The 72,089-nt window shown below is 35.4% G+C and overlaps 2 protein-coding genes across 2 annotated transcripts; both read right to left on the bottom strand.

The window, feature by feature from the left end:
* Window positions 1-10,207: 10,207 nt before the first annotated feature.
* LOC131146885 (large ribosomal subunit protein uL15x-like) lies at window positions 10,208-11,051 on the bottom strand. The gene has a single exon (XM_058096721.1). The coding sequence runs from the start codon at window positions 10,862-10,864 to the stop codon at window positions 10,427-10,429; it is 438 nt and encodes a 145-aa protein (XP_057952704.1). The 5' UTR covers window positions 10,865-11,051; the 3' UTR covers window positions 10,208-10,426.
* A 22,372-nt stretch (window positions 11,052-33,423) lies between these two features.
* LOC131146356 (DEAD-box ATP-dependent RNA helicase 20) lies at window positions 33,424-58,963 on the bottom strand. The gene is made up of 10 exons (XM_058095932.1): window positions 58,704-58,963; window positions 57,716-58,584; window positions 57,445-57,624; window positions 57,108-57,269; window positions 56,840-56,994; window positions 35,464-35,556; window positions 35,263-35,348; window positions 34,953-35,179; window positions 33,855-34,088; window positions 33,424-33,770 (listed from the first exon to the last, which is right to left on the bottom strand). The coding sequence occupies exons 1-10, from the start codon at window positions 58,757-58,759 to the stop codon at window positions 33,670-33,672; spliced, it is 2,163 nt and encodes a 720-aa protein (XP_057951915.1). The 5' UTR covers window positions 58,760-58,963; the 3' UTR covers window positions 33,424-33,669.
* Window positions 58,964-72,089: the final 13,126 nt, after the last annotated feature.

Genomic DNA, 72,089 nt, shown 5'->3' with positions numbered 1-72,089 from the left:
ATCGAGTAATTAAATTATTTTCATTTTGCTTGCACACTAATACCCATTTGTATCCAACGAGTTGGACATCTTCTGGTGTCTAGACTACAGGTCCAAAAACTTCTCTTTTTGATAGGGAGTTTAATTCTAATGTGATAACATCTTTCCATTTTGGCCAATCACTTTTATATCGACAATCATTAGTAGATTTAGGTTCAAGATCCTCATTACTTCTGGTAATGTCAGTAGCTATTGCATATGCAAATGTGTTGTTGACAACAACTTTATTTTTATCCCACATTTCTCCTATGAAATGAATTGAGATCTAATTTTTATTTTCAGGTACCTGTCACTTTTCAAGGGATGTCTCTTCAAGAGTTTTCTATTAAGGAGATTCCTCTTCAGGAGGTTCCTCTTCAAGAGGTTCCATAATAGGTATTTCATTTTTCAGGAGAAATGGGTTGTGAATGTCAAATGGATTATCCACCTCTGTAACCTTTTCTAGAGTGTATAGATTTCAATTTTCTCCTTCTGGGAGTTTTATCTTTTGCACCAACAGGCCTTCTATGCTTAACTTGTGGTTTAGGTTCATTAGTCGGTTGTTGTCCTTCAGGGACATCAATATGTGCTGATATATTTGTAGCAGGTATATAAAATTTTAATATGGCCTTGGTATCTACAAAAAATCTGGTAATTGATTTGCAACCATTTGCAAATGTATAATCTTCTAAACTTCAAGTTCACTTTGATTTGTGTGAGAATCTAAATTAGAAAAACACATGGCATTCCACATGATTTCATTGTGCTTCAGGCACTAATTTTTCTCCACCTCATGTAGGGAATAATGCTTCATTAAAATGACAATTAATCACATGAAATCAGTTGATAAAAGAATCTTCTAATTCTTTAGTAGATGATCATGTGAATTTTCAATGATTCTTCATATCATTACATCTCCAGGATGTCCAAGATGATCATGCCAAAGTGTAAATAACTTTGGTTCATTGCACTTCTAGTGCAAGACATTATATGATTCAATTGCTTTAATCTTTGTATAATACAATCCAAAAGTTAAAGTTGGCAGTTTCTCTAAAATTTGTTTCTTAACTAGAAACAATAGAAGTAATATAAAGGAATTCTTTACTGCCTTAATTTGTAGTTTCAATGTGATATCCATTGAGTCTTAAATCTTTAAAACTTAACAGATTTCTTCTTGATCTGCTAGAATATAAAGCTTCATCAATTTGTAATAAAATACCATTAGGTAACTTTATATTAGCTCTTCCAAAACCTTCAATTAAATTTGTAAAACGAGACATTGTATTAACATTTGTTGAAGATATATTCAAGTAATGGAAATATTTCCTTTCTCAAAGAATTGTGTGCGTTGTAACACTGTCAGTTAACAAACTTCTTCTAAAAACATCTTAGAATCAATCAAAGTTTTAAGACAATTCACACTACGACACATATTTTAAAAACTCATTACTATAATTTATCATAGCAGCAATTTATTTATTAAAATACAATATTGCTTACTATATATCCTAAAATATTACATCATTATTTTCATCTTGATTTACAAGGAAATGAACTACATCAAGATAAACACAGTTTGATGGTCCAACATTAAAATATATTGGAACAACATTACCAGCAAAATTTGTTTCTACTTCTTTACTCTTTTTCTTTTCTTTTATAGAGGCTTGGTATAGATCTACCAAGTTCTTGGGCGTACGACAGGTACGCGACCAATGACATTTTCCTCCGCATTTGTAACATTCGGTTTCATGTTGCCTAGGTCGCTGATTTTGATCATTAACCTGCTTCTAGGGGTCATCCCTCTTCTGGGGTTATCCCTCTTTTGGGGGATTGTAGTCTCACATTGATGTTAGTGATTATTTCGACCATGGCCACGACCATGCCTACGACCATGCCTACGGCCTCGTCCTCAACCATTAAAAGTATTCATATTCACTTCAGGGAATGAGGTCAAACCAGTTGGACAAGTTTGGTGATTTTTCATCAAAAAATTGTTATTTTACTCAGCAACAAAAAGACATGATATAAGTTTAGAAAATTTAGTAAATTTCATCTCCCTATATTGCTGCTGCAGGAGCATATTAGTGGGATGAAAAGTAGTAAAAGTTTTTTTCTAACATGTCTTCATTAGTAATATTTCCACCACATAATTTTAGTTTCGAGCTAATCTTATGCAGAGCTGAGTTATATTCATTAACTGTTTTAAAGTCTTGCAACCTCATACAATCATTCATATCGACCTTTTGGTAAAATCACAGTTTTCTGGTGGTCAAATATATCCTTTAAATTTTTCCATAGGATAAGTAGGTATTTAACAGTGAGGTATTCAGTCTTTAATTCTTTATCTAAATGATGACGGAGGAAGATCATAGTTTTTTGGGCGATCTTACAGGGGTGTGGTATTTTCATCTAAAATAGTGTTTTCCAAGTTCATTACATTTAAATGGATATCAACATCAAGCATCCATGATAAATAATTGTTGTCTTTGATATCAAAGATATAACGACCTGCCTAATTTACCATATATTTTTTTTCCATAATAACATTTAATAAATCTTGTACAATTGTATAACATAATCAACCTGGACCCATGGGTTCCAGGGATATACCCAAAATATAACTCTGATCCCTAACCAACAGGAAACGTAATCACATACATATCATCCAACCAATCACAATACCAGAGTTCTACTAAACCTGTTATATATACAATCATCCATCAAAAGGCCAAAAGTACTCTAGGGTCTCAATCCAAAAATAAACATGACCCTAACTCAACAACTCACCCTTCAGTTAAGGTAGCCCCACCAGTCTCTACTATCTTGGAGCTCTATCCGCTCCTTTACCTGGATTCCCTGAAATGTTTATGTAGCTAGGGTGAGACACCTCTCAGTAAGGGAAATAAAATAATATCAATGTGTGGCAACATGAGTGTTTTCGTGTTATACATAATATCCGAACATACATCATATCTAGTAAAAACTGTTGATACCATACCTGAATAAAACATGATTTCTCGTAACATAATATAACGTACTAAATTACTAACATGAAAATCATCTGATATAATTATACAATACTGAAATACACTCAGGATGGATAGTTAGCTGATGTCATGTCTTACCCCCACATGACTAGGTTGTACAACCCAAAGGCTGGACCTAGCAATGGCTGGCTGATCATGCTAGATCAATCATAAGTCTATAAGTACGATGGGCCCGCCCCTACCTGGTCCCGAACTGCCACTGCCAAGGGGGACTACTCCACTCTACACTGAAGCCACATCTACTGTCATCTCCCACACTACTGATCGTGTGGTAGCATTATCATAATTCTAAACATATAGCTACGGTACTGTACTCCTAAAATTGTACTAAACCATATCATCCGAGTTCTGATATCATATAATAAGTTCCATGTACTGAACATAGTTGTTCCGTATTTCATAATAATAACTGTCATGTATATATTTCATAAATTTTGTCTGATCATACTTGATTATGGCATCTGCGCCAACATGAACCTCGGCATCTGCACTGGCATAATATAACATGAAACACAACATCTGCACCAGCATAACATAACATGAATCGCGATATCTGTGTTGGCATAACATAATATACTGAACATAATTTTTTGTACTGTTTAAATATGCAAAATCATGATTCCTATACTGTTTTATAATTGCTATGAAAACTATCATACCATGCTTGATCTGAGAAAAACATTCTATTCTGATATATACAATTATATGGAAATTAAACTCATGCCACACAAAATTAGAGTAACCTTCTGAATGAAAATCTGTTCCAAAATCATATTTTCTAATTAAATCATATCTCTATTCATAACAGTATTTCCCAAACATAATTATATAATATACGTACCTTCCTGAAATTTAATGCTATAAAATAATAAATAATTTCATGGAAGATTATGATTTAGTTTATCCCCTTACCTAGCTTACTGAGAAGCCCACAAAACTCCCAAAACCTAAACCTGCGGTGTTCCCAGCACAACACCCTAAATTAACATTTCCCCAACAAAACTTCAATATCATCATTCCCAACATATTCTCTTCAGTCCAGAAACTCCACCCCAATAAAACTGAAATTAACTAACTTATCCAAATTTTGGGATGGTTACTAAGTTAGTCTAACCAACAAATCACTCTAGCAGATGTGAAGAGAATCTTCCAAAGAGTGATGTGGCGACTTCCGATCATTAATCTGGTGAAGAACAAGGCCAGAATCGAGGAGAGAAGGTGAGGAGGACGAAAGTCTAGAGAGAAAGACTCCACATGCAAAATTTCTCGCCAAAAACTCGGATTTGAGCTATTTATACTCCTAGCTTCATCGACGAGGTCAAGAGGGGAGTTCGTCAACAAACTCATAACCTTCGTCGACGAATTTTAGGCCCTGAAATAGCCCTCTCAGTAGTTCCTCGTCGACGAGACACGTGTCCCCGTCGACAATCCCAATAAGTCGCTTCGTCGACAAGGACCTGCTGTGACCCCTCCTTTAATATTTTCTTTTCTCCCTCTTTTATTATTTAAATAGTATAATTCTTTGGGTCTCTACAAAGGAGAACAAATTCAACTTTGTTTAGGTTCGACATCTGAATAAATTAACGATAATAAGGCAATTTAGAAAACAAAATGTAAAAACTAAAATAAAACTAAGATAATAATATAATATTATTTCCACCCTTTTGGGGTACTTAAATATGTTTCTTCAGGGACATTATTTTATTTTTCTCAATTTGTACTCTTTAGGAGTATGATTCCAATTTACAATATTAAATTAAGTAATAATTTACTACCTCTTCTGAAGGTTAAATATACTACCTCATCTGGAGGATAAACGTTTCACCTCTTTAGGAGGTCGATTTTAAAATCTCTTCGAAAGGTTAAAAATATACCCACTTCAGGAGGTCTACCTCTTTAGGAAATTAAATATATAGATGAGAAATTTAAATATATTGTCTCTTCAAGAAGACAATCTTACCATCTCTTCTGGAGATTGGTACTCTTTAAACAATAAAAGTCATATTCTCTGCTGGAGAATATTATATTATTGTGGAGTAAAACTTATAAGAAATAAAAATAAATAAATAAATAAGAATCAAAAAAATAACTCAGTTGGTTAGAAGCTCATACTAATAACGTATTATAAAAGATACAGAAAATAAATAGAGACGAGACAGAAATTTTACGTAGTTTGGATATAGCTACTCCATGGGCAAATAGAATAAAAAACTTCACTATCTCATGCGGAATTACAAGATGATTTGGAACCGACCTTATACAAAATATCACTTCTCTCTTTATCCCTTGTACAAAATATTTCTCTTCACTTTATCTCTCCTCTTCTCTTATCCTCACTATATGCCTACTTAAATGGAAACATCAAATGTATATCTCCCAAATGAGAAGGGGAGGGTACCCTTTTATAGGATAATATGGATAGCGAAGCATTTATTGGGGTGAAAAACTATGGAATGGAAGATGGGGTGACATACATATATTTCATAACAAGAATATGGATTTATATTCAAAACTTTAAGGAAAAAAGGAGACAAAAGATATACAATATTTATTATTGTTTAAAACATTTCAATTGGCATTGGTAGAATCAGAGCAATTAAGAAGAAAAGAAGATAGAAAATCTACAATCTTTATTCTTGTTTGAAACCTTTCGATTGTTATTGGGAGATTTGAAGCCTTTAAGAATAAAAGAAGATGAAATATCTACAATATTTATTCTTACTTAAAACCTTTCAATTGTCATTAGGATATAATAATTATTTTTTAAAAAAATAATGTATTTTAAAGTATAATAATATCAATATAAAACTTGTCACAATGTACTACCCAAAAAAAAAATCCTTTGCACTTTTAGAAGTACTATATTATAATACACTATAATATAATATAATTACAAAATTTTTTATGCATTAAATTGCTCTTAAAATGATTTATTTATTTTGATCATTTTGAATGCATATATTTAGCCAGGATAAAATCGGTGCATTAGTTTTAAGGCTTAAAGTTTGATGGATAGAACTAAATAGTATTGAATTATATTACTAAGGATTCATATGCTATCTTATTTTTCATTCCTCTGGGGAATGGGTAAAATTTTCTTTTTTCACCTTCTATTTTGGGTTAAGATCATAAAATTCATTGAATTTTTATTTTTTTTTTTCACAATTCAACCCACTAACTTCAAACTATATCACAGCTGAAATGTTCTTACTACCTTACTAATTTTTAAATATTTTTATTGTTATAAATTTTACATAATAAACTTTTCGATAGCCATATAATTTCTCATTTATCCAACTACTATTTTTTTTTAATTATTTATCATTTTGTAAAATTGAATGGACTCAAAATTCAAACAATTTTTCTTTTTTCTGTGCAATAAAATATACAAATTTTTGTTTAAATTTAAAAATTTATGTGGGCGTACACTCATAATAATTACTTGACATAAATTTCTTTTCCTGTACATTCTTATATGTTCATGCAAACTAATAATAAATACATTTGAAAGAATACTTCCACAAGTATTAAAGAGAATAGTGTTCTTTAATTTCTTTCTATCATATTTTATTTTTATATATTGACCAATATTAATTACTTATTTAAAGGAATACAAAAAAATTTATTTCAATTGTTAACAAATTAAAGAATCATTAAATATTTTAATTGTTAAGAATTTCATAAGTGAATTTGTCCCACATTAAAAAAATTGAGTGAATAATGAGTGTTCAAATACATGATTATACCTGATATCCAATAGACTTAAACTTTTAGGTTGATGTTCACCCATGTATATCAAGCTCACTCATAAATTCTTTTGGTGCTAACAAGTGATATCAAAGCCGACGATTTATAACTTTGAGTAAGCAACATTATTTTTAAGCCGAGACATAAAGTTAATTTTCCTAACGCGTTAACACTTATATTATTGAGGCCAACAAGGGATCATTTAGGGTTGAAAGATGGATCTGAATAGTGTTACTATTCACCAACCACACTCCCAACATTAATAACAGTTAATTTGATGGAAAACAAAATATGATGGCTTAGTATTTTATAAATTCACCAATATAAAATGCATTCAAGAATGCATATTAAACATCTATATCTTTTATAATTTATATAAAATCCATTTTTTAAAATTCCATTTACAAAAATAAGAAAACAAATTTTTGTTTTCTTTTACATTGTCATGTAAAGATAATATATTAAAAAAAATTTGGAAATTTTTTTTTTCAATCAATCAATAAATAAGATCATTTTTGTAAAATAAAAAATGGTATTAAACATAACACCCGAAATTCGGCATTAATCTTATCGGTTTATTCAATAAACCCATAAGAGCACATTATGGCAAAAATAAAAATCAAAAATTGAATGGATTAAAACAAGCCACAATATTTTGATGTTTTTTAAAAACATCATACACTCATCTATATATATAAAATTAGAAATAAATGCATCATTTCTTTTAAAATTATCATGTAAATTTAAAGATAGGCAGCAGCAACGACCATTGATCAAGAATGAAAAATAAAGAACCAGAAGATTCATTCAGAAATCAATTTTTCTAGGGCAAAGTAACACTCACATGGATCAAAATGGTCAGGTCCACAAGAGCACGATGCGAAAACATCCTACATGATGGCTTTCACTTGAGAACTTCCAAAAGGAGCTTCCCAATTTCAGGATTAGAGGAGCAACTAAGTTAAATAGATACAAGGCATGCACTTCTCCAATTATGATCCAGCCATACTTGGAAAACTATTTCAATATATGCTCCAAATCACAATTCAAGACTTTTGCATTTCTCTCTCCAGCATTTCAAAGAATCCACACCCACTGAGCGACAAGATAATTGCATAACTAACCAGAAACTACTGTTTGCAGAGTGACAAGCATCATAGTTTGAATGAAATACGAAATAAGACAAAACTTAGAATAACATTCTAGCACTGCAATCTTAATAGAAATCAAACATGCTGAATAGAACTATGAACTAGCATGTGTTTCAACCAAGGTCTGAATGTCTCATATCCTAGACTGGTAAGGACAATGCAACAGTGCTAGCCATGATGATTGTGACACAGATAATGCCAAATTTATGGGTCAAAGTCATCATGAGCAAATGAATGTTGTCTATTACAACATGTTAAGGTTCATGCTTAAAGAGATTGTCCCAGACGTGGTGTCATATAATTATCTGAGGGTATTTCGAGCATGGCAACTGTATGAGCTAGCATCAAGGGTTCAAATCCTAAGACAATTTTCATTGACAATCTAATTGAGATTTAGCAGATGCTTCACGCATGTGGGCACACAACCAAACCTCATAAATTGTTGGTTCCTTTTTTCTTTTTTTTCCCAATTGGCTTTGTGTGTTTACAAAACATAGGTAAATTTCTCAACACAGTAGTCTATTGTGGGTGTGGGGGGGGTGGAGAATGGAAGCACATATTACACTAACTTTATGTAGAACCCAATAAAACGAGCAACTGTGGCCTACAAGAGGGGTGCATAACCATGGAAGTTGACAGGAAATACAGTACTCTTTTAAACCTAACTGGCTGCATTAAAATAAGGGAGAGCTATGCTGCAAACAAAGCCAATTTCCAATAAAATGATTACCAGTTTTCCCCCAAATGAACAGCATATCTACATGCCACAATAGCCAACAAATTGAAACAATTACTCATAATTATTACATCAACTCTAAATAACTTTTATTCAACCCCCTAAACACCATAAACTATGGGCAAATCTTATCTTCAGGTACCCACCTTCAAGTTAAATTCAATGTTTAATGATCATGTTGAGCACTTTCAGGCATCCTATTACCATCCTCCATTCCCACTAAATTTTGAAATCTTGTTCCACTCGTTGCAATAAAACAAAGTGTCCACAGGTCAAAATATATAGAATTGATAAATAGGCATGAAGTAATTGCACAAACTATGTTGAGACTGCCAACAGATATATGCATTCCTATCTCTGAAATTTCCATTTTTGTCAGCCAAAGTAGGGGAGTAAGTGAATTAAGCTTACTCGCGAGCTACTCAAACTCAACTCGTCCTTCAACTCAACTCATCTCGATTTTATACAAGTTCAAGCTACTTGAGTATTTTAACAAGTCAGGTTCGAGATCAGTAATAGTACTCGAGTTAAGTTTCAAGCCCAATTAAGCTTTTAAATTTTATTATTTTTATATTATATATATATATCATATAATATATATTTTATAATCATATTTAACATCACATGTACATTATATATATTTACATATATATTTAATATTGATTAATAATCGAGTCAAACTTAATTGAGTCAAGTTCAAGTTCTATGAACTTGTAGTCGAGTTGAGTTAAGAGTTTAACAATTATGAAATCGATCAAATTCGAGTCAAGTTTCAAGTTTAATATTTTCGAGTCGAGTTCGAATGTTTTACCGTGTCAACTCAACTCCACTCAAATCCACCCCTAAGCCAAAGCAACAAACTTCAACCTCTTTACTTTCATCAAGCTCATTCTACAGCCTTCAAATTCATAGCCCGATGCCCAATAAACAATCCAACATATACACACCTCAACAAGGGTAAATGCTCTCTACTATTATACTGGGTTTCGCATTGTCTCGCAGTCATACATTACATTCAGGCCGCCAGTAACTAGCTTGACAAATTAGCGTGCACCTGAGAATAAAAACTCCAAAAAACTTTAAAATGGCAAAGATCCAAATTTGAGACTACTCGAGTCTTCCCCAACTAATAAACATATTTCACCAACATTCATAGTTCCAAATCATGCCATACCACATGAAGCAACACCATATCAGGACATCACAACTTCAACAACTGGGGCATCAGACAGCTCAATAACTCATCTTGTTCACAGATACTATTACAATGCATAAACCATTCAAAAAAAAAAAAAACCAGTGCTTCCCTGTTTTCACTATCCCGTTTCTAGATCCTTTATAGACGTCAATTGTAAATTTTGAAATTAATTTTCATACCGCACACGCCAATCGTATATTTAGCATTCAACAATAACAATATTCATGTTCATTACTCATGCGAAGAACTGCTCACCAAATCTTTAAATAAAAATAAGGAGGACAACAACAGAGCAATACAACCACTATAGAAAAACATAAATGTATAGCATTTCTCATAAAATGACACCCAAATAACAGAATCCAACAAAAGTAGCCTTCGAAATGATTAAAGCAAAAAAGGGGGGGCTCAAAATCAGTTGAAACAATTGTCAAATGTTCCAGATTGAGCACAGAAACAACAAAATTTAAAACCCTAAAGATTAACGAAATCGGATTAAGAGAATAGGGAACAAATTACACCAACCCTAAGCGGTAAGAACAACGGCACCGCCGGCCTCCTTGATCTTCTTCTCGGCAGTCTTTGACACGAGCTTGGCCTTCACAACAAGCGGCTGCGAAGGCAACACGCCCTTGCCGAGGACCTTGAAGTACCCGAACTGCGAGACGTCGATGAGAGGGGCCTTGTCCGGGGAGGCCTTGTCCTTGACGTCCTGGGGCACCATGGACCAGAGCTTGTCGATGTTGACGATGGGGCAGTAGAACTTGTTCCGGAGCTTGTGGAAGTACCTCATGCCGACCTTCCCGAAGTACCCAGGGTGGTACTTGTCGAAGAGGATTCGGTGGTGGTGCATGCCACCGGCGTTTCCCCGCCCTCCGGGATGCTTGCGATGTTTTCCAATCCGGCCGTGGCCAGCGCTCACGTGACCTCTCTTCTTCCTGTTCTTCTTGAACCTTGTCGTCATCGGTACGCTCTCGCTCTCTCGGCTCTGCGATGCTCCGGTATAGCGTCTGGTGCTATCGATCGAGCGGAGGAAGAAGGCGGCTAGGGTTTTTGGATATTTATGGACGTGAGTGAGCGAGCTGTATTTACCGTATTGCCCTTGCCTCTGTTCAAGATTTAAGGACGCGTTTGCGAGCTCGATTTCTCAATTCTTCGATTTCGTAAACTTCAACAAGTGTAAATTATTTGGCAAATAGTTAGGGCCTGTTGATATTAATTATTAAAGATTTTTAGTTTATATTTATAAAAATTATAATTTGAAGAGGCCTTGGATTTTAAATTGTATTGAATTTGAATAAAGTGTAAAATAAAATTGTATTAAAATTTATTTAAATTCATTCAAATTTAAGGCCAGAAATTCATATTCTCAAATGCACTGTCAAATTATTTATATGATATTTAATGTAAAGTTATTATTGTTGAAAGATTAACCATATTACTATAAATTTTACAAAATTTGTTTACATTAAAAAAAATAGAGCAATAATTTTAAATGACATAGTAGATCCTTTCACAAAATGTATTTGAAGATTGGAAGCCATTTCCCAATGTGATTGGAAGTGCTAGGAGCATGCTCTTTGAGAAAAAGAATTTTTTGTGCAGCTCATCTACAAAAATTGGGTCATGAAGCTTCAAGAGAGATGGTTGGGGACTGCCCTTCAAAACCACTCTTCCCTTGGATGGATGATACAGTTATTTACGCTATAAATCTGTAATTTATGACCTTGTATATTGTCAATTAGATGCAATACATTAAAAGACTCAATTAAGAAAAAAAAAATAATTGCAAAAAGGAAATGTTGCATGCAACACAAGAAACTAGCTAGCAAATTTTATTTATCTTTTATTATATGGGAACTCCAACCACCAACGAGTCCTTCGGACCCCCTGATACGGCACGAAATCTACGGATCAGCGTCCTCCGCCCCCAGGTCTCGCTGATCAAGGTAAAGTCCGGAATGCGGACATGATTTCTGTGCATCAGTTGGACGTTCGGTCAACCCGACTCCCGAGACACATCTCCATTACCATCCACGGTTCCCGCTGGCTCACAGAGAACTCTCACCATCCACAGTCTCCGCTAGCTCACAGAGCGAACTCTCATAATCTACGATCCCTGCTGGCTCACAGAGTAAACTCTCATCATCCACAAGTACCGCTGGTTCCGTGAGTGTATCTACCTAGAATTGAACCCCCGATGCTCATTCGTAATTACTGATGTCTTTCCACCGCACCATGCCCGTGGGGTGCCCCATTTAGGAAATATCAAATTTATTGAAGGTAACGCGTAAGAATTGTAATCGGCTATGGTGAGGTTCATACTAATACTTTCTAAACTGATGCTTTTGTGAGCTTCCTTACTAAATGTCTTTAATTGGTATATAAACCTTCAACAATTCATTTGCTTATGGCAACATATCAAGAATAAGTTTGGCGAACAGTTTTGCCAAATCAAGAGGTGATCTTGCTTGAATCGTCTAGATACCAAAGGAGTTGAGGTTGTATGACTATTTCTTTAAGGAATGTGTCACCCTACTTTGAAAAATAAGGATAAACTTTGAAGGAAATGAAGTTTTTTATTGACTTACTCTGCCTGGCTTCATAAGCAGTTAGGTATGAGTAAAGCAAGCTAATTAGAAGAAGTCATCCAAGAGGATGTACTACAAAGACCTTTCTCTAAGTTTCTAACTACAAAACTAATAGGAATGTAAATGGACTCAGTTTAGTGCATAAGGGCGAATCTGTTGGTTTCTAAATGGATTTGGAACAGTAGTTGGTATAATTGTTGTAACCTGAGGTAGATTTGGGACAATAAGTGGCAAATATATTTTTCCTATTCTAATTACTACCCTGCTTAACCAAAATCGCCCTGAATCCGCCCTAAATATAAACAAATAAATACATGTACATATGTGTGTGTGCGCAGGCGTGTGCATGTGTGTAATATTTTCATTCAATTAATCATAACTTCTAAATGAATTATTTTTATTTTATTTTATTCTACTAAAAAGGTTATGTTATCTATAATTATATTAAAAAAATATGAGAAACTATGTTATTTTCATAATATAAAGACATGACTCGCCTTTTTTCAAATTTTTTATGTTTTTTTATAGTTGGCATGCCGAATTTGAATTCATGGTGGGAGGCGGATCCCCTAAAGAGGTACGGATGGGGGTATAAATATGACTCGAAATGGATTCAAGGTAGTAGGCGAGCAAATGATTCTTTGCAGGGAAGGGAGGGAGGGTTTGAGTTTTGACCCTCCCACCCCAAATCCTCCATTTACATTCCAAAAACAAAATTTGAGGACTTAAGCTTTGGTGCTCTTATAAAGGTCCTACTCTTGCCCAGCCTAAATTTTTCCAAAAGAATCAAAACAAGGACAATGCGAATAAAGTTAATTGCAATTTCCCTTGGTTAATAATACATCTTTAATATGACTTAGGCCAATAAGATATTCAACTAGCTATTGTTAAGGAATAGAAAAAATTAATTTTACAAAGGACATTCTTCTTCCAATGACTAAGATATGGGAAAAGAAATTGTACAAATGTCTTAACCCCTAGAGCCCCACCACAAAATCCACAGTTAGTTGTGTTGTGCCCAGGAAACATATTCAAAAGGATGAATGCATCATCTAGGAAATGTTGTATAATCAACTAAGGCAGATATAAACCATAAGAGAATGATTGTCATGACCACATGGTTCTTTTATTTTAAGAAGTAATACACAATTAGCATATGTTGATTATCCTAAATTCTTGTGATGCTTATCTTTTTTATGTCCTTTTTATCTCATGTCTTTATATTTTTAAAGAGTTTTTGAACTTAAGTAGTTTAGTTAGAGTTGATCTCTTAATATTTTGTGCAAATAAGGTGAAAGTAACAATGTAATGGAAGTGTCTTTTTCCAATTCAAGACCAAGAATACAATCTCGATCCTTTTTGCAATTTAGTTTATTAGTAGTAGCATAGCAATAGTCATCTTCTTTGTTTGTTGTGTCCATACTAATGTTTATGTACTTCTATTTCTTCTCTTGTATTTTCCTTGTTTCCTTCATTCACTCTTTACTTTGGTTCATGGAAAATAATTGTTGAAATTGGTGTATTCCCAAGAAGGGGGTGAATTGGCTATTAAAAATTTCTCCTAAGTTGAACTCAATTCGCAACCAGTATTTCACAACCTATGGTCTGTCTAAACATTCCTAATTAATCAAGTATGCAAATATTTAAGTCAAATAAGACATTCTCAGTAAATTAAATACTTGCATACAATCACCACATCATATCTCATTTAATCTTCAAAGCGTGTATGTGAAAATGATTAAGCAATGAAAGTAAACATACACATAAGACGCATATCTCATTTAAATAAAGGGTATGTAGGCAAAAGTAATGACAGTGATAAATGAACCAGCATACATGTGCGGAAATTAAAGTACGTGAATTTAAATGAGATAGAGAGAGAGAAACACACGATATTTTTTATTGAGGTTCGGCTAAACCAACCTACGTCCCCGCCTTGGGTATACCCCTCAAGGATTCCACTATCCCTACTCACTTAAACGGGCTTTCCTTACGAGGCAAGGTAAACCCCAACTCAATTACTAGGCTGAGCCTAACTGGTCTCCCTTACGGGGCGGAGACACTCTAGTTCAAATATGTTGACTTATCCATGGTTTGGGCGCCCAATGTGTTTTGAACACAAAGGGTTCGGTCACCCGACCTCTCTCATTTTTTCTTATTAAGTCCATTTACACTTTAATTTGTTCCCCTGATATTATAACTCTCATTTTTTCTTATTAAGTCCATTTACACTTTAATTTGTTCCCCTAATATTATAAGTGATTATGTGGACTATTTTGTGAACTTGTGTAGGTACCTAAGGTCTCTCTAAGGTCTATGAGCTTACAAATAGCCTATATGCATGATATGCAGAGATTTATTACAGACATTTTTTCCTAATTACTATTACAGACCCAAATTGAATAATAATGAATTACAACATAAAATGATCTTCAGGGTCTTCATGCTCTACTTTATGTGCCATCAAAGTATCTGCGAATATAAATCTGCACATAAACTAGATAGCCATCAAATACTTAAGTATTTGTCATTATCAAAACCGAGTGCGACCTATGAGGTCAACAAATCCCAATTACCACGGTAAAAGCACGGCAATGAGAGGTTCGGTCACCCGACGCCTAGGGTCGATCACCCAAACTGTCACAATAGCTTATAGGCAATTTTTCATTTCGGTCGTCCGTAGACCTACTCAGTCAGCTAAGCCAGGAGATTTTCCAAAGCTAAGTGGTTTTGGTCGCTCGGTGATGATTCAGTTTGTCAAGTCTTGAACTACGGTCGACGAGGTTAATTTGAACTGCCAATTAAGTCGGCTAAGGAAGGTGGAGATTGTCACATCTTAGTTTCGGTCGACTGAGAACAATAAGTTCAAATCTGGGTTGGTCGCCTGAGCCAAGTCAAACTTTTGACTCTGGGCTAGTTCGATCGACTGACATGATTAAAGCTCGAACTGGTCGGTCAACTAAGGGCATCAAAATTCCTGTTTTGCCCGTTAATTTGACCTTAAATTATTTTAAAACCTTTTTTATGATTTTAATATTTATGGAAAAGGTTTTTCTAATTAGTGTAAGTTGTCCTAAGGTCGTTTGTTTCCCTATGGTCAAACTAAGGTCCTGTGTGAGCATCCAAACATATCATGCAGATGCCTGCATTATTACAAACCAAATGATAAAAACTAAAATGCATATACAATATGGCTCACTCGAAAAATGAGAAGCTCGGAAGCTATCCCAAGTATAGGAGTTTTGTCGTGTAATATTCAGCTCAAAAGTTAGATCGTCTCCTCAGGGAATGTAGTTTAATCTCAAATTTTACTTATTTCCAATCGAAAATAAAAAGTTACTGAACTCAATTCACATTCGGGTTTTCTGGATTGGTTTAAAATTCTTTTGACAAATTAAACAAACATGCAATTTAAACTCTAAAACCTAACACGCACTGAATTAAATAACAAGAAACAAAAATCCTACACTTAATCAAGCCAGAATTGAAACATGCATTTAAACGTCAGAATAAAAACTAAAGACGATAACTTTAACACGTAATTAAAATATGCAATAATAAAAACTCAATCAAATGCAAACGCGAACAATAAAAATCAAACTTTTAACAAAATTAAGAACTTGAATCAAAATCAAAAATTAAACGAAAACTTTTAAGGAAAACTACTAATTTAACTTCTAAAAAAATATTTTTTTTTCCCTTTTTGTATTTAATCCTCTCTTTTCTTAACCAAACCGGACTTTAATTAATTAACTAAATAAATCAAACAATAATTAAATCTAATGCTAAATTTACTTGAGAGAAAAAATATAAATAAATAAACTTGAATAATAATAATAATACCCCAAAAAAGATTCAAAGTTTATAACTTTAATTAATCCTCAATAAAAAAAACAAACAAGAGTCATTTAAATATAAATAAGGGAAAAAAGGAGGGAGAGAGAGAGAGAGAGTAGCTCGTGGGCTATGGCAACAGCAAAGTTGCTACTGGTGTTGCAGGTGGCCGCAAGGGAGACTGGTTGCAGCAAAGGAGCAGTGGGCTTCTCGAGTCTTCACCAGCTTCAGCAATGCAGGACAACAAGAGCACCAGTAGTAGCTCTCAGGTCTTCGGTTCGTAGCCATCATAGCAGCAGCAAAGTAGTGGGAGGCTCCTCTCGGACAGCAGCTAATTCGAGTCAAGGGGAGACTCGAGTTGCAAGGAAGAGGGAGTTCGGTTGGGGCTGAGGTTGCAAGAACACAAGACAGCAGCCGGGAGAATAGATGGAGGGAGGAGGAGTAACAGAAGAAGAAGAAGAAGAAGTAAGAAGAGAAGGAGATAGGGACAAAGAGCTCGGGTTGGCTGGAAGCAGCCGGGAGAGAGAGAGAGAGAGAGAGAGGGGGGGGGGAAAGAGAAGGAGAATGAAGATAAAGGAAGGAGAAGGAGAGGAGGAATGGAAGGAAGGAGGCCTTAGGGTGCTGCTAGGAAGAGAAGGAATACAAACGGGAGGGGGAGAGAGCCCTACACCCAACCAAGGAGGGTCCGACCCGGCTGCATGGCCGAGTCACATCAAGGTAGGATTTTTTTTTTTTTCCTTCTTTTTGTTTCGTGGCGAATAAAGGTGATTTTGACCCTCTTGGAGCCCATTTCTCTCAAAACTCAAAACAAGGAAGTTGAAGATAATCTTCTCATCTTTCTCTAGAATTTTGAATCGTCTCGATCGTACCTCGGATGAGAAAATTGTGCACAAATTACGAACTGTTACTAGTTTTAGCTCCCCATAATTTTCCTACGATAAAAAAATGTCAAAAATTCATAATTGCTCAATAAAACCCAAATATTACAATTAGGACACCGTGTTAAAATATTGAGAGTAATTAGGTATTTAATTAAAAATATAAACCACAATGAGTGAAATAAACCACCAAATTACGTAATTTAAGCGCGTAATCACACCCCCTAACTAACGTTTTGCTAGTCTCTAGCAAATAAGTTCGGTACAATTCAGATTTAATGCAATCATATAAGTTCGAGTATAAATAGGTAAAATCTCAAGGAATGTGCGATGTGTGTGACTCATTACACCTAGGATACTAGTGGACACCTACAAAACGGTCATTTTGACTCAGCCTAACTGGTATACCCTCAAAACACTCAAAAGGAATGGATTCGCTTATCATATGTGAGGAGGAGTGTCACGATCAAACATCCCATATATTGTAAGAAATAAACGCTAAGTGTATGGAGTGGACTACTCTGAAAAGGATCCAGCCTATCTGTGAGGTGTCGGGTCCTTCACCCTAGCATCTTCTCACCTGCTCGCCATGTACAACCGAGACCACCCTAGATCAACTTGTTCACAAACTTGGCGTGAATACATCTGAGGTATTAAACGGTTGAAGAATCTTCATACGTGGAGAACATGTGTCGTGTCTTTGACTTTTTTTGGTATTTGTGCGGAGCAGGCGTTAGCTATTCATTTCATGTGCATTCCTATTTCTTATTCTTTCTTTTGCTCATTCTTCAATTTCTGTCTTTTCTTGGTCAATTAGGACAATCATTATACTTCTCTTATTGTCTTCATATCACCAATGGGAATTAAGCTCGAACAATATTCCATGAATTAAGTCTATCTCTAGGGGTGGTTCAGCCTTCACATCTTGAGTATGCTACAAGACCTAGACTTCTATCTCCCCACTAAATGTCACCTCTAGGCTAGAAAATTAAAAATAGAGACTAGTGTACAAAGAATCGTCCAGAAGAAAAGAGAAATAAGTTTCATGAACTCTGATTTGATGTTAACACTCAAAAGAACGATAAATAGCTCAAGGATATTCACAAGGTGTCATAGTCGCCACGGGTGTTCTCTTAGTGCTCACAAGGAACCCTAAGTGCAATGAATTATGTGAATGTGTTTATTCAGCCTCATGAGATGTCATGTAAATACAAGAGTTTGTATAAGCAAATTAACACGAGTGTACTACCAATCAATTCTTCATGGAGTTACAAAGTCATATAAAGAGAAACTACACATAAATGACTCAAGTGTATAATTCTTAGGTTATATGCAAGTATGTGAAGGATATAAGTCAGTGTTAATCATGGCATAAGTCAGTGTAATTCCTCAATACTCTTTCTTTCTTTTCTTTATATATATATATATATATAATATAAAACCCAGCAAGTATGTACGTGCATTTTTTTTAATATAAAACTCAGCAAGTATACGTGCACTGTGTCACATGCAAATGCTCACCCACCCAACTAAAGTGGAACATTGTCCATAATGTGAAAGCATTTGGGAAATAGAAAAATTGTGCACGTGTGAACAAACTAATATAAAATCACTACCAACTAATACAATAGAAAAAAGCAAAGAAAGATGCAAATAAAAACAAATAAAACGAAAAAAAAATAAAAAAAAATAAAAAAGAAAAATAGTAAAATAAAAAGGTCAGAGGACTCCCCTAGGGTATTGCAGAAGTAAGACCTCTTCATTTGGATCGAATGGAGTCATGAAGGGCTTTAGATGTTGTCCATTGACTGTGAAGCGATTGCCACTCTTTGGATCTATAATCTCTACCACACCATGAGAATGAACTTTTTCAACGACGTACGAGCCACCCCATTAGGACTTCAATTTCCTAGGAAACACATGCAAACTGGAGTCATAAAGAAGCACTTGCTAAGAAGAGAAAAGTTGTTTGTCTTTGATTTTCCTATCATGTAGCAACTTCATCTGCTCCTTGGCTAAGCGGGCATTGTCATAAGCTTCCCTCCTAGACTCTTCAAGCTCATATACCTGCAATTTCCTTAAACCTATGGCATCATCAAGTGAAAAGTTAATCTATTTTATGGCCCATAAAACACGATGTTGAATTCAACAAGTAAATGACATGCCTTACCATGAACTAACCTATAGGGAGACATCCCTAAGTTTGTCTTGAAAGTCGTTCGGTAGGCCTAGAGTGCATCAACAAGTTTTTCTAACCAGTCCTTTCGATTAGGACGCACGATTTTCTCAAGTATGATTTTGATCTCTTTATTAGCCAACTCAGCTTGACCGTTAGTCTGACGGTGGTACGGAGCAGAGACCTTATGAGTCACTCCATACTTTTGCATGAGTTTTTCAAAAGGTTTTTTACAAAAATGCAACCCTCCATCACTAATGATCGTCTTGGGAATGCCAAAGCATGTAAATAATTCCTTGAGAAAACGGATGACAACCCTGTGGTCATTAGTTCTACAAGGTATAGTTTCCACCCATTTTGAAACATAGTCCATAGCAACTATAATGTAAGAATGCCCAAAAGAGTTTGGGAATGGTCTCATAAAGTCAATGCCCCAACAGTAAAAAATTTCAAGAGTCAAAATGGGAGACATAAGCATTTCATTCTTTGCTGTAATTTTTCCTAATTTCTGACAAGCTTCACAGGTTTTATAAAGACTCTCAACATCTTTGAACATAGTAGGCCAGTAGAGTCCACTTTGAAAAAATTTTTAAATGGTTTTCTTTTCGGCAAAGTGACCTCCACATGCTCCACTATGACAAAAATGCATCACAGAAATGAATTCATTATCAAGCACACATCTACGAACCAACTGGTCAGAGCAATATTAAACAAATATGGATTGTCAAAATAATAATGTCGTACCTCCGTAAGGAACTTACACTTATCTTGAGTTAACCAATGTTCTAGAATTCGGTCGGTGACAAGGTAATTCACAATATCGGATAACCACAGAGCGTGTGACACTGCAAAAAACGCTCATTAGGAAAATCATCATTTAAGGGAGAGGGAGATATAGACACATCAGGTAGCTGCAAACGAGAGAGATGGTCAGCTACAACATTTTCCACCCCCTTTTAATCTCGAATAGTGATGTCAAATTTCTGGAGAAGTAGAATCCATCTAATCAACCTGGGTTTAGCATCCTTCTTTGCTAACAAATATTTTAGAGCAGAGTGATCAGTAAAAATAATAACAGGCAATCTAATGACATAAGAACAAATTTTTCTAAGGCAAATACAAAAACTAACAATTCCTTCTCAATGGTGATATAATTTTCTGAGCATCATTCAAAGTTCAACTCGCATAATAAATGACAGATGGTTTGTTATCAATTCTTTGACCCAGAACGGCACCAAGGACGTAGTCACAGAAAAGTCATCCATAAAAATTTCACATATATCATCTAACATATCAGAGCAAATACTCATCATGCAATACTAGAAAGTGGCAGGTGCATTGCACAAATCGAATGGCATTCTGCCAAAAGCGAAAGTACAGAAGGGACAAGTGAAGGTAGTCTTCTCTTGATCCTCAAGTGCTACAGCAATTTGATAATAACCAGAAAATCCATCCAAGAAATAGTAAAAGGAATTATCGGATACTTTTTCGAGTATCTGATCTAGGAAAGATAACAGAAAGTGATCTTTTTGGCTATTGAAATTCAATTTATGATAATCAATGCACATTCTCCAACCCATTACTTTCCTAGATGGGATCAATTCTCCATTAGCATTTTCAATGACATTCAAACTAGATTTTTTTGGAACTACCAATATCGGGCTTACCCATTTGCTATTGGAGATCGGATAGATGATGTTAGTAGCTAATAATTTCAGCACTTCGTTCTTTACCACCTCCTTCATGGTTGGATTCAGTCTCCATTGTGCATTTCAAACTGGTTTAGCGTCTCCTTCAAGGAAGATGTTGTGAGTACAAATCGAGGGGTCAATACCCTTGATGTCTGCAATGGTCCATCTTATCACTCCGCGATGCTTCCTTAGTACCTGCAATAGCTCAGTTTCTTGTTTAAGAGTAAGGTGAGAAGAAATTACCACAGGGAATGTGTCGTCTACTGAACCCAGGAAAACATATTTCAACTCTTTAAGCAATGGTTTCATTTCAAGTATTGGAATTTCTTCTTCTGATGACTTCATAATTTCGGGCAGATCAATGGCATCAAATGTTGGCTTACGCCAACTACTTGTGTAACTTGCATCCAACACGTGAGGGGTATCATCTATCTCTGGAATCTGCCCCTCCGATCTTGGAAATTTTTCATCAAATATCTCAAGTTGTTCAAAAGAGTCATTTTCAAACGCGCAATCAACATTAAGTACTGACAATAGCTCTGAAATATCTAAATTATCTATTACATCGATTGCATGTGTTTCTGCATCATCGCACCCACTTGACATCTTGTAAGCATTGAATTCGTTCATTTCCAATGTCATGTTCCCAAACGTGAGCTTAAGTACTCTGCTTTGATAATTAATCAGGGCATTAAAGGTAGCAAGGAATGGTCACCTAAGAATGAAAGGGGCCTAATATATGGTGGAAACAGGTTGTTGCATGTCCAGAACAACGAAATCCACGGGGTAGTAAAATTTGTAAACCTGAAGCAATGCATCCTCAACAATGCCTCACAAAGCTTTTACAGATCTGTCTTCCAACTGTAGCATCATAGTGGTTTTCTTCAGCTCACCTAAACCCAGTTGTTCACATATCGAAAATGGGAGCAAGTTCACACTACTCCCCAAATCAAGTATAGCTCTCCCAATATGAGATTCACCAATCATGATCGAAATAGTGGGAGAACCAGGGTCTCTAAGTTTCTGCGGAGTCTGACTTAATATCAACTCTAACTTACTCATTCAAGAAGGTCGTTTTCTTCACGTTCAGTTTCCTTTTTACTGTGTATAGGCCTTTCAGAAATTTTGCATATGTAGGGATTTGATGTATGGCCTCTAGAAGTGGAATGTTGATCTTCACCTGTTTGAATATTTCTTGGATCTCAGTGTGATACTTATTATTCTGACTAGATGTCAACCGCTGAGGATAGGGTACCACACGTTGATTCTCCTTAACTGGCTCATCCTCCTTATTATTTAACTTATGTGAACTTGAGCTTGCTTCATCTGATTTTTCTTTTTCTTTATCTGTCTCAACTATCACTTCAGGTGTTGGAGTAACTATTCGTTGATCAGTGGGCATTTTAGGACGGGCAACTTATTTTCCGTTTCTCAAGGTAATAACTGCCTTAGTTGACTTAAACGCATCCCCTAAAACGTTGTGCACTGGTTACGATTGTTGTCGATATACCTGGGGATTAGGCTGAGGTTGTGCAGGAAATTTCCCTTTTTCCAGGGTATTTAGCTGTGTACTTATCTTATTCATGGCATCTCTCAATTCTCTGGTGGTCGTGGCATGAAGCTGCATAAATTGTTAGAACATGTTCGCCATCTGTGTCATGCTATCATCAAGAGATTTCTTTGCTAGAATAGGAGCTAGAGTTGGTTGGAATCCCGATGGCATGTGCTCTGAGAAATCTATTGCGGCTGATACTGCGGTTGAGGAGCTACAACTGGATGATATATCAGTTGCGGAGGTGGTGCATAAGATTGAGAAACTTGCTGATACCATGAGGTTGATGGACCGGGCTGATCATCCCTCCATGAGAGGTTGGGATGATTCCTCCATCCTGGATTATAAGTGTTTGAGAATGACTAATTCTGAGTTTTGTTAACCCAATTCACCGATGGCACCTGATCAGATCTACTCTTCTGCCATACTAGTAGTAAATGACAATCCTGAAGTCTGTGGTTTGAGGTCTCACAGATAGAGCAATCCTCAGCTTTCAATTTTTTTGATTCCATAACCTCCATTTTCTTAGACAACGTAGCAACAAGAGCCTGTAGGCTAGTTTCCTCTTTAACCACGTATCTGTCGCCATCACTGGTCGCTCAGAGAGGTTATGCTGCTATTGGTGCCCGTTCATTACGTGTGTTCCATTGTTGGGCACTCTTAGCTAAATAATCAAAGAATGATAGAGCCTCATCTGGTTCCTTGTTGAAGAACTCCTCGTTGCACATAATCTGGACAAATTGTTTACATGCAGGGATTAAAGCAGTATAAAAATAATTCACTAACTCCCATGATTCGAATTCGTGGTGTGGACATATGTTCATCAGGTCCTTGAACTCTCCCAGCAAGCTTGGAATGTCTTGTCACCTCTCTGCATGAACTGACTGATCTACTCCTATAGGCACCGAGTTCTCTGAAAAGGAAAGAACTTATATAAGAACTCATGCTGCATTTCAGCCTAGCTACTAATAGAGTTAGGTAGTAGAGAATTAAACCAGATTTTTGTCTTATCTTTCAAAGAAAATGGAAATAAGTGAAGTTTGATATATTCATCAGTTCTAGCCCTATTAATGAAAGTGGTGCAAACCAACTCAAAATCTGTCAAGTGTTGGTATGGACTCTCAGAATCCATCCCATGAAACTAGGGTATCACAGATAACATGTCATGCTTATATTGAAGTTCAGTGCATCTTGTGGTAACACAATACACGAAGGTGTAGATGTGCGTGTAGGCTGTAAGAAATCCTAAAATGTACGTGGTGCAGGTGCAGCGATGACTTCCTCAAAGAATTGTTCAAACAGATTGCTCAAATTAATTTCAGAATCACTTGTAAAATTAACAAGAGAATAGTCAGATTCTATACTCTGTGTGTCCCTATTGGTGCTAGGTGAAATTTTACACAGTCTATTCGAATTATCTCGAACCCAAGGCATCAAACACCAATGCAAATAGCAGAAATTCACCAACAAAGCAATAAACAAGTATGATCAATTTTTTTTTCAATTTTTTTTACTTTTTTTATTTTTTATTTTTTTAAAATTGATGAAAAATAAAAAATAATTGAAAAAAAACAAAATTTGAAATTAAAACTAGCACTCCCCAACAACGGTGCCAAAAACTTGACTCACTTGAAAAATGAGCAGTTCGGAAGCTATCTCAAGTATAGGAGTTCTGTCATGTAATATTAAGCCCAAAAGCTAGATCGTCTCCTCAGGGAATGCAGTTTAATCTCAAATTTTACGTATTTCCAATCGAAAACAAAAAGTTACTGAAGTCAGTTCAGATTCGGATTTTCTGAATTGGTTCAAATTTCTTTTGACAAATTAAACAAACATGCAATTTAAAATCTAAAACCTAACACGCACTAAATTAAATAACGAGAAACAAAAATCCTACGCTTAATCAGGCCAGAATTGAAATATGCATTTAAACTTTGGAATAAAAACTAAAGACGATAACTTTAACATGTAATTAAAACACACAACAATAAAAACTCAATCAAACGCAAACGCGAATGATAAAAATCAAACTTTTAACAAAATTACGAATTTGAATCAAAATAAAAAATTAAACACAAATGAGAACTCGAACAATAATTAAAACTCTAATAACTTAAACAATAACAAAAAAATGGAAACTTTAATAAGATTAACCCTAAACTAAATCAAACTTCGACGAACAAGATTTAAAATTTAAGGAAAACTACTAATTTAACTTCTAAAAAAAAAAATTTTCCTTTTTGTATTTTATCATTTTTTTTAACCAAATTGGACTTTAATTAATTAACTAAATAACTTAAACAATAATTAAATATAATGCTAAATTTACTTGAGAGAAAATAAATAAATAAACTTGAATAATAATAATACCCCAAACAAGATTCAAAGTTTACAATTTTAATTAATCCTCAATAAAAAAACAAACCAAAGTCATTTAAATATAAATCAGGAACAAGAGGAGAGAGAGAGAGAGAGAGAGAGAGAGAGAGAGAGAGAGAGAGAGAGAGAGAGAGAGAGAGTAGCTCGTGGGCTATGGCAGCAGCAAAGTTGTTGCTAGTGTTGCAGGTGGCCGCAGGGGAGACTGGTTGCAGCAAAGGAGCAGTGGGCTTCTCGGGTCTTCACCAACTTCAGCAACGTAGGACAGCAAAAGCACCGGCAGTAGCTCTCAGGTCTTTGGTTTGCAACAACAGGAGCACAGCACCAGCAGTAGCTCTCAGGTCTTCGGTTCGTTGCTAGCACGGTAGCAGCAAAGTTGTGGGAGGCTCCTCTCGGGTAGTAGCTGATTCGGGTCAATGGAAGGCTCGGGTTGCAGGGAAGAGGGAGTTTGGCTGGGGCCGAGGTTGCAGGAACACAAGACAGCAGCAGGGAGAATAGATGGAGGGAGGAGGATCAGCATAAGAAGAAGGAAGAAGAAGAAGAAGAAGGAAGAAGAGAAGGAGATAGGGACAAGGAGCTCGGGTTGGCTGGAAGCAGCCGGGAGAGAGAGAGAGAGAGGAAAAGAGAAGGAGAAGGAAGAGAAAGGAAGGGAAGAAAGGAGGCCTTGGGGTGCTACTAGGAAGAGAAGGAATACAAATGGGAGGGGGGGAGAGCCCTACGCCCAGCCAAGGAGGATACGACCCGGCTCACATCAAGGTAGGATTTTTTTTTCTTTTCCTTCTTTTTGTTTCCCGACGAACAATGGTGATTTTGACCCTGCTGGAGCCCGTTTCTCTCAAAGCTCAAAACACGAAAGTTGTAGATAATCTTCTCATCTTTCTCTAAAAATTTGAATCATATGGATCGAAGCTCAAACAAGAAAATTGTGTGCAAATTACGAACTAGTACCGGTTTTAGCTCCCGATAATTTTCCTGCGATAAAAAAATGCCAAAAAATTCATAAATTGTTCAATAAAATCCAAATATTACAATTAGGACATCGTATTAAAATATTGAGAGTAATTAGGTATTTAATTAAAAATATAAGCCCCAATGCGTGAAATAAACTACCTAATTACGCAGTTTAAGCGCGTAATCACAATAAAAATAAATAAATGTCTTCGTCTTTGCTCTTTAAGACTTCATGGAAAGTGTGAGGGTGTATAGTCTTTATGTCCCTTCTAGCTTCTATTTTCCTCTTTTGTATGTACAAACCAAATTATGAACCTGTTAAAAATACTAGGCACACACATGAGACACTTGTGTTTATCAATATCAAAACAGAGATCGGACTCAAAAAGTTAACAATAATGTACAAAAATTTGAAACTATAGAAATTCAACAGTCTAATTCTTCAGGAACTAGATGTTGCTAATCATCTTATTATCTCATTTTGTTGTAAAGCATGTCTTTATATAAACAAATACATTGGCATCCCAAAGGTTAACCACATAATGAACTATTATGTGGGCATACCAAAGGTCATAAACTATCTAGATAGGCATCCACATAAATATACATGTTTTATAACTCCTCCCCTTGATCTATACACTATGAATATGCCTCGTTAAAACCTTCACTAAGGAAAACCCTATGAGACAAATCCTTAACAAAGGAAAAAAAGTACAGTATTCATACTTCCCCTCAAAAATACAATCAATTAAGAAATGTCCTTAAGTTTTCGCATTCCAATGTTATGCACGTGCTTTTTGAAAATTGAAGATGGCAATGCTTTTGTGAATAGATCTGCTGATTTGTCACTCGAACGAATTTTTCAAATGTCAACATCTCCTTTATTCAAAAGTTCATGAGTGTAAAAAAACTTTGATGAAATATGTTTAGTTATATCACCTTTTATGTATCCACCTTTGATTTGTGCAATACATGTTGCATTGTCCTCGTACAATATTGTTGGCATGTCATTCTCTAGTGATAATCCACTTGTCCTTTTAATGTGTTAGATTATAGTTCTTAACCATACACATTCATAACTTGGTTCATGAACTACCAATATTTTTGAATGGTTTGAAGAGGTAGCGATGATCGTTTGCTTTACAGATCGCCATGAGATAGCAGTATTATCACATGTAAAGATATAGCTTGTTTGTAATCGAGCTTTATAAGGATCAGAAAGATATCCAGCATCAGCATATCCTTTCAACTCTAACTTTACTCCTTTCGGGTAAAACAAACCCATATCAAATGTGCCGCAGAGATAACGAAGGACTTGTTTTTCTCCATTCCAATGTCTCTGAGTAAATGTAGAACTAAACCTTACCAGAAAATTTACCGCAAAATCTATATTTGGTCTAGTGTAATTTGCAAAATACAAGAGTGCTCCTATTGCACTAAAATAGGGTACTTCAGGACCAAGGATTTCTTCATCATCTTTTTTAGGACGAAAAAGATCTTTTTTCACATCAAGTGAACAAACAACCATCGGGGAGCTTAATGGATAAGATTTATCCATATAAAATTGTTTCAAGATTTTTTCTACATAAGATGATTGATGAATAAGAATTCCACTTGTTAAATGTTCAACTTGAAAACTAAGACAAATTTTTTTCTTCCCAAGATCCTTCATTTCAAATTCTTTCATTAAGTAGTCAACAGTCGTTGAGATCTCTTCTAGAGTTCCTACTATGTTTATATCATCAATATAAACTGCGACTATAGCAAATCTAGAATTTATCTTCTTGATAAAAACACAAAGACAAATAAGATTATTTTCATATCCAATTTTCAACAAATATTCACTTAGACGATTGTACCACATTCGTCCAGATTGCTTCAATCCATACAAGAATCTTTGTAATTTAACAGAATACATTTGCCATTTTTTTGGATTATATGCTTTAGGCATTTAAAATCCTTCAGGGATTTTCATATATAAGTCATTATCCAATGAGTCATACAAGTTGTTACTACATCCATGAGCCGAATGTCAAGTCCTTTAGAAACTGTTAAACTAATCTGAAATCTGAAAGTAACTACATCCATAACAGGGGAATAAGTCTCATTATAATTTATACTAGGCCTTTGGGAGAAACCTTGTGCTACAAGACGCGGCTTGTATCTCACAATTTCATTCATTTCATTTCTTTTACATACAAAAACCCATGTATACTCAACATGTTTGACATTCTTAGGTGTTTGGACTACTAGTCCAAATAATTTACGTTTGGCTAATGAGTCTAGCTCGGCCAGTATTGCTTCTTTCCATTTTGGCCAATCATTTCGATATCGACATTCTTCTACAGTTTGAAGTTCAAGCTCATTATCATTAATCATTTCTAAAGCAATCGCATATCCAAACACATTGTCAACAACTTCATTTCTTCTCCGCATATTTTCAAATTTTAATGAGATCTCATAATTTTTCGGTACTGGAAACACTTATGGTGTTGCTTCTGTGGAAATATGGGATTGTTGATCTATATTTCTTTTAATCTCTTCTTTAGTGTTAATGACCTCTTTTGGAGTGTCACTTTTATTCATTTCCTTTTTCTTTCAAGGAATGGTATCTTTTGCACCAATTGGTCTACTACACTTCTGGCGCACTTTAGATTCATTAGATTCTATTCTCATTGGGTGTTCTTCAAGAACAATCAATCTAGCAGGAATATTTGCGGCCGAAACATGTGATTGAGTGACCCTTTTGGTGTCTGTAAAAACATCTCACAATTGATTTGCAGCATTCTACAAATGAATTATTCTTTGAACTTCAAATTCACATTGATTTGTGTGTGTATCAAGATTAGGCAAAGTTGGTGTGCTCCAACAAATTTCTTGTGTTTTTAATCTTTTACCTTTTCCTTCTCTTAATGACAGGAAAACTGATTCATTAAATTGATAGTCTAGAAATCTTGCTCTAAAAATATCACATGTTAGTGGTTCAAGATATCTAATGATAGAAGGAGAATCAAAACCAACATAAATACCAAGACGACGTTGTGGTCTCATCTTACTTCATTGTGCAGGTGCAATAGGAACATATACAACACAACCAAAAATTATAAGATGAGATATATTAGGTTGGTGGTTAAACACAAGCTGTGAAGGTGAAGACTTGTGATATGTGGTTGGTCTAATTCTAATCAAAGATGTAGCATGCACAATAGCATGACCCCAAGTAGATGCAGGAAGCTTTGATCGCATAAGCATAGATCTAACAATAAATTGTAAACGCTTAATGAAGGATTCCGCTAAACCATTTTGTGTATGAACATGTGCAAAAGAATGTTCAACACTTATTCCTATTGACATGCAATAGTCATAAAATGCTTTTGAAGAAAATTCACCTACATTATCTAAACGAACAGTCTGAATGGGATGATCAAGAAAACTTGATCTTAACTTTATTATTTGAGCAAGAAATTTAGCAAAAGCAATATTATGAGTTGAAAGTAGACAAACATGTGACCATTAAGTGGAAGCATCAATTAAAACCATGAAATATCGAAATGGTTCGCAAGATGGATTGATTGGGCCACAAATATCTCCTTGTATTCTTTGCAGAAAAGATGGAGACTCTAAAGGTAATTTAGATGGAGAAGGTCTAACAAGTAGTTTCCCTTGAGCACAAGAAATACAAAAATAATCACCAAGTAAAATAACTTTCTGATCCTTTAATGGATGTCCATGTGTATTTTCAATAATTCGTCGCATCATAGTTGAACTAGGATGGCCAAGACGATCATGCCAAAGTATAAAACTTCTAAACTCGGAGCACTTTCGATGCATAAATTTAATTCAACCATCTTTATTTTTGTGAAATATAGATCAGATGAAAAACTTGAAATTTTTTTTAATATGATCTTCTGGTTTGAAACTGTAGATGTAATAAAAAGATATTCCATATCTCCTTCATTTTTTATTTTAACATGATATCCATTGCAATGTATATCTTTAAAACTTAGTAGATTTCTTCGGGATCTATTAGAATGCAACGCATCATCAATATACAATTTTGTCCCATTTGGAAACATAATGTGAACTCTTCGAGAGCCCTCTATTATATTTGCAGAGCCAAATATTGTATTAACATAAACATGAAGATAATTTAATAGTAGACATTTCCATCCCCAATCAAATGATCAATTTTTCCACTAGGATCCTCAAAAAATCACAAACATCAAAATCAACATCCAAAGGAGACTCATACTTAGCATCAATGAGTTCAGACAAATTCCCTTCAGCATTTTTCCCTTTTCCTTTTAACGATGCTTTGTAAAGATCAACTAGGTGTTTAGGAGTGCGACGTATTCGAGACCAATGACCTTTTGTTCCACACCTATAGCAAATATTATCATTATTTTACACTTAGTTATTTTGTTCAGAGCTTTCTTTATTCTTTGCCCTTTTCCTTTGAGTCTTTTCAGCACCTTTGCTTTCAAACTTTGAAGAATGATCATCACGGGTCCAACAATTTTTACTACCACGACCCCTTTTACCACCACAACCTCGTCCACAACTTTGAGAAAAAGCCACATTCACTTCATGGTGTTGAGCTAGTTGAATGAGATTAATGATTTTTCAACAAAAGCTCATCATTTTGTTCATCAACAAGTAAATAAGAAATTAGTTCAAAATATTTTGTAAATCTACGCTCTCAATATTGTTGTTGTAGGAGCACATTCGAGGCATAAAAAGCTGAATATGTTTTTTCTAACATATCATCATCGGTAATTTTTTCTCCACATAACATCAATTGAGAGCTCATTTTAAACAATGCTGAATTATATTCACTTGCAATTTTAAAATCTTGCAGTCGCAAGTGTATCCAATTTTGGAAGAATCACTGTTTTTTGGTGTCATATCTCTCCTTCAAGTTGTTCCAAATGACTAATGGGTCTTTAATAGTAAGGTACTCAATTTTCAATTCTTCGTGTAAATGGTGTCGAAGGAAAATCATTATCTTTGCACGATCCTGCAGGGATGCTTGATTTCCTTCTGTAATTGTACTACCAAGATTCATAGCATTAGGGTGAATCTCAACATCAAGTACCCATGGTAGATAATTTCTTTCAGAAATATCAAAGGCAATGAATTCAAGTTTTGTAAGATTTGACATCATAAAGTCACTTTAAAAATAAATAAAAATTCAAAGTTAGGTAAATATTAAATGGAAATGTTATTCTCACATATATCCCAACATAAAAATATTTAAGAACACATACTCAAGATAAGAGATATAGTTAACATAATATAGTTTGACGAAAAACTAAAGTTATATAGATAACAAATGTTAAAGGAAACAAAATTCTTACCTTGAATAATACCAATGAAACTTGCTATACCATTAAAGACTTGATCGTGCTGATAACGTGTTATAAATAAAATAAAAAAGGAATACAAAAATTTGGAGTTATAGAAATTCAACAGTCTAGTTATTCAAGAATTAGATGTTACTAATCATCTTATTATCTCATTTTGTTGTAAAACATTCCTTATATAGGCAAATACATTAGCATCCCAAAGGTTAACCACATAATGAACCATTATGTGGACATACCAAAAGTTATAACCTATTATCTAGATATTCACATAAATATACATGTTTTACACCACAATGAAACAAGATTAAATATAAATGAAATTTTGAGATTACAGTGAATAATTATTTCTTATATAGTTCTTTATTATTTCATTTAATATGTAATAAGAAAAGAATAAACATTTCCCAAGTAAAATTTAGAAATAGTGCTTGTGAGAAAAATCTTTTGTTTGGTTCGTAAAATTTACGAACTCATAAAAGGTTTCACATTGTTATTCACTTTATAGTAACAACATAATTTCTTATATAACTAATTGTAACTAATTATTTTAACTAATCTATTTCTAAGAATAAATATTCTGCGAACCAAACAAAACCTAACTCTCTTCCGGGACTCAGACTTCGTCTCACTTTCTAGTTCTTCTTGTATATTTTTTCATTAAAAGATTTTTCTCACAAGCACTAGTACATGAAGATATACTTTATTGCCTACTATTTGGCATTTGATTGGCAGAATTAATGTCAAAGTGAAATCAAATTTTTGGCCTTGATTGCATTATGTTGTTTTGAATGAGTGTAAAAATCAAAATCATGGCAAAATACAAATTCCCTTAAAGTCTATTTAGTACCTTTATTGTTTTCTATTTTCTATTTTTATTTCTGCCAAGTAAAGAAATAAGTTACAAAGACAAAATTGTTTATGCTGCCAATTTTTTATTTCTGTTATCAATTTTCAACTTTTTTGCAAAAAAAAATGAAAATCAACTTTCATTTGTTTTGGCAATCTATTATCTAAAATTTTAATATTAAAAAATAGCTCTTCTGGATTAAATCATTCATTTCACACATTTTTAAATTAAAATTGAAATACAATGATTAGTGAATTTAAATATAATTCAAATAAAAATAAATAAATTTTGAAAATTAATAGCAAAGATAATTATAAAATATTTTTACTATTTCTCAATTATTATATCCTATAAAATTCTTATTGTAAATTAAAATTTGAAAGTAAAATAATTATAACAATTTTTTTAATTTTATTTTAATATGTATCATTTAATAATATTATTATTTTAATAATATTTTATGTTATTGTTTGATTTAATAACAAAAATAAATATTTTTTAATGAAGTTTTTAGTTTATTTTAATTTTATAAATATTAACTGAACATATTGCTAGTTTCTAATTTTTAATTTCTATTTCTAACTTTTAATTTTTCACCTTTATAGTTGTTGATTGTGATGCCAAATGAACATATTGTTACCATCTCTAATTTGTGAAAATCGTGATTTATTTTTTGGTGGTGACTGAGGATAAAATTTCAGATTATGAATGGGAGCCAGACGCGATGGAGACAAATGGGCACTTCTAAAGGGGAAGTTATTTTTGAAAGATTACATGAGTAGAGGAACTTGATCCGTTCTGAAGGCTTTAAATCAGAGACCAAGAACATGGATCGATCAATCGATTTTGCAACCAAGGAGCCTGCTTTTGATCTTTCTATATGAAACAGCGGATTGAAGAATGTGTTCAAAAGTGGGAACACGAGACAACTTAACGGCACCTTACATCCAAAACTAACAGATATCTGCAGCAAATTCACTTGGTGCATCTGATCCTACAAGTTGAATGAATCCGCACCAACCCACAATCTTCACCGCAACATCAAAATGCATCACAGGAAATCAACTTTGCCTATCACCAAATACCCATCCTACTAAGCTTTTTTTTAAGTGTATTAATCAGAACATCATCACAAAGCTCAAGTTTCCTTTGCACGAACTCGAGCACAAGGAATGTGGCCTATAAAAACTATACTAGCTACTCAAGCGAGAAACTCAAATCCCTCCCCCCTTCCGCAGTTAAAATAAAAAAGAAAAACAGATGGGAGAAATTATATTAATTAGCGTAACGATCATATGTAAATAAGGAAATTGTCACTTCCCTAATGTCAACAAACTACTGGTACACATTAACAAAGCAAAATCCATTTAGGCCAGCGAAAGAAGCAAGAAGCTGGAAGGTTAAACTTCCACTCTTTCGTTTGTCATAAAAAAAATCCAAGATGACCCGCAAAGTTTCATCTGAGTCCTCAGTTGAATTTGCACATAATTGGTGTAGTCCAGTGAAGCTACCAAGGCCTCTTTCCACCTATAGGAATAGTGTTAGATCCTGAAATTAATGAACGGCTGACAAAGCCCCGTCCCCTGGAACGGAAGTTGCCCCCAGAGCCTGAAAAATGAGCAAGAAAAATGTCATTTATTCCCAACGCACACCCAGAACTTTGAAATCCAAATATGGAAAACAGAAGGTTACCTCCCAAACTAGAACCAGCTGACCGGGCCAAAGCAGATAATGGAGGAGGAACAACCTGCCCTGCTTCTTGGAGTATCTTAATGAGATACCTGGCAAACTTTGCATTTGCATGCGTAAAGAAGGTAAAGGCAGTTCCTCTAGCCCCTGCACGACCAGTTCGACCAATCCTGTGGACATAATCCTCAAGGCTTGACGGAAAATCATAATTGACCACACATTTGATGTCCTTCACATCTACATTTAATAATTTCAGAAGTTAGGTCCAATAAATCTCATTATGCAAAATTTAAATGGAGAAAAACAGCAATTGCACCCTTATCCCTGCATCCCTAAGATTTTGAGCAAGATCAAAACAAGAAAACACGTTCCTACAGTCCTCATATTAACATGCCCACCTTAACCTTGCAGGGATAAGGAGCAGCTCCCAACACCTCCATTTCCAAATCCAAATCCAAATCAATATATAAGTGCGTTAGTCAACCGGGCTGCCACGACAATCAGCTCCATAACCGTGGATGGGCTGCGATAACTTCAACCATGTTACTTAGACACTATCTCAGGAGCAATGCCACTTAAGTCACTTCAACAAATAATGCAATCGCCAAATAAAAAGGCCTGTTTTATATACTCAATTTCCCCGCGTGCAGAGACAAAAAAAGATATACATGCGATTTTCCTGATCGGTGAAACACAGTGGTCCACATAATATAATGACATGTGTCACTTATCTCCCCAAGAATTTATAAACTACTGTCCCAGCAAAATATGTCAAACTAAGCTCCTCGTGTCCACGTAACATCAGCTGTAAGCATCAGGAAGCACCCTCTGGCAGAGGTTTTAACAGGATCATAGTAAACATGAGAAACCAAATTGCTTCAGTCCAACTCATGATCCCTTCATAATGTAGAAGGATTGTGCCCGAATGTGAACACAACCAAGCAGCCAATCACTATTTCAGACATGATGGCACCTCCTTTCGCACCCAAACCACAAATTATATTCTCAGAAAAGTGGACAGCAGCCGGCCGACTCGCCTATTTCCCAGAATTTCAAGACCTAATTGAACACTCAAAGACTCCTAACACACAGTGATCCTACCAAGACCACGTGCAGCAACATCAGTGGCAGTCATTATAGGACTTCTGCCACTTCTAAACTCAGCCAGGACCCAATCCCTTTCTTCCTGGCTTTTATCACCATGGATGGATAGAGCTGGCCACCCATCCATTCTCAGCTGTCTTGTAATTTGGTCACATCCTTTTTTTGTTTCAGTGAATATCAGGATTTTGCTCCCATCCATTACTTCTTTGAGCAATCTGATAAGCCTGCATAGAAAAGAATATACCACAAGATCAGATCAAGACTTGACAAAAGCTAGCTCTTCCAGCTACTAATTGCCAAAACGGACCTGTTGTACTTCTCTAGCTCTGTCACAACTTCAACTACTTGTTGTATGGATTGATTTGCTTTCAGATCCGAGGATCCTATTATTATCTGCAAAAAATTGCAACAATACACAAGGCGTTAAATAAGCTTTGAACAAACAAATACATGACTGAAATTGTGAATGATGATAATGTCAAAACTACAAAATAAAAATAGCACAAACCTTATATGGATTTCTTAAGAACTGCCTTGCCAGTGTTTCCACTTCCCTAGGCCATGTGGCACTCCAATATAGCGTCTGCCTATCAGGTCGAATCTGTGTTTCCCAAAAATAAAACATTTTCCAAACTCAATTTTTTGTCTGAAATGAGATTTTGATATGAAAAATTAGAGGCTCAAATTAGCAAAGAGATACAGTGGATCACCTCTCCAAAATTTAATCCAGAAAAACATTCAAAAGCAAGGAAATCATGGTGGAATCAAGTAAAAATGAGATAACATCCATTACACATCAATTATTGGCTCATGATTCATATAAACCTTTGCTTTCCTAGAATTTCTCTAAATGGTAATGCCATCACCATCATCAAAAGAAAAAGGCAAAAATAATTGGAGGTTCCTAGATGCATAATTGTTTAGACACCCTTAATTCAGCAATGAACTTCCAACAAGCACCTCAAGCCTGCTTATCCATCTTTCTCTAAATTCTGTTCATGACCAGTTAAGAATTGTTTTTATAACAACAAAAAACCAAGCCTGAAGTCCCACTAGGTGGGATAGGCTACATGAATCATTTTCCCCCAATTTACATGATCAGACAATTTCCTCTGACAAATTCGAGGTTATTAAAAATTTACTCACAAACTCATTGCAAGTTATTTTAGGTCTATCCTTATCTCTTATACTGTCCCTCACAGTAACCAGCTCACTCCTCACTAGCACAATATCAGACCTACGTGGCAGGTGCTCAAACCATCTGAGTCATCCTTCCCTTCTCTTATCTTATCTTCTACAAAAGCTACGTCCAACTTACCGTGAATATGTTCATTCTTTAATTTATTTTTTAAGGTTATACCACTCATCCACCTTAGCATTCTAACTTCAGAAACTTTTACTTTTTGGATATGTTGTTTCTAAGTTGCCCAACATTCAAATCCATATAGCATAACTGGTCTTAAAACCGTCCTAGAAAACTTCCCTTTTAATTTTACAGATATTATACGATCACACAGCAAACTCAAAGCACTTCTTCATTTTACCTAACCTGCTTTAACTTTATGCATTACATCTTTAGTTTATCCTTCAGCTTGCATAATGGAACCAAGGTATCAAAATCACAAGTGTTATAAAATATTTTCATGTCATTGAAATGCCAACAACAGTCATGCCTTGTTCTTAAGAATGATCATGTTCTGGGAGACCCTGCCAAACACATGTTTAAGAAAAAAAAATCAATGACAAGCTTTTCAAAAGTTCTTCTCAATTGCATCAAAGAAAACAAGAGCTCAGTAGTTATTGCATTGCTATTAAACAGGAAAAACTTTAAAGAGCAGCCCCTCAACCACTTGGCCACGCAGACTTTCCTATAAAGCCCAAAACTCCATAGCCATTTGCCAATCTCCTGGTAAAGCTTTCTTCACATCAACCAAGGCCTACATTATCCAGATCCCCACGCAACACTACCACCAAAAATTTAACTAAATCTCATCCCAAGAGCATCAAGTAAAAAATGGGTAAGCCCAAACAATAATATATTATTCAATAATGCTGATTTGTCCCTTTTTTGAGAGGTCCAAAGATTTCCTCATCCGCCCCACTAAGTATCTCAAGCATTTCGATGATGGGAGTCTTAAATTTCAATTTTTCTACCAAAATTAAAATTTTAAAACAGAATAAACTGCAAAAAAGAGGTTCCGAACCAGAAACTCATTGTAGGATGGTTCAAACCTTGAGATGCATCAAATATGGGTGCGCTAACCAAGCCTGATAGGCCTCCATATTATGTATAAACCAAACTCCTCCCCCCCAAATAAAAATAAAAAAAGCAACTCCTCTGCACTAGGGACCATCTCTTGACGTAAGAGAACATTCAAGCATCCTTAGCTGTTAGATAATTAATCTCCACACCTCTACAACAAACCACAAAAAAAAAAAAACACTCAAAATGGCTGCCTCACAACTCACAAGCCAAATATCCCCTACCTCCCAATTATGAACCCTTTTGCTAATTTTATCCGAACAATTAGCTAGCCTAGAACCTCCGTGACTTTAATGAAAGAAAGGCGAAAGCACAATTATCAACCCAAGTGAACACACAATTATCAGCTGCAAATAAACATTAATCAGTCTAAGAAGTAAATATTCAATCAAACAAAAGATAAAAGTGCATCTCTGAGCTGGGCCAATAGTGTAAGATCAATTCAATGTCCTGTACCAGGCTTCCAATTTTCTCAACAGTACAACAATCTTGAAAATAAAAAAATAATAATAATGAGCCTCACCTGAGTCAACTAAGCGTGACTCAAAATGTTGACCAAAATTAAACATGTTTTTTTTCAGTCAATGTTCAGTCACATCTTGCTTAAACCCTCATACAATTTACCATATAACTATTTTGAGTGTCTTCCAAGTTCCATCCTAAGAAAAAACAGCATTCATCCTCCATCATATTACACAAAGTGCCTCTTGCTTCCAGCAAGTGTCCTAATTATCTAGCCCATGGCTGTTGTCAAGCTGTGACATAAGCCATCAGATTAGTGGCATAGTGGAGTTTAAAACCCTAACACCTAGCGTATTTCCCCAGGGTGGCAGGCTGCCTATCAAGCAGTTCAATAAAAATATATCCCTCTAATCAAAGCTAACCAGTTTTTTCAACCTGAAGCAAAAACAAAATCAGCAGAAAGGAGCAGCAAATTATTGAGTTCCCAAGTCAAACAAGACATCAACAAGACCCCTCTAGCATCACCTACATGCTATTCCCCCCCCCCCTTTTTGCCTCAACTTCGCCTTTTAAAAAGCAAAAGTTGGGTCGAACATGTTTGCTAATCAGCTTTTTCAGCTCTCAAAAGCCAGCTCTATTAACTTTTTTGGAGAGCTTTTAAAAGTTACAAATTTGAAATTTTTAAAAGAAAAAGGCTAGCTTTTTCTCTAACAAATTATTCTATTTCATTGTTGTCTATAACTTTTTTCAAATATTACAAAACTATCAAAACATTAATTATATTTCCTAAAATACATATCCATTTTACTCACTTTAAATACTTTTAGGCACCTTATAACCTTTTTCACCAATCACTCAAAGTCAACTCCTTCTATCTAATAGCTCTTTTTCACAAGGGGGTCAAACATTTTTAAAACAATATCAATAAGTTCCTTTTCATTGGCTCTTTTCAAAAGGTCCTTTAAAAAGGGTATTAAGCCTTTTTAAGCCTAAAAGGATACAACATGGACACGACAAGAAATCCCCTCTGAAGTACAAGAGTGGTCAAAAAAACAAAAGGGAATAAAACAGAAGCAAGAGTTATATTAATGCTGCCTTTCAATCCCTATGACCCAAACCATGTCTGGCAGCAGCATTCAACTGAAAAACCAAAGGAGTGGGCCCAAAACAAGGCCAAGTACACAGCCCTATCCCACAACAAACAAGGAGAGGTAGTTCAATCCTTGAAAATTCTCACATTCCTCTCTAACCAAAGGGTCTTCCAAAAATTGCATTACAGAAAAGGACTCGATCCTTCCTTCTCTTTCCTCAATCAGTATCTCAACAAAGAAATTCGTCCACCACCTGCAGTGGCACCCAAGCTTCATCAAAACCAGAAAACAGAGCATTCCAATTTCCAGAGATGAAAAGCCACCTTGCAGTGAAGGAAGAGGTGGGCTTTCATTTCACTAGCCTCATGACACATTAACACGCACATGTCAGGGTTGACGGCCTTGAAGGGCCTTGGTGTCTGTAATAAATCATGAGCATTCACGCTGTTCAGTGTCACCATCCAGATGAAAGTCAGAACCTTGAAAGGAGCTTTAGCCTGATGTAACTCCAAGGAGAAAGTCTCGGGGAATGAGATTGAAGGAGAACTTATCTTTTCATGCCCCTGTTTTCTTCAACCTGATGCCTTACATTAAACACTCACCTATTTTCAACCATTGATGAGTTTTAGGTAATTTGGGATGATCTCTTTGGCATCCAAGGCAAAACCCTAATCCTAGAACACTTTATTTTGACCATAAATAAGATATCACACATTCCATTGAAAGGCATTAAGAAATACAATCCTCAACACCTGCTGCCAAGCAGGGAATCCTTAGTCGTAAGATAAGTTCTTATACAAGCTTTTTGTGTTCTATGGATATGTCTCTACTCTTTAAGTCTTCTCCTTTAGATAAAAAGTATGTTCCGATAACCTATGTATAAAGAATGGTAAAGGGGTCCTAACAAGGAATATTTCATTCCAATTCCAAACTAGGTAATAATGATAGTATCTTGTACCTGAATTGGTGACTCACTTTTTCTAAGTAATGGGAAAGAGGACCGAAACATGCCACTGAAAGACTCTAATGAGACAAAGATGGGCTGTCAAGAACGTAAAGGAGGTAGGATGGGCAGTTGGTTAGATCTAGTAAGGATCATACATGGACAGTAGTGGGAGTGTTTGGAATATTTTCATTTGTATTTATCCAATAATGGTATGAATTGCATGATTTGAATATGTGAAAATACAACTACATGATAAAAGCATGTTTTTGGGTCTGCAATGTAGTGTGTTTGGGAACTCCACTTGTGATGCACTTAATATCCTAATCTTTTCACACAGCCGGCCCCAAGCCCTGGTAAAGGAGGAAGGTTGTGTTAAGTAGCTGAAAGACAGCATAAAACTTGTCAACTTACTATGATATGAATCCTCATTGATTATTCGCTAGGGCATCCCCTACGAGCGACGCACTGCACTTATAGCACCTAGGTGTAGTCAAAAGTGGCTAAGGGTGAGCTAGGTCGTCACCCCGAAGCGGCATGCTATGTCGGTGCTTGAATACAATGTCAAATATGCAAAGGTTCCTACGTCATTCTAGAGGTAAGCATGTAAAGAAGTTAGTTCAAGAGACTAGAAGCAGATTAACAACTTTGTAATATAGGACTTACGAGTAAAAGCATGGAAATTATGGATATAATGATTAGAAGAACAATTAATCTAATCTGCCTTCAAGAAACCAAGTGGGTGAAAGAGAAAGCTAGAGAAAATTGAAAATTCAGGACTAAAAACTTTGGTACACTAGAAAAGAAAAAAATAAGAATGGGGTACAGATTTTTGAAGACAAAAACTTAAAAGATAGCGTTGTAGATGTCAAAAGTAAGGGATAGAATTATAAAAATTAAGATGGTCTTAAGTCAAGAGACAATAAATGTCATTAGTGTAAGAAATTAAGATGTAATAAAAATAATAACTAAATTAAATTAGTGAGATAATTATAATAGAGAAGCTGAGTTGTGGTAGGACTGCTGTCCTTAAAATCAATTTCACGCCTACATAAAAAATCTCTCGGTGCAAATAATCACAGCGCGCACGGTCTCCAGGATTACTCAGCTAGGCCCAAGTTTGTGTGCACTCACACATTCCAAAGCTTTAGGATCTATAATATACGGTTACACAATGTAGAGTAAGGAAAAGAAACAAGGATAAGATAATAATAATAATAATAATAATAATAAGATACCTACTAGAGACTACCACTAGATGATGGAGAGAACAAATATGTACGAAAGAGAAGAGATATGTTTCTCTTGGTTGTGTTTTGAAAAGGGCTAGAGGTAGTATTTTTATAGGTTGTATAGGCGAGTAACTTCCAGCAAGTTATTGCAGCAAATTAATGGTATTTGACCGTTCAAATACCACCATTACTATCTAGATGTTGGAAGAAATTAAATAAAATAAAAACATCTAAAAAAAACACCAAGAAGAAACTGCTGTCATTAATCCACAAAATAAAGAAAAAAAACTGCTAAAATTTGAAACAACTCCAACAATCCCCCCACATGTTTCAAATTATGAAACAAAACAAAACAAAAAATAAAACAAAGGTTCGATAACCATGAAAAGTCATGCAAAGGATGACAATACCTTTCGGTTTGCAGTTAGAGAATTTGTGCTACAAGCTACAAGAACTTGGTGAATTTTATAATCTTGAACCAACCTATTTTAGTGAAACTCTATAAACACACAACTCATGACATTTCTAAATACAAGGCTCCTATGGGTTGATACAAATAGGCCATGTGTCACGGTCCAACTATTTTCACACCCTTGTGAAGGGCCGTGCGGCACTAGCTAAAGCACTCTTGCTTAACTAGCCAGCCTATCATTTACCAACATTCATCCACAAATTAGCATTCATTCAAATAGCAGCGGAAACAATAAGCATTCATGAAAGAAGTGGCACGCAAGCAGTAAACATTAAAACTACGCAATTCATTAACACCACCTTCGTTGACAAGGTATGTTTAGCAAGGGAGGCAGGTAGGCTAAACACATTAACAATAACTAGTGAGTTTTACAATGACTGATGAACACTCACCCTCCCCTAAAGAGCTTTCTAGGCTATTCTAACTCTGGCATTAGGAAACATCAAAGTGACCGATGAGTCATACTGCCTTATTTGGCATACAATGAAATAAATACTGGAAAATTACCCTACACTAGCATTTACTTGATGGAAACTCATCCTAAACACACGATGCAAGCAGTCACAGGCAAGCATAATGCCCTGAACAAGCTTAGCTCGTGACACTATGCATCGTACCTAGATTTCCATAATTTAAAAAATAAAAATAAAAAGGGGGCAGCCCAGTGCACAAAACTAAACAAATCGGTTCTGCTTGGATTACCATGAATACTCTAGAAAATTTTAGCCCACTAAACTTTCATAGGCTATGGCCCCAATTCCACACTCATATGGGTGAATTTATCAAGTGTGTAACTACAACTAAACACACCACCTAAAAAAGGCTATGGATTCATTAAGAGATAAACTCATCCTCACGATCGTTGATGTTGCACTATTCCAACACCATAGGGATGAGCAAAATAAAAAAAATAATGCTCGGCAAACTACTCAATTACTTGTTATTACCCATTGAACCTAATTCATGTGATCTCCAATCACATAGTTTGGGTTGTCATCATTAGTAGTTTATGTTAACGGCTTGAGATTCATCCCCTAGATCATGGTATTAAATAACGACCGTTACGCTACGTAACGAAAAATCTGGTCTTTGGTACCATTATAGGCCGCTAAAGCGGTGACCAGAAAATTCACGCACATAACGGCCGTTACGGCTTGCAACAGCCACTACGCCACATTACGGGTGCCGACAGCCCCCCTACACCGTACCTTATCTCCTCAAATTTGCTCCATTTTGTGTGTTTCTCCATCGTCCAGCTTAGATCTCCTCATTTGAAGCCTCCAAACAATCGAAAAGCAGCTTCGAAGCCTTCGATTTTTTGTTTGAACCTTGACGTTGTGCTCCACAAGTCCACAGGCTGAGTTCCCTCTTTCTCTCTGTCTCCTTCGTACAGCTTAGATCTACTAATCTGAAGCTTCAAAATCCCTAAAATCAACTTCGATTTGTCGCTTGAAGGTGTGCTTCGCAGGTCAGCTGACTGGCAAAGTTTCTTCTTTCCCTCTTCGTCAGTTTGTCTCCTTCGTCCAGCTTAGAGAACCCCAAAATCAGCTTCGAATCTTCGATTTGTTGCTTGAAGGAGCTATGCTCTACAGGTCGGCTCCATTCGCAGGCTCGCAGCTCCAAAAAATCAGCTTCGAGGCCTTTGATTTGATGATTTGGAGGCTTCCAGCTCTCCATTCGCATTTCGCAGCTTCAATCGGGAGTGGGTAACTAGTACTGGGTAAGTGGGTATGTCTTCCTCTACTTCATTGGTTCATCCAATGTAATTACTAAATTACTAATTTATTATAAATTAATAATTTAGTTTATTTTATAATTTCAGTTTATACTTATTATTTAATTAGTGTGTAAATTTGTAAATGATTATATAAGTAAAATTTATTAATTAAAATAAAAAATTAGTATAAAATTATTAAAATATAAAATCTAGAGTTACTTAAAGAGTTAAGAGTACAAATTTATATTTTATAATTAATATTTTGGCAAAAAATTATAAATTAATATTCTACATATTTATTTTTTTTAAATACCTTGACAATTAATAATTAAATATTAGAACTACAATTTATAATAAATTCTAATTTCCACATAATTAGTAAAGTGACTCAAGTACACTACCTTTTAAATAATTAAATTGTAAGATTTACATATCCATATTTATTTAGTTAAATTGCAAATTGTAATATAAATTATTGTATTATATATGTATAAATCAACTAAAATTTTAAATAGTTAGCAACTAAAAGTTTAAATTTAATCCATCATTTATGTAATATTGTTATGTAATTAACTAATTAATTAATTATGTACCATTTTATTTCTCAATTTATTGTATAAGGACGATAACTTTATTTTTAACTTGTGCAAAAGACTTCTACTAGAAGTCATCTAATCAAGCACCAAGATGCCACATGATAAAAAAAGGAACTCAAGAGCTACCTAGTGAAGACATTGGTTGATCTTTTGCTACTCCAGTGGAAGGTAGTAGACATATTGTCTTGTGTAAATTATGTGGAAAGACAAGTAAAGGAGGAATTTAAAAAAGGTCAGGTGTCTTCATGTTCAAATGTAACCACGAAGGTGAGAGAAGAAATGATGAAACATCTACAAACAATATGTAGAGAAGAATGGGAAGAGAGGCAAAAATATAGGACAAGAACCGATGGAAGTGATAATTATTATGAATAGGGTGGTGGCTCTAGTAGTGGCAGTGCTAGGTGGTTTTGGTGGAGCTCGGTCACAAAGTCTTCGAGAAGTTGGAGGTAGTGGACGACAATGGATTAACCCTAATGGCCCTAAAGCTAGATTAAAAGCAATGGATCCTACTCAAGAAAAAAGTGGGAGTGTCAAGCAACCAAAAATAAATACCAAAATTCTGAAGGGTTTAAAAAGTAAACTAGGAAAAGCAATGAGCAAATTCCTAATTTACAATCGAATTCCAACGAACGTAGCAAACTCTTCATGTATGTATGTGTATATTGAGTATTGAGTCTATTGACTCATTTTTAGTAACTTTATGTCTTTAATTAATTGATTCTTTATTTTAATTACATTTCTACATCTTTTTACCCATTAATGCAAACTATAAAAAAAAAAATATGCCTTTTTTTTGTAAACAACGCACTAAAATTAATATAAAAATCATAATGCCTATTAAAAAACATTTGTAGGTTTAATGAAAGCCATCAAAATTCATTGAAAAACATGTATAAATGGACTTCTTGCTTATTTTTCAATTTTGGCATGGTAATGCATGCATGAAAAGAATTCACGACCGTTACGCTCACTTCCCATTACGTAAGACCCGCACCTCCCGCGACTTCGAACCATGCCCTAGATGTTTTTTCTACTAGTTTTCTAGCTAGTCCCTTTATCAGAGGATATGCTAAATTTCTCACTAATCTCACATAAAGTGATCACTCCAAGTGAGATTAATTCTCTCACTATCTTATGTCTTAGGCATATATCCTTACTCTTGTCATTATAGGACTTATTATTTGCTCGAGCTATTGCTGCTAGGCAATCACAATGTATAGACAAAGATGGTACTAGTTTAACCCACAAAGGAACATCTACCAACATATTCATTAACCAATTAGTATCATTAGTTGTTTTCTCTAGAGTTACAAACTTTGCCTCCATAGTGGACTTTGCGATGCATGTTTGTTTCTAGGATTTCCAAGAAACAACAGCACCAGCTAAAGTAAAATATAGCCACTCGTAAACTTGATATCATTTGTGTCTAATATCCAATTAGCATCAGAAAATGCTTCTATAACTGTAGGGAATCCACAATAAATAGTACATAATTTATGGTACTCTTAAGATATTTCAACACCCTTTTTAGTGCTATCCAATGGTTATGCCTAGGATTATGATTGTATCTACTAAGTCTACATACTACAAATGCAATATCTAGGTGTGTATAATTCATTAAATGCATTAAAGAAAAGAACCCACTATTCAAGCATACTCAATCTTAGCAATAGGATCACCTTTATTTTTTTTAAATTGTAAACTAGCACTATATGAAGCTTTAACAGATGTACAATTAATATGATCAAAATTTTTTAAATCTTTTCCCGCATAATGTGACTAGGATAAACAAATATCATTGTACTCACCTATAACTCTTTTACCTAAAATTACATATGCTTGTCCCAAGTCTTTCATTTCAAATTTTGAGGCAAGAAACAATTTGATTGAGTTAACAATTTCTAAACTGGTGTCAAATATTAATATCATCAACATATAAACACATTATTACACCACTATTACCATCAAATTTGTTGTACAAACATTTATCCGATTCATTAATTTTATATCCATCACTTATAAGAATGTTATCCAACTTTTCATTCCATTGTAAAGGTACTTGTTTAAGTCCATACAAAGATCTAACTAAATTACAAACTCTATGCTTAGCACCATCTACCTTATAACCTTCACGTTTCTTCTTCTAAATCACCATTCAAGAATGCAGTTTTTACATCCATCTAGTGTATATGTAGGTTATATATAGAAGCCAGGGCAATTAAAACTCTGGCGAATAAGTATCAAAAACATTCTCTCCTTCTTTTTGGTTATACCCTTTGGCTACTAATCTAGCTTTAAACTTATCAATACTACCATCTGGTTTCAACTTCTTTTTGAATACCCATTTACACCCAATTATTTTATGTCCAAGTGGTATTCTACAAGATCTCATGTGTTATTTAATTTTAGAGATTCTAATTCATCTTCAATTGCTTCTTTCCAAAACATAGCATCTAGTTACAACTTGTTGATAATGTAAGTGGATCATCTCCAACTAGAAAATTTGTTACAAACTTAGATTCAAAAGTTGTTTCCTTTCTACTCCTTTTAATTTTCCTAGGTTCAGGATTTTTTACATTGTTGTCAACAATTTATTTTCCACAAGATGTTTTATCTATTGTTTTATCTACTATTACTTCTTTATGTTTTAAAGGAAAAATGTTTTCAAAAAATTATGCATCTCCTGCTTCTATTATTGTATTCAGTTTTAACACATCATTATCAGATCTAATAATTAAGAATCTACATGCAGCACTATTTTGAGCATATCCTATAAATACACTATTACTAGTTTTAGGATCAATTTTCCTTCTCTTTACTTCTTGCAAACCTACTTTAGCTAAACCACCCCACATTTTCAAATATTTTTAAATTGAGTTTATAGCCATTCCATAATTCATAAGGTGTTTTATCACCTTTCTTAGGTAGTATTCTATTAAGTATGTGATTAGCAGATAGAGTAGCTTCCCCCCACATATTAGAAGGCAAATCTAAACTTACTAACATTACATTCATCATATCTTTCAATGTTCTATTTTTCCTTTCAGCTATTCCATTCTGTTTAGGTGTCTTAAGGAGCTGTTACTTCATATATTATTCCATTTTTCCACAAAATTCACTTAAAAATCTTGATTCATATTCTCTTCCTCGATCAGCTCTTAATCTTTTGATTTTCCTATCCTTTTGATTTTCCACTTCTATTTTAAACATAATAAAAGCATCTTTAGCTTCTCTTTTGATTTTAATAAATAAACTACAGTATATCTAGAGAAGTCATCAACAAAGATTATGCAATAATTTTTTACTGTCTCCACTCATGTGACTTTTAAAATCTCCTAAATCACTATGGATGAGTTCTAATAATTGTGTACTTCTAGTTGTCACAGTTTTAAAAGGTTTTCTAGTAAATTTAGCTTCTACATAAATTTCACATTTTTCTTTGTTAGAGCTAGCTAAGTTTGCTATTAGACCTAGATTCCTCATTCTTTTAATAGAAGCAAAGTTTATATGTCCTAATCTATCATGCCAAAGATCTAAAGAATCAACTAAGTAGAAGAACTAACATTTTTATTCATACCATTAATAATAGTAAACACAAGCAATCCATTACTACAATAAAACCAAGATACAAAGTTACGAGTCAAGATAAATTTGTCTAGCTTAAAAGCCAATTAGATACCAACCTTATTATGGATGGATCCAAAAATCAAATTTCTCCTAATATATGGAACATGAAGTACATCAATCAATCTGAAGGTTTTTCCATGGGAGCCTAAGGTTCACAATACCCTTTCCCTACACAGATGAGGATCGGGCATTACCCATAAATACTGATTCCCCATCAACCTTTTCATATATGTTAAAAAGATTACGATCACTGCATATACGTTTGGTGGCATCAGTATCCACTACCCAATCACGTGGATTTTTCACAAGATTCACCTCAAATACCACAGCAGCGATCACCTCATCTTTGACTTGGGGCTTATTATTATTATTATTATCACCCCACTAACACAACCTACACTGAGGTGCATGATGTCCAGGTTTACCACAAACATAACAGTTACCCCGTGTCTTATTTATGTTGGAGGGGTTGTATCTTAGTAGATTGTCAAAATGGTTGCTATTTCGATCGTCTCCTTGGTTGTTGATTCGACTGTGCAATCGATTGTTGGTTTGGTTGTTTCCTCAGGCATTGAACCTTCTGCTATTGTAGCTCCCCCTTGCTTGTTTCCCAATTCTGAAGCTTCCCCCTAGATCTCACCTGGTCATCTTCCACCAAGTTTTGCCTTTCCCATTACTTCATTATTCCAAACCACCAATTTTCTATTAGCTTTTTTCTATCCTCAGGTAGACGATAAGTTGTTTTAAGTTCATATCCTTCTTCTTATGCATCAAAGTTCCCTTGGTCTTGTTCTAGGATGGTGGCAATTTATCAATCAAGAAAGTTGTCTGAAATATATCATTTACTTCTATTTCCTCTGAAAACATATTGTGCAACAATTTTTGGAATTCTCGAATTCGGAGATCTACTGCTTTTTCATCTATCATCTCATAGGGCAGGAATTTGCTGCAAGCAAATTTCTTGGTTCTAGCATCTTCCGTGATGTAGTTCTTGTTGAAGATTTTCCATATTTCCTTAGCAGTGTCATACTTACAATAAACATCATAAAACTCATTCACCAAAGTATTGAGAATGTAGTTCTTGCACCTCTCATTATCTTCCTCCCACTTTAATATGAAGTGGTTATTATTTCCTTCTTGTTGAGGCTGAGAAAACTCCGTCTGTGATGCACTTAATATCCTAATCTTTTCACACACAGTAGGTCCCAACTCGGGTAAAGGAGGAGGGTTGCATCAGGTAGCTAGCAACCAACGTAAAATTTTCAGATCACTATGATATGAATCCTTATCAAATATTCGCTAGGACATCCACTACAAGCGACGCATTGCAATTGTACCACCAAGGTGTAGTGAAAAGTGGGTGAGGGTGGGTTAGGTCGTCACCCCAAAGCGGCTCGCTGTGTCGGCGCCCGGGTACAGTATCAAATATGCAAGGATTCTTGAATCATTCTAGACATGGGCGGATAAAGAAATTAATTTTAGGAGGACTAGAATTAAATTAGCAACTTGGAATAAAGGACACTTATGGGTAAAAGCATAAAAATTGTGGACACAATGATTAGAAAAAAAAAATTAATATAATCTACCTTCAAGAAACTAAGTGGGTGGGGAGAAAGCTAGAGAAATTGATAAATCAGGATTTAAACTTTGGTACATTGAAAGGGATAATAAAGGTTATGAGAGGATACATAGAGAATATGGATATGGAGACAAAAATGAGCCTGGGAAGATGATCTTAGACTTTTCTATGTCATATGATTTTATTACAATAAATATTTGCTTTAAGAAGAGAGAAGAACACTTAATAACCTTTAAAAGTGGACAAAATAGATTTTTTTTCTTAACTAGGAGGGTATATCGTTTATCATGTAAGGATTGTGAAGTTAGGTGAAAGCTTTTTCACACAACATAGAGTTTTATTGTTAGATATATTAACAAATAGAAGAGAAAAGACAAAATAAACCAGTGTAAGAAAGCAAAAAAGTAGGAATATGGATAACTTTGAAAAGTATAAAGAGGTGAGAAAAGTTGCAAAATAGGCCATTAGTGAAGTTAAACATAAATCATTTAATAATTTGTTTGATAGATTAGATACAAAAGAAGAGAAAAGGGATATATTTTAACTTGATAGAGCTAGAGCAAGAAAGAGTAATGATATTGTCTTACTTAAGGAAGGAGACATAAAATAAAGATGGCGAAGTTACTTTAATAAGTTATTTAATGAAAACCAAATAGAAGGCTTAAATTTAGAATTAACAAATGAGGAAAAGACTAAAAATATGAGATTTATTCGTAAAATTAGAGTTAACGAAGTTAAGTTTGCACTAAAAAAAACGAAAAATGGAAAAGCTACAGGATCAGATAACATTCCAATTGAAGTTTGGAAATGTTTAGGTGATAACGAAATTATGTAATTAACTAATTTATTTAACACAATTATAAAAACTATGACAATTTCATATGAATGGAGGAAAAACACTTTAATTTTTATACACAAAAATAAAGGAGATAATCAAAATTGTAATAACTATCGTGGTATTAAACTTATGAATCATACGATGAAACTGAGGGAAAAGATAGTTGAACAAAGATTAAGACTAGAAACGAAGGTCTCAAAAAATCAATTTGATTTTATGCTTGGGAGATCTACTATAGAAGCTATATATCTTATAAGAAGATTAATAGAAAAGTTATGGGAAAAGAAAAGGGACTTGCATATGATATTTATTGACTTAGAGAAAGCATATGATAAGGTACCTAGGGAAGTTGTGTGGTATTTAGGAAAAAAAAAAAAGTGTATGTATTAGGTATACTGATACCATTAAGGATATGTACGATGGAGTAATGACTAGTGTAAGGACTATACATGAAAAGACTAAAGAATTTCCATCACAATAAGTGTACATAAAGGATCTGCTTTGAACCCTTATCTTTACCTTAGTGATGAATCAACTAACTAGGAATATCCAAAATGAGATTTCGTGGTGTATGTTATTTGCAAATGATATTGAATTGATTGATGAAACTAGAGGCGGAGTAGAGGCTAAGTTAGAATTATGAAAAGAACCTTCAGAATCTACAGGTTTTAGGATAAGTAGAAATAAGACAGAATATAAGAAATGTAATTTACTAATTTCAATAATAGTAGGAGGAACTTGGAGACAAAGTTAAAACTGATGATAAAGAAATAAATAGCACTTGTAGATTTCAATACCTTGGATCTATTATGCAAGTTGAAGGAGAAAATGAAGAAGATGTAATGCATAGAGTTAAAGCAGGTTAGATAAAATGGAGAAGTGCTTCAACTGTGCTCTCAGCTTTGTGATCGTAGAATACTCTTAAAATTAAAAGGGAAGTTTTATAGCATGGCTATAAGACCAGTTATGCAACATGAATCTAAATGTTGGGTGACTAAGAAACAGAATATCCAAAAAGTAAAAGTTATCGAGATAAGGAAGAAAAAAATTCGTAGTAAGTTAGGTGTAACTCCTATAGAAGATATGATAGGGGAGGGACTCAAATGGTTTGAGCACTTGCAAGGCAGGCCACATAGAGCACCAGTGAGGAAGAGAGAGTTAGTTACTATACGGGGCAGTAGAAGGGGCAGGGGTGGACCTAAAATAACTATAGTGAGCAAGGATGTAATAGCCCTGAATTTTTCAAAAGAAATAGTCCATGATCTCATAAATTGGCGAAAGAGGATTCATGTATCTGACCCCTCCTAGTGGGACCTAAGGCTTGGTTTTTATTGTTGTTGTTGTTGTTTGGTTGAGGTAGAGGAGTTTCCAGAACATAGACCACTAACAAGTTTTTCAAGGAAAAATATTTTTTTTGCTTTCCAATGCTTGTAATTGGTCCCATCAAAAGATTCCACACGGGTGAGATCAGTCAATAGTTTCTTCGGTGTAGGATTAAAGGCGGTCATTTCAGTTTTAAGATTGTAAGAAATTAAGATGTAATAAAAATAATAACAAAATTAAATTAGTGAGACAATTAAAATAGAGAAGTTGAGGCATGGTAGGACCACTGTCCTTAAAACTGATTTCGCGCCTACAAAGAAAATCTCTTGATGCAAATAGTCACAGCGCGCACAGCCTCCAAGATCCCTCAGCTAGGCCCGAGTTTGTGTGCACTCACAAACTCTAGAGCTTTACGAGCTATAGCATATGGTTACCCAATGTAGAGGAAGGAAAAGAAACAAATATAAGATGAAATAATAATAATAATAAGATATCTACTAGAGACTACTACTAGGTGATGGAGAGAATAAGTATATAAGAAAGAGAAGAGATATATTTCTTCTAGTTGTGTTTTGGAAAGGGCTGGAGGTAGTGTTTTTATATGTTGTATAGAAGAGCAACTTCCAGGTGGTTAGTGTAGCAGATTAATGGTATTTGACTGTTCAAATACCACCATTAATATCTAGCTTTTGGAGGAAATTAAACAAAATAAAAACAGCTGAAAATAACACCAAGAAGAAACTGCTACACAAAAAACTGCTAGAATCTGAAACAACTCCAACAATTAGTGCTTATGCTCCTCAAGGAAGCTTAGCAAAAAACATTAAGAGATAATTTTGAAAAAAATATGAGTAGTATTATACAAAAGATATCAGGGACTGAGAAAATATTCATAGGAGTAGATCTGAATGGACACATTGAAAGGGATAATGAAGGTTATGAGAGGATACATGGACAAAAATGAGCATGGGGAGATGATCTTAAACTTCGCCATGTCACATGATTTTATTCCAATGAACACTTGCTTTAAGAAGAGAGATGAACACTTAATAACCTTCAAAAGAAAGATAAAAAAAAAATCAAACAGATTTTTTTCTTAATTAAGAGGGTAAATCATTTATCATGTAAGGATTGTAAAGTTATTCCTATTGAAAGTTTAACCACACAACATAGAATTTTAATGTTAGATATATGTATTAAAAATGGAATAGAAAGGATAAAATAAATCAATGCAAGAGAACTAGGTGGTGGAACCTAAAGGGAGAAAATATAATAAAATTTAAAGAAAAAAGTATCAAAGTTGGTGATTGGATTATAAAGGATAGTATATACACAAACATTCTTTGGAGTGGGATAGCTAGCTCTATTAAAAAATAGCAAAAGAGATTTTCAGTGAATCAAGAGGGAAATTCTCAAATAGCAAAGAAAGTTGGTGGTGGGATCAAGATGTCCAAAAAACTGTAAAAAGACAAAAAAAAAAATTGGGTATAAACATGGCAAAAATGTAGAAACATGGAAAATTTTGAAAATTATGAAGAGGTGAGAAAAGATGCAAAAAATGTCGTTAGTGAAGCTAAACATAGATCATTTGATAATTTATATGCTAGATCAGATGTACAAGAAGAGGAAAGACATATTTAAACTTTCTAGAGTCGGAGAAAGAAAGAGTTAAGACTTAGGTAATGTAAAATGTATAAAAAGAAAGGATGATAGTCTTGATCAAGGAAGAAGACATAAAAGATGGTGAAGTTACTTTAATAAGCTATTTAACGAAAATCAAGTAGAATGCTTAAACTTAGAATTGACAAATGAGGAAAAGGCTATAAATATGAGATTTATTCTCAAAATTTGAGTAACGAAGTTAAGTCTGCACTAAAAAAAGATGAAAAATGGAAAAGCTATAGGACCGGATAACATCCTAGTTGACGTTTGTACATGCCTAGGTGATAACAAAATTATATGGTTAAATTCATTTAACACAATTATAAAAACTAAGAAAATGCCAAACAAATGGAGAAAAGCACGTTAATACTTATATTCAAATATAAAGGAGATATTCAAAATTGTAATAACTATCATGGAATTGAACTTATGAGTCATACAATGAAACTATGGGAAAGAGTGGTAAGGCTAGGAATGAAGGTCCCAAAAAATCAATTTGGTTTTATGCCTAAAAAATCTACTACAGAAGTTACATAACGTTTAAGAAGATTAATGAAAAAATTTAAGGAAAAGAAGATTGTCTTGCATATGGTATTTATTAACTTAAAGAAAGCATATGATAGGGTGCCTAGGGAAGTTCTATGGCGGATTTTAGAAAAAAAATGGTATGTAGAAGGTTACTGATGTCATTAAGGATATGTACGATGGAATAGTAACTAGTGTTAGGACTATACATAGAGAGACTAGAGAATTTCTAATCACAATAGGTGTACATCAAGGATCTGCTTTGAGCCCTTATCTTTTTGCTTTAGTCATCGATGAACAGATTACGAGTATCCAAAATGAGGTTCCATGGTGTCTATTGTTTGTATATAATATTGTCTTGACTAATGAAAATGGGGGTGGAGTAGAATCTAAATTAGAATTATAGAGAGAAACTTTAAAATCTAGAGGTTTTAGGATAAGTAGAATTAAGACAGAATATATGAAATATAATTTCAATGGTAGAAGGAATATTAGAGAGAAACTTGAACTTGATGATGAAGAAATCAACAGCACTAGTAGATTTCGATACCTTGGATCTATTATGTAAGCTGAAGGAAAATTTAAGAAGATGTAATGCATAGAGTTAAAGCAAGTTGAGTAAAATGGAGAGGTGCTTCGAGTGTACTTTGTGATCATAGAATACCCTACAAATTAAAAGTGAAATCCGGCTATAAGACCAGATATGTTATATGGATCCAAATGTTGGGCGACTAAGAAACAGCACATCCAAAAAGTAAAAGTTGTTGAGATGAGAATGCTAAGATGAATGAGTGGTGTGATTTTTTTAAAAGATAAATTAAGAAATGAACAAATTTGCAGTATGTTAGGAGTAGCTCCTATAGAATATAAGTTAAGGAAGGGATGATTCAGATGGTTTAGGCACTTGCAACGTAGGTCACATCGTGTGCCAATGAGGAAAAGAGTTACTTATAAAGGGCAATAGAAGGAGTAAGGGTAGACCACAAATAACTTGGAATGAGATACTGAATAAGGATTTAATAGCTCTAAATTTTTCAAAGGGAATTGTCTATGATTGCATAAATTGGAGAAAAAAATTCATGTAGCCAACCCCGTCTATTGGGACTCAAGGCTTGGTTTGTTGGTTTGTTGATTTGTTGGAACTGTGGCATGTTTGGTGTTTATAGCCAAAAGGTTTTGAACTATTTAAGGTCGGACTCCCCCCATTCAAGAAGAGAATAAGCATGTAGATTAGGACTTCGTCCCAAGTGCAAACCCATGGCCAAGTCACCTTTGTGTGTTCTAGGCTAACATCTTAGTTTTTTGGTCAATATTTTTTGTCATAATGAATTGTTATCCCATGGTTTGCTCAACTTAAATCTTCTCTATGGACCTAAGCATCAAATCAAGGTCCAAAGCTTATTTATCTTTTTGTTTATTTATGAGTATTACAATCTCGGTCACTTGCTAGTTAAATCCTTCCACACAAGCTCAAGCATCTAGTTATGGTTCAACAAAAGTGTAATTGATGTGCTATTTTTATCAGTATTGGAGTATAGTTGCACGCTTGATGGATGTATGCAAATATGATGATATTTGGTTCATGCTTAATTGAATACTTGCATGTTTGATTTATGTTTGATAAGGGTAATTAATGTGCTATTTTTATCATTGTTGGAGTGTAGTCACATTTGTGTGTTCTAGGTTAACATCTTAGTTTTTTGGTCAATACTTTTTGTCATCATGAATTGTTATCCCATATTTTCTTCAACTTAAATCTTCCATATGGGCTTAGGCATCAAACTAAGGTCCAACGTTTATTTATCTTTTTGTCTACTTATGGTTATAATCACTATGGCTTGTTCAATATAAGTCTTCCGCACAAGCTTAGGCATCAATTTATGATTCAATGAAAGTGTAATTATTGTGCTACTTTTATCATTATTGGAGTATAACTGCATGCTTGACAAATGCATATGGTTGCAACATGATGATACTCGATTTATGTTCGATTGTATGCTGACATGTTCGGTTGTGTTTGGCTTGTTATTGTGTAGTTATTATTAATTATTTAAAAAATATCAAGTTCCACCAAATTGAGATGCTTAATAATTTCATTGACCCCCTCAATTTGTTAGCTAGAGATAGTGGTCCTAAATTAGATTCCTAAGATAACGTAGAAGTAGTCATCATTTGTATGATGAGTCAATTAAGCACCCAAGTGATGAACTATTTCAAGGTTCTTACCACTAGACTCATCTAATCTAGGGATAGTGGCTACATTAACCTTATATTACTTGGAAGGGATTCCATGCCATTTTAGTTCGAAATTCTTGTTTTCCAAAATTCTACCTTTTTCAATACTAAATAAACCAAAATAAGATTTTAAAAAAATTATTTTGGTTTTTTGGGCCCTATAGGCGGGGTTCGTACCACCAATAAAATTTAATTGAAATGGACTTATGAAGCGCATTAAGTGAAGCTGACTTCAAAGCAAATTTGATCTTCTTTACCAACCCATCAAATTATGTGATGGGTAGGCCAATACCAAAGTCTTCTTTATTTAACAGAATAGAACTGCAATGAAGTCGAGCATTCAACGAGATAGTTTTCCAAAATAAAAAATCTAATATAATCACATCATTACCAAAGTGAAGTTTTTCTAAAATATCTACCTTTCCCCTATATTCTTTCTAACTTCTTTTAATTATAGTTTTACATTTTAAAACAAAATTACTATGGATGGAAATACTCTATAATCTTTCACAAAATATCATTTAATGACCTAAATCTATCCTTTTATTGAGCATATGATTTGGTCCAGCCTCCTGGCATTTCAAAAAACAACAGTTACTCCTTCGCAAAATGTTTTATAAAGTGCCCCATCTTCCCCATCCAAGTTGAAAGTGGAGTGGTGACTAGTGGGCTTCGTGCACATCATTCAAGCCACTTCCAGACTATGCAAAGCAAAAATTAAACAGTAGGCAAGATACAGCAAATTAAACCCAAATCCTCCCCCACCTAACCTCCCACCCACACAGAGAGAGAGAGAGGCCCAAGGCTTTAAAAACCTCAGCAGAAATTTCAGAATATCTTTGGTAGTCATTCAGGGTTCTGAAACCAAAACATTATGATTTCTATTGCACCATAATATAGACTAATGCACTATAAGTATTAAAAATGATCTTCTGTGAATTGAAGACAGCATTTAACAATGAAGAGAACCAGGAGGGATGGTGCTTATGAGTTTATCACTCTCTGAGTCTAAAATAATTATGATCAGATAAAACTAAAAACAAAGGGAGAAGAAACTGTGATGCTGATAACATGCCAACATAGTATGTGTGAAAACTATGCATCATATAATTGAAAACAAAGAAGATAATTGATATCAAACATATGAACATGGCAATCTTGAGGGCAATTGCATTAAATGACTAAATTTGAGGAAAGTAATTCAAAATTGTTTTTTGCTACTTGTAAACAAGAATGCTAAGCCTATAATTCCCAAAAATGAATTTCTTGAGTACAGTCAATGTCAGTTTTTTAAGAAGTAGGGCAAAAGATCGTACTTGGGCTACAATTTTTCTAATCTGAGGCTCAAAACCCATGTCCAACATCCTATCAGCCTCATCCAACACGAGGTATGTCACTCTTCTCAGGTTTGTGTGTTGAGCTTCCAACATATCTATCAATCGACCAGGAGTAGCAATGACAATTTCAACACCTAGCACAAGTTAAAAATTAGCTTGTTATTTTTCTAGACCAAATGGACCCTACATAAATAAGAAAAGTTACAAACACTCAAAAGACCTCCTTTCTGCAAAGAATCATTAGCACCTCTTTTAAGATCACGGATCTGTGGCCCCTTTGGGGCACCTCCATAGATGCAAGTACTTCTCATATTTGAACGGGAACCAAATTTCACAGCTTCTTCTTGGATCTGAACAGCTAGTTCTCTAGTAGGAGCTAATACTAATATGATGGGACCTTCACCATGTACTGAAATGTTGTAATAGATAGTAAGGGAAATGAATAAATTAGTAGGAAGCAATTCATTTTTTTGTGCATTTATAATTTCCTTCACACTCATGACATGAGGCAAAGGGAGAAAAAATGGAGCAAACATGAAGAGCCCAGATATAACTCAAGAACAAAAATCCAAGAGCTAACTGACCCAGTGGAGGCTGTGCACTAGCATGTACCAAAGCAGGCAGCAGATACGCCAATGTTTTCCCCGAACCAGTTTCAGCAATGCCAATCAAATCTCTGCCCTTTAAAGCCATAGGCCATCCCTGAGACTGAATAGGGGTTGGCTCAACAAATCCCATTTTAGCAATCACCTCGAGGCAGTAAGCTGCCAGTGCCAAAACATCAAACAGATACAGTTAACAGAAGTATCAAAGACAGGCAATTGAAATCAATGGTTTAGGGGGCCAAAACAAGACCTGGAAAGTTTGCCTCTTGAAACATCCGAATTGGCTTTGGGATATCATGGCCTTGTACTGTGATCTCACGCCTTGCCCGGTAAAGCATAGCTTCTTGTTCAGTCATTGCCTGCACTGAAGGGCTTTCAAAGTAGAAATTCTTCTCAAAAGGGACCAAGTTCCCAAAATCCTGCTTTGGAAGGGCAATATTATCTAAATCCCCTCTAGATGCTCCACCATGTCTACCTCCCCTTCCACCACCATGCCCCCCTTGAAAACCTCTATTGCCACCTCGGCCACCGTCAAAGCTCCTACCACCAGTCCGACCTCCATCGAAACTCCGGCTGCCAGAACGACCAAAGTCTGAACTGCGACCAGCACCACCTCGACCTCCACTAGCTCTGACTCCACCGCGACCAGAGTCAGAAACTCTACCTCTAGCACCAAAATTCTTTCCACGGTCGCCACCTCTGTCTCCACCCCTCCCCCCATTACCACCACTACCACGGCCACGCCCTGCATCAGCTCTCATATCTCCAATATCCCCGTTGGGCATTCTACCACCAACCCCTCGAGCATCACCCCGACCACCAACCGCGCCACCACTGCCACTGCCGCCACCTCTCCCAGCATTAAAGCCCCTTCCTCCGCCGCCACTATACCCACTTCGGCCAATATCAAACTTCCCGCTGCCGGGCTGAAATGGTGGATATCCACCAAAACTGCCAGCTCCAGGCACCGCCCCAGGCCCCCTTCCACTGGTGGCGAAAGAAGCTGGAGGTCCTCCAAAAGAAACAGGCCCATCGCGGCCGAATCCTGGATCGGCGGCGCCAACCATTCCACCGCCCATCACAAGCGGTGGCATCTGCAGCGGCGGCGCCATTAGGTCGCTGCAAATGGATAAAAGAAGACCACCCATGAAAAACTCAAGAAAATCTACCCATTTCACAAATAAAAGAAAACAGATCGGAGCAAGAAAAAATTGATTAGAGTTATTCAGACAAGGTACCTTCTACGATCGCGGTAAGAGTTGGGGTCCCCCAATCTGTGGTCGTAGTGGTTCATTGTAGCTCCCTAAAGGATGAAGACGGCCCTCTGATGTACCGGCTGGTGATGAGCAGAGAGGAGCTCTAGTGTTTGATCTCCTCTAATCTCTGTCTTAGGGTTTGAAAACAGAGATGCAGAAATATCAAGACAGCGTCTTTCTTCCCCCTTCGCCCCTTCGCCTTGCGTAGACTTCCGACAAAGTAATAAAAATAAAATAAAATAAAACACTTCATTCCTTCAAATAAATAGATAAGATATTTGAGACCACTTTTTATGACCAATTAGATTTGTGTTTGTATTTATTATGTTGTTATATTTCTTTAAGTAACAAAAAAAGAAATAATATCCATAATGTTGGGTTAAGTGTTCTAACACATCTATTTTAATGATCAATCAACTATTATCTGATATTAAAGTTGATATCATTTATTATGCTTCTCCTAATATCATCTTTTCTAATTTTAAGATTATTCAAAATCTAAATTTTGTCTAATTGTCTCTTTGAAGCATTCAAATCTCCAAACCTATGTTTATTTAGGACACACCTATATAAACAGTAATCTAGACTTTCAAATCCCACCCATCTATTCACGAGCAGGCCCAACCATAAAGCCCTAACATGTTTTGTTGCATTTGTAGTTCAAGATTCTATTTTCCCTTTTATTGTTGATTTTAAAAAAGGTAGAGGAGAATTATAGCAAATTTGGCGTTATGTGATAGTTATGGTAAACACCTCAGGTGTGAGCAACAACATTCCACTCTATACAGGCAAAAGTAAATTTCCTCAAGAACCTTAGTAAGGACTTTCTAATATCCAAGGTGATGTGCCTAGACTTCCAACTAGTTTCAATTGTTTACCTAGATATTTCAATTATGATTACTCTAGCATCACCCTCTAGGATTATATTGGATAAAGCTTTTGAAATAGTCATTTTTAGTGCAAATCTAATTGTAAGAGCTTCCTTAAATTTGGATCCGTAGTTGGATAACATTTTGACTAGGTCCTAACACCTGGCCAGAATCGTTCTTGACCATAGATGTAGCAAAATCCAACTAGGTCTAACCTCTAAAAATTGCATCAAGTTTAGTTTTAGATAACCTCTTTAATGAGGATACAATGGCAATGTTTAATTGCGTGATTTTGGTCCATTATTATTCCTCATTAGTGAAACATAGCCAATGTTGGAAATGAAAAAGAAAGAAAATACTAATTGAAGATTCAGGCTCCTTTCCACACTGGGGAAAAAGAATACATCAATTTCAAACCTATATACTATTAATATTCATCCTTGTGTGTAAAGATTCAAAAGTCACTCTCTGCATTATCATTTCTAACTATCCGTATAGTTTGAGGCTCCTAGCTTCATCCAAAGAAAAGGGGTGCAAGGAATCCCCTAAAAATCCATAGCCTTGATCAACCCTATGAGCAAATTAGATATAGAAGTCCTTTAATTTTTTGGTGTCCATATAGGTTCATATTGTCTTGCATAATGGGGCATAGGTATCATTTTAATTATATATTAGTGGTCTACTTATTAAACAATATGTTTAAAAGGGTATATCTCAATTTCCCTACTCTATAAAAGTAATTTATTTAATATACATTAAGAGACGCTAAATATCATTCTTAAACAAAGCTTGAAACCAGGAATTAAGGGGACACATCCAAGGGTCTGCCTAAAAACTGAGATCGTCCCCATATCTTATTGAGTAGCACGAATATTTTTTATTATGTCTCTTACCCTAAGAATTATTTTCCAAATATAAAAGTCGATAGGTGCTTCTTTAACTCTTTGGAAGTTTGCTCCTTTGTAACATTTTTTTTATTAAAAATCAATATTCAATTAGACTTCCCACTTGCCACCATTTGCAACACATCTTGGAAATGAAGGCTTGATCTATATCTACCATGCTCTTGAACCCAAGTCCTCCAACCCAACAAGGAGTGCATAAAGAATCCTAGCAATTCATCTTGATACTTTTTTTCCCTAGCCAAAAAGTTTTGGTAATGTGAGTCTCGCTTCTCACAAAGCTTTAGGAACCTTAAGGACAATCATGGAATAGGCATTCATTACATAAATCACTAATTTAAAATAATTTAGACTTTTAACTACTTAACGTGTTAGATAACCTCTTTGTGATATCACCAAAGTATGACTTTTTTGGGCACCTTGAGATTGAAGGAATTCCCAAGTACTTAGCTTTTGTGTTGAGCTCCTTTAACCCTTACTTGGATTTTAAATTCAAAGATAAATTTTTATTAATGTAAGGATTGAAGAATATGCCTAACTTTTCTTTGTTGATAGTATGACTTGTTCATTCTCTATAAACCTCCAAGACTTCCCAAAGACCTCTTCATTTGAGATGTTAGCATTATAGAAAATGGAAAGATCGTGAACATACAAATGGTGGGATATAGGTGGGCATTCTCTTGCTACTTTTATTCCCTACAAATTCATGTTCTTCATTGGATAAAAGCCTAAAAGCACTTTAGCACCTAGAATAAATATGAAAATTGTTATATGTTGGGTTTGATTTCTAGTACATGGAGTATTACATGGATAGTATTCTAAGTGCAACATTTTTATGTGACTATGTTTGGGGGTGCAAGAGGGGAGTAGAGGTGGGGTGCACCCCACAGTAGTAATAACAAAATAATTTTTTTTGTTGAGAGGGATACTTATGTAATAATGCATTTTGTGGATGTGTTTCCTAAATGCTCATATAAATTGAATTATTATTTGTTGAAATGTAGCACTATTGAACACGAGGAGAGTGAGATTAAAGGGTTGGAGTGTTGCTTGTAATTGTTGTTGAATGGTGAAATCCATGACTTGATCTAACTCTGAGGATGTAGGCAAATTTTCAAACCTTGTAAATTTGTGTGTTCTATGTGTTGATTGTTCTTCGACTTTTCATTTTTCTTTCTTTTGCCTATTGGCTTTGTTGTGGATTTTTCGTAACAAAAGCGAGAGGGGATAATCTTGTCTTACCCTTTCATGATGCTTTTTAGATTAGCAACAAACATTTTGGAGATAATCTTATGACCAACGTTTCAAAACATTGAATGGTAGGAAGTGATGATCAATATTTGCATTCAACTTTTTTTAGGATGAGCACAATGTTTGTATAATTCATCTCTTTTATAAATTTGTCATTCGTGACGAAACTTTAAACTATGTTGGCCACCTTTTTCCTATAACTTCTCAACAACTTATAAAAAATATTGTTGACATACCATTAGGACCAAAGGCTCTTAAAGGGGGTATAGAGAGAAGGGTATCCCATATTCCTTTTGATGTGAATGGTGTAATCTCAAGAGAGGGGGTGAATTGGACATTTAAAATATTTCTTCATAGGTTGAGTGTGTTCAATTTTAAACCACAACCAGTATTACACAACCAAGTGTCTTTCTATGTAAACACCAATACCCACAAATATTTAAAGCACGTATATAAAACAATCAAGGCAATAAATAATCAAACATACATGAGCGGAAATTAAATAGCGTAGGGAAAGAGAAAGATGCAATATTTGTTATCGAAATCCGGCCAATTCTGCCTACGTCCCCGCTTCAAGCCATAATTCAATGATTCCACTATTTGTTCACTTAACCGGGCGAAGCGATGCCGTTTACAATACTCCTTACGAGGCGGAGTCTCCTCAACTCAATTACGGGACTAAGTCACAACCAGTTCTCCTTATGAGGCAAAGTCACCTCAACTAAATTACGAGGCTAAGCCACAACCAGTTCTCCTTACGAGAGGGAGTCTCCTCAACTCACCTAACCGGGTTAGAGCCAAACCAGTACACCTTATAGGATGGTGTATTCCTCTTCAGGCCACGCCTGGAATATAAGGATATGAAATTTTATGTAGAAACAAAAGTGCTTCTACAAAAGCAGAGATGTACAAATTGAAGCTCTAAAAATGCACTCACAGATGATATGAGTTTAAACTCAGTAGAGTATGGGAATTTATCTCAATATGATTTTTGCAATCTTTGAATAGAATTTATATGATAAAAATTTCAAAAATTTAAACCCAAGTAAATATTTCTTCAAAAAAAATTTCATTAAAAGGGTATAAGATCCTAGGGTTTTGCTTCCAAATGATTTTTGCCCAAAGAGATGTATATGATCTTTGATAAAAAGTTGAGTGCACAATAAAAGCTTTCAAATATCTTAAAATCCCAAATGTTTTCTTCAAAAATAATATTCAAAAATGTTGTTCAAGAAAGCTAGGGTTTTTGCTCAAACGGAATTTTGCAATGAAGAATATGAGCTTTTGAATCTTGTAATGAAAGTGCAAAGATTCACAATCTAGTAAAGATTTCTCCAAAAATATTTATCAAGAAAAATACATGGAGAACCTTTTAGTTTACTCTCAAATATGATTTTCAAAATAAACTATAAATGATAGTCAATGCTTTGAATGTTATAATAAATGCCCAAATGAATGATTCTTAAACAATCCTTAAGAGCAATAAATTTGCTACTGAAGAGAGTAAAAGAGAATCAAAGCTCTCTTTCAAAGATGATTTTTCAAAGAAATATGGGAAAGAGATTAAAAATTAAACACAAATTATTTGGGAAGATTGTTGGGCTAATTAGCTTACTAATTGGGTTAATGAAAGGGGTATATATAGAGTTTCTAAAAATATAACCGTTTGGGGATATGGAGGGTATTTTAAATTTGTTTATTTAAAAATTAATTATGTTTAAGTGCTGAAAAATAGCCAAACTCGAGAGGGTCGGTCGACTGACGACTTCATCGATCAACTAACCTAATCTAAAAATTCAAATTTCTTGTGTTAGTCGGTCAACCGTAGAAGGCATCAGTCGGCTGGCCAAAGGCAATTCTGAACCCTTCGTTAGTTTAGTCGGTTGTCAACAAGAGCCGGTCAACCAAGTGAACAATGTCAATCGGCTGAGCATTTTTAAAACATATGGCTTGGTTGGCTGGGCTTTGGATTTCGGGCCTAGAAGCAGAGTTGGTCGATTGGGGCTTTTATGCTTTGAAATGGTCAATCAGCCGAGCTTAGTTAAAATACATTTTTGGCCTTTAGGCATGGTCGGTCGACTGAACTAGTGTTGACCTTATAGGTCACACTCGGTTTTGATAATGACAAATACTGATGTTTGATGATTGTCAAGTGCTTGTACAGGTTCAAATTAATATCTCAAGGAAGGACACTTGAGGAAACAAAAAGACCGTGAAGATTTTTAATTTGTAATTGTAATTCATATCGATCTGTAATAATTTATATGAGTTTGTAATAGTAACTTAGGCTGTGGATGCATGCTCTTACCTGCATATCACGCATACAGGATATAACGTAAGCTCAAATAGACCATAGCAAGACCCTGGTCTCCAACACTCTCACACATAGCATAAAATATATGAGTGTGTCTTAATTGTGCTCAACATAGAACAAATCTAAGCAAGTTAAGAGGGCTCGGGCAACCGAACCTTTGGAGTACAAAACTCCTCGGGCGCCCGAACTTAGACAAAGTCAAAAAATTGACTAGCCCTCGGGCGACCGAACCAGAAAAGCATGTATCTTCTCCGGACGCCCGAACCCTTTGAAAAGGACTGTTCACCAACTCAGGCAACCAAGGATTTTAGTTCAAATCAACCCCGGCCGAACGAACACAAGAGTTCGGGCACCCGAACCTAGGACCGGGCACCCGAAGTTATGTAGCTTTGCTAATGACTTTGATTCCGACTGCCAAACCTTTACACGGGCGACCGAACCACATTTAAAACCTTTTTGAGATGTGTCTTGTCGGGCGACCGAACCTAGGTTCAGCCACCCGAATTCCAATCGGTTAAAATAAATTAACCGCGGTAAAATAGAGTTATTTCAGACTAATTGAATTTTAATCTTTTGAGACTTTTTTAATAATGCCCATTATATCCCAAATGGAAATAATTTTTTACCTGACTATAAATATGAGTCTATTTGCTCAAATAGAAGATGATTAGCAAAGTGGTTAGAAAAAATTCTCTCTCTCTTAAAAATCCTTTCTTTGCCCAAATACTCTCAAACATGCATCCTTTGATAAAATCTAAGATTGTGAGAGTTCTTATTGTGTTGGTGTGATTAATACTCTATGCGAGAAACTCCTATTTGTGTGTTTGATTAATATATTTCTTTTGGGGACTTTTAGCTTAAGTTTATCCCACAGATTTCTTCATTATAAATCTTGTGTGGGATTAAACCAAGAAAGCTTAGGATATTTGCATTCCATTACAAGTGTCCAAGAGTTTTGCTTTTAGTATGCAAAGGTTTTTCAAACAAGCAAGTTTTTTTTAAACTAGTATTGTGCCTACTTTATTGAGGAAAAACATTTTGGAACTAGTTTGATTATATGTTTAGCATGCTTGGAATATGATGTGCTACTGAAATATCTTGTCTAAATTTCAAGACTTTACTTGCGTTAAACACTCTTGTGCATCATACTAATTGTATTGTGTTGAATACTCTTGAGCTTCATATTGATTTTATTGTATTGAGTATTGATTGAACAAAACTAGCATCACTGAGCTTACACTATATCCATGTTATTGATGCGTATGTGATTGTGCGTATTTGGGTACAAATTTGCTTTACGTGAAAGCACTTATTTGTTGTACCATTTGATTGTAAAATCTGAATGTTTCCAGGTGTGGCCTAAGGGGCGGCAATCTAACTCAGTAAGGATTGTATGTACTTGTTGAGGTCAGCCCTTGAATTGACCTGGTTTGTATAGGTGTCGCTCCACCCATTTAAGTGAGCAAGTTATGGTGGTAATCCTTGTGCTAGTTAGCCAAGGCGAGGACGTATGCAATTGGCCGAACCTCGATAACATCTCCGTGTGTCACTTTTACTTTGGTGTTTTCTGGTGCATGTGGCGTTAATTAAATTGCTTTATTTAAATTCTGGTATATTTACTTTACTTGCACTAGATTGTCCTTAAGGTTGTGAACATACTAGTGTTAGAACATTCACCTAGGGATTAAATTTAAAAATATCAATTCACCCCCCCCCCCCCCCTTTTGGGATCATGGTAAAGCTAACAACTAGTTTGAACTAGTAAGGGTCGAACGATCGATGTCTTTAAACACATAAGTTTTTGCCCTGATTTTGACCTTAAAGTTATTCCAAAAACCTTTGTATGATTTTAATTTTTATGAAAAAGATTTTTAGAAGTATTGGTTCCTAAGGTCTGTCTACGCTCATTCTGAGCATTTAACCACATCATGTAGAGCATGCATTATTACAGTCCAAAACTTAAATGCATTACAAATTAAAATATATGTCTTCTTCTTTTTCTTCTTTTGCTCTTATGATTTTTCATAAAGTACTCCAAGTGTACAAGCTTGAATACCTTCATGGCTTCCATTTTTCGTTCCCTTATGTGTGTGTTTGAATTATAAACTTGCTCACGCACTTAAGAACACACATAAGATACTTGTGCTTTGTCAGCATTAAAACAGGAATCAAACTCAAAAAGTCAACAATCCTCCCCCTTTTTGATAATGACAAACACATAAGAGTAAAATGGGTGCGACATGAATATGTTCCCTCTAACAATATGCATACTTTAAAAAATAATAAATACAAATCAAGCATATTAATGAAAGCAGACATTTTAAGTTAATCATGCATCTAGTTTTTAGCATTAAGGCACAAACATGCAGAGACATGAAGCATTATAGCTAAGATATTTACTCCATTTAAAAATTTGCCTTATAAAAAATTCTCCCCTTTTGGCATAAAGTCATTTATCATTTTGCTTATTAAATTCTCCATATTTTGGCATCAACAAAATGGTTAAGCTAAGTGTAAAAACAATTTGTGCGTAATACTGCATCTGAATCACCTTCGCCTACACCCGAGGGCCCTGCACCCTCGCTACTGCTCGCATGAGCACTGCCACCACCAAGGTCTATCTTGAAAAGACAATTAACATGACTTAGGGACTCTATCCCTATAATTTACGTATCTAGCCAAAATCTCATATTTTCCCTTTATCTTGACATCCTTATCTTAATTCAAGATTCAATCCTACACTTCAGAAACACAACCTCGCAATAGTTTACTATGACTTTCTTGAAATCGTCACCCTATGAAAGGCACAAAAACCACCACGAAAATCCTGCCTCCAAACCGTAGAACAAAACCTCAAATCCTTTTCCTATACTCTGGTATTGTTTTCACTGCACTCTAGAGTCTACAAAACCTAGCAAGTTAGGCTATAATACCAAACTGTAAAGACCTGTCTATATATTACAACACAAATAACAACCCTGATATCCTGCTAAACTGCCAAAGTCATGATCAACCTGGACCTATGGGTACCAGGGATATACCTGTCGTACATCTCTAATACCTAAGCAGCGAAAAACATAAAATTACATACATACCATACAACACCAAACACAATGCCAAAGTTCTACTAAATCTATCATATATATGCAATCATCCACAAGAAGACCAAAAAAGTATCTCAAGGTCTCAATCCAAAAACTCATCTAACCCTAGCTTAACTACTTACCCTTCTGATAGGGTAGCTCGGTCAACTTCTACTACTGTAGAGCTCTATCTGCTCTCCTACATGGATTTCCTAAAAAAAATTTTATGCTAACGTGAGACACCTCTCAGTAAGGGAGATAAATTAACATCAATGTGTGGCAACATGAGTATTATCGTGACTTAAACATGGATTGTACTTAATTGTATAACATGTAAAACTGCTTGTATATTTTCTGAATAAAACATGATTTGACATAAAATAATATAACAAACTAAATTTCTGTACATGTGAATCATCTTATATAACTATACAATACTAAAATAATACCCACGATGGATAACTAGCTAATGTCATGTCTTACCCCCACATGACTAGGTTGTGCGGCCCATAAGCAGGACCTAGTAATGGCTGGCCGACCACGCTAAGACAAATATAAGCCTGTAAGTACGATGGGCTTGCCCCACCTGGTTTGGACTGCCAGTGGGACACCTGCACTACCATGAAGCCACATCGACTGCCATCTCCTACACTCTATCTGAGATATGTGGTAGCATTAATATAAATATAATCTTGAACATATAGTTACGGTACCGTGCTTCGTGAAACAAAACTAAGTCATCCGGATTCTGATAACATATAATACATTTCATAATATTGATACATAACTATTTCATATTTCATAGAAATATTTGACATGATTATATTTTCTTTAATCTTGACATAGCATGCATATTTACGACATCTATATCCACATAAATCATGACATCTGCGCCAGCATATCATAATATATAAATCACGACATTTGTGCCGGCATATCATATCATATAAATCACGACATCTACGCCCGCATATCATATAACATACTGAATCATGATATTTTTGTACTGTTAACGTATTATTTAAAAATATAGTTCCTATACTGTTTTTATGGTTTTTCTGAAAACTATTATAACATGCTTATTTTGAGAAATCATAATATTTTGGTATAACATAATTTTCATAGAAAACCATACTCATGCAACACAAATGTGAATATTGTTCTAAATATAAAATCTGAACTGAAACCATGTTTTCTGCTAAAATGTATAAAATCAATTTTTGTGTTCAACAGCAGTATTCCCAAACATTGTATTATATCATACGTAATTTCTGAAAATAAATGTCTGTATAATAATAAATAATTTCATGAAAATGTTGACTTAATTTATCCCCTTACCTAACTTACTAAGAAGACCACAAAATTAACCAAACTTGCTACTATGTGTGTTCCCAGCTCAACACCCTAAAATTCACATTTTCCCCACAAAACTCCAATATTATCTCACCTAATACATTTTCCTCAGTCCAGAAATACCAAATATCTTATAAAACTTAAAATAACCAACTTACCTAAATTTTGGGATGGTTCCCAAGTTGGCCTAACCAACAATCTACTCCAACAGACTTATAGAGAATCATCCCAGGAGTAGTGTGACAACTTCTGATCATCGAACCGGTGAAGAACGAAGCCGAAAATGAAAAGAGAAGGTGAGGGACACAAAATCTAGAGAGAGAGAGAGAAAGAGAGAGAGAGTCTTGCATGAAAATTTCCTCGCTAAAACCCGAATTGAGCATATCTATAAAGTGTCACCTCGTCGACGAGCCACGTCACCTCGTCGATGAGTCCAAGAAGATGGTTCGTCGACGAACACTTACCCCTCGTTGATGAATTTCAGACCCTAAAATCAGCCCTCTCGGTAATTTTTGTCGACGAGACATGCATCTATGTCGATGTGCCCAATAAGGCTTCTCATTGATGACCACTCTGCGCTCGTCGACGAGATCCTGCTGAGTCCCCCTTGAAATTTTTATTTTCTCTCCTTTTTTTTATTATTTAATTTGTAAGAACTCGAACCATGATATATGAGTTTAAATAAATAAGAGAGGGGTAAAATGGGAATTTGAACAGGCTTCGTCGACGAAGCCTGAGTTCGTTGACGAAGGCCTTGTATCTCTCGTCGACGAAGTTCAGAGACTCGTCGACGAGAAGAAGCCGAGGGGTTTCGGAAAAATGAAAATATCAGGATTTGTCGACGAATCCACCATCTCATCGACAAGCTATCTATATGACCTCGTTGATGAATACACCATCTCGTCGACGAAGACGCCTGAGTCAAAGAGCTATAAATAGAAGTCTCTTTGCTTCCAAGTTAAGAAAACTCAAATCCTATCTCTCTTTCTCTAGAAATCTCCCTACTCTCAATCTCTCTAGATCTTTTAGTCGTTCGTCGCGAGAATTATAAATCTGAAGTTACCACGAGGATCGTGAAAGGATTCTCTACAAGTTCTACGGATCGGAATCCCATTTCAGAGATTTTTGGGTTTTGGCGTAAAATCGAGGTAAGGCTCGGTTTTCAATTCTAATCCAGTAGTTTAGTAGAGAACAGTGTTGTGAGTATATTTTGTACTGTTGGTTGTAGGTTTTGGAACTCAGTTCACTATTTAGGGGTCATAGAGTTCGGGATTTTCTATTTGGGGAAAAGGTAAGGGGAATTGTGTTTATATCAGTTATTTTTGAAATCGGACTTGGTGGAACCGTGGTCCACGGTCATGTGTGTGTATTGGCTACTCGTTTGGGGGGATCTAACGGGCAAAACTATGGGTTTTTCATGATTATATTTTTGGGAAAAGGGGGCGACGGGCTGCATCCCTGGTTTTGTTGAAAACCGAACGTATATGTTGATTTATACTGTGTTATAGGGATGGTCGTGCCTTGACTTGTTTTAAACTGTATATGTTTGGAAAACCATGATTTTAGAGTACCAAATGGGTGTAGTTTGCTTCGTTATATGAGCATGCATGTGTGTGTGAGATTGGTTGAATGCTAGTAGGAATGCGGTTCCAAATTGTTCCAGGTACTGAAAGTGTCCGGCTCTATATCTGAGTTCTTATGAAATCACTGGCCATAGATTGGTAGAGTGTCCGACTCTATATTAGAGGGCGTGATCCTATTCTGGCAGATCAGGTCGAAGGGTGTGGATCCACCAGTTTAGTGTCGGTCCGATAACATGGGAGTCGAGGACTAGCCATGTGCCGGTGGCGCCGTATTCGCGGGTTGGCTATGGGCCAACGTCATATGTCGTGGGCCAGGTTCGGGCCGAAGGATGTGATGACACTAGGATTGCTGATCATGTGTATGTGTGCGTGTATGCACCGGGTAAAATTAATACTGGATTGCATTTAACTGCGTGTATGTTGCATCATGATAACACTCAAATGCCACACACCGATATAACCTGGATTCTTCCTTACTAAGAGGTGTCTCACCCCTACTGTACGTACATTTTTATAGGTCCTTTGAGTAACCAGAACTAGCGTCCTAGTGTAGGGAGCGTAGTGGCCGGTGTACTGCGGTTAGCGGTGTACTGCGGTTAGCACTTGGGTAAGTGCTAGGACTGTATTTTGATGGGTTGTCATTTTGGGATGTGTTGGACATCCAGTTGTACGTTGTATAATAGAGTCTGTTCTGCTCTTGCATAGACTCTGGTATGGTATTGTATACATATATAATGACATTTTTCGCTGCGTATATTCTGATGTGTTTGGATGTGTTTAGGGTGCCTGGGAACCCCGTGGGGTCGGACCCTCTTCCTTTGTACTGTATCTTTGGATGTTTTATTGGATACAGGGACAGGTTAGATTACATTTTCACCCCTAGGTCCCACTTTCGAGTTCGGGGCGTGATAGCTTGGTATTAGAGCTAACCAGGTTGTTGTGTCTTATAAACTTGGTTAGGCATAGCTGTGAGTACATACCAGAGTATAGGATGATGGATATAGCTAGAGTTTGTTGAGGGTTATTCGGTTGCTTAATCGAGATTTGTCGATGGTATTTCGTGTTTTTCCTAGGATGACGATTCCAATAAAAGTAGGGTAAATCATTGATGACTTTTGTGTCGGTGTGATAGGACAGACCTAGACCTAGCAGGGAGAAGTTAACACGATTAGTGTAGAACATTGTTTTAATTGTGTGTGTTATAGGGATACTGATAGATTCCTATTGTGATGCAGAATGGAGCCCAAGAATAATGACCTGGAAAGTGAGTCTAAGGAGACTGCGAGTGAAGGGTCTCCTTCTGTGCCTCGAGGTTTGACGAGGCAGGTGTTACGGGAGATCGAGCAGAGTGTGAGGAGAAACAAGCGCTCTCCTACTGCTGCAGGGTGTACCATTGAGAGGTTCACATGCACACATCCTCCGACGTTCTCTGGACGACCTGACCCAACGATAGTAGAGGATTGGGTGGAGAAGATTGAGAGGATCTTGGAGGTCCTGCACTGTACTGATAGGCAGTGAGTTCTCTATGTTACCTTCCAGCTATCTAAGGAGGCAGGTCGATGGTGGACTGCGGTGAGTCTGCTGGAGAAGCAGAGAGTCGGTCTTGAGAAGATGTCATGGAGTCGTTTCAATGAGATATTCTTTGACAGATACTTCCCAGTTTCTGTACGTGATGCAAAGGCAGATGAATTTTCTGCTCTAACTCAGGGGAGTATGACGGTGCAGGGGTATGCGACTCGGTACATAGAGCTGTCCCGATTTGCACCGTATTTGATCTCAAGCGAGTATGAGAAGACTCGAAGGTTCGAGAAGGGCTTGAGGAAGGATATCCGCAAAATGGTGGGTATGGTTCAAATCCATGAGTTCTCGGTGTTAGTGGATAAAGCCGCAGTGATTGAGACCAGTAAACGAGAGGACGAGGTGGATCTGGAATCGAGGAAGAGAACGGTACCTTCTGGTTTGCACATGAGATCTCGTCAGGGATCGTGGAAGAAAAGGAACAAGGATTCGGGT

The sequence above is a fragment of the Malania oleifera genome, chromosome 13 (assembly GCF_029873635.1).
Source record: "Malania oleifera isolate guangnan ecotype guangnan chromosome 13, ASM2987363v1, whole genome shotgun sequence".
In the NCBI taxonomy this organism is placed as follows: Eukaryota; Viridiplantae; Streptophyta; class Magnoliopsida; order Santalales; family Ximeniaceae; genus Malania; species Malania oleifera.
The sequence above is the reverse complement of the archived record's forward strand: the minus strand, read 5'-3'. Positions and strand labels throughout refer to the sequence as shown.

Bases quoted from the DNA above. Each gene is read 5' to 3' on its own strand.
- LOC131146885 (XM_058096721.1), bottom strand. From the start codon at position 10,864: ATGACGACAAGGTTCAAGAAGAACAGGAAGAAGAGAGGTCACGTGAGC.
- LOC131146356 (XM_058095932.1), bottom strand. From the start codon at position 58,759: ATGAACCACTACGACCACAGATTGGGGGACCCCAACTCTTACCGCGAT. The intron at 57,270-57,444 runs GTCAGTTAGCTC...ACAACATTTCAG, and splicing joins TAGTGCACAGCCTCCACTGG to TACATGGTGAAGGTCCCATC. The intron at 35,180-35,262 runs GTCCGTTTTGGC...TTTTCTATGCAG, and splicing joins GAGCTAGAGAAGTACAACAG to GCTTATCAGATTGCTCAAAG.